This window comes from Melospiza melodia, unplaced genomic scaffold (assembly GCF_035770615.1).
Source record: "Melospiza melodia melodia isolate bMelMel2 unplaced genomic scaffold, bMelMel2.pri scaffold_62, whole genome shotgun sequence".
Classification (NCBI taxonomy): Eukaryota; Metazoa; Chordata; class Aves; order Passeriformes; family Passerellidae; genus Melospiza; species Melospiza melodia.
In genome coordinates, this window is record NW_026948801.1 from 2,089,108 (window position 1) to 2,161,196 (window position 72,089).

Consider the following 72,089-nt stretch of genomic DNA (forward strand, 5'->3'; position numbering starts at 1 on the left):
AAGATTGGAAAAAATCTTAAATTAACAAACCAAAATCACTACAATGTCATGATAAACCATTTGCCAAAGTTTCTCTGATTTTCTAAAGTTGACAGTAAAGGCTGTTTGGTTGTTTGGAGCTCCTGAGAATCTCTTGCTGGTATTTCTCCAGTGAGTTCAACCACAGGACACAAACAATTGTAAATCCTTTGAAGTGTGTCTTTGAGAGAGTTGTTTGGTGGGATGGGAGTCAGAGCTTTTGTGTCCGGCTTGGCACAGCCCAGGCAGGGCTTTCCCAGCCACATTCCACACTCCATTTCCCAGCTGGAGCCACTGCTGCCTCTGAGTTGTGCTGCCCCAGCCCCAGGGACGCTCTCCTTGTCGGCCCATTCCCCCACGGTCTCTGGGCAGGGATGGCCTCAGTGGGGGCTGCTGACATCCTCAGCACCTTGGAGGCTGCTGCTGAATTTTCCTGCTCCAGAGGCTTGTTCAGCCTTCAGCTCTTCAGAGCAGGAATTCAGTGTCCCTGGGCTCATTAACATTCAGAACACCTTAGGAACCTAAGCCTCTGGAGTTTGATTTAAGTGTTGATTTGATTTAAGTGTTCAAATATTTGTGGTTAATTTGATAGATTTCAGTAGTGTGTTCTAAGTGAATGCCTTATATTTAAAAAGACAGTGAGAAAACATTTTTTAGGTCCTGTTTGGGACTTTTTCCTGTTCATAAATCAGTCTGTGCAGTCTCCTATTGACACTGAATCCAAGTAGCTCCTCATGCAGTTTGCATAGATATGAAAATCAAGACCCTTCATGGCTGACAATCAATCAGATTCTGTCCCTACCCCCACCCCACCATTTCCCCCATCCAAGCCCTGGCACTCAGAGCCGCCTTGTGCAAATCTGAGCTCCCTCCAGCCCAGGCTGCACCTGCAGCTTTCAGCTCCTTGGCTCCAACTCCCACCTGCTTTCCTTGGAGAAGGAGCTGCCTGAGACACAGAGGGATGTTCATTTCTTGTCAGCCAACAAAGCCAAGGGAAGGCACAGCTCTATCAAATGCAAAAGTCATTACTCTGTGGGATATTGAATCCACTTTGCACAGCAGACAGTCTCAGAGCAATGGAAAACACCTTCTGTGCCCAGCACAGATCCCAAGGTCCCCCCAAACCCTCCCTGCCCCAATTCTGCCCAGATTTGCTCTTTGCACACACGAGTCACACACTGAAGTCAGGAGCTCCCTCCATGCCCAGAGGGAGGAAAAGAGAGAAAGGGGATGAAGAGCTCTCCTGTGCAGAGCCAAGGTCCAAGTGCACTGGGATGTCCCAGCAGCATCTGACATGTCCACCATCCCCCAGAGATTTTTGTACAGCAACAGTTTTAGACAAAGACAAAAGAAATGGTAATTCTCTGAGATAGACACACAATTAAGATGTTGACTAATATGCTATTTATTTGACCTTCAGAAAGATTGGGCAATTCCCTGAAGCTCAAAGCTGAAACCAGTCAGCTGAAGGGCACTTGAATGACCAGAAAGCACCGGGAGGAGTGTTGAGGGTTTTTTGCAGGACAATGGACTTATGCAATATATGCACAATCCAGCCTTCATAGAAACTGAGTAAGGTCACTATGCCCTTGAGGGACACAAAAGGAGAAGAACACACTCAGAAGCAGACGGTTCAGGATGCAAAGGCAGACAAGAAAACCGCAGTGAGATGCATGAAGAAGAAAGACTATCTAAAATTACCTCAAATATCAAAATGCATGTGCAAAAAGGATTTAACCAATCACGTATTAGCCTGAGGTGTGAACAATAGAGAACAGTATAAATATGGCTTGCTTTTTGTAATAAATTGGTTTCACTTGATCATATTGATCATGGTGTGATGTCCCATTAATGATCCTCTGCACCTGGGGACCAGAAATGCATGCAAGCCTCAACCCCAAGAGACATCATGAATTCAAACAACATGGCCATTAACTGCTTTATACCAACACAGAGTAATGGCAACTAAAATGCAGTCAGAACAGGGTTTTTTCCACTCTCTCTCAAGCCCCCCGTGTTGGGCACCAAATTTTGTCCTGGTTTAGGGCAAATTTGGGAGAAAACCTCCAAAGGGGCCCCTCCAGAAAGCAAACCCACACAGCCCCTCCCCCCAACTGGTTCGGGAAGGATTCCTTGGAGAGAAGTGGAAAGAACCTGTTTATTTAACAGGCACAGCCTCCCCAGCACACAAAATGAACAATACCAGGTGATACCACTCTTTCACCACTCTGAAAAAGATGACAAATTCAGAAAGTCTCTCTTGGGGGTGGTCGCTCTGTTATCAGTCCCTCTGGTGCAGGAGTAGCTGCTGCAGCCACAAGGTGCAAACTCTCGGTGTTTCCCAGGTCCCAGTCCAGAGCAGGTTTGAGTGGTTCCAAAAAAGGGAAAGGAAAAACAGTCCAGGGAAAAATTTGGACTGCTTAGCTAAACTAACTAATGAGCAGAAGCAAAAGCAAGAGCAAGAGCAAAGCAAAAAGCCAAGCAAAAAGCAAAAGCAGCACCATGTACTGCCCTGTCTCTGTGTCCCGCCAGCCGTGGGGGAGCGGCTGATAACAAAACCAAAACAAAACTTTCCTCTTCAGAGCCAGTCTTGAAGGCACAGAACATAATATCCAGCATAAAGAGAACACATGAATGGGGATACAAGCATCATAACGTCACCCTAGGACAGCAAAGTTATTCCAAACTGCCCCCCAGCAGCCCCCTCCTCACCGATGCCATCTGCTGGGGCTGTGCCAGCTTCAAGAGATGCCTCCAGGGCCTGCATTACCTGTGTGAAAAATGCATATTGTATGACTCGTTTTTCACAAATATTAAAATGAATATTATATGTGTTGTGTTAGAAAGTTATGTTGTACGAATTTTCTTAAGTAGTGTCTTAAATCTAGTCTTAGGGTATAACATAATGTTAAAATAGAAACCATGCTATGTGAGATACTTTTTTAAAGAAAGGACTCACAGTGAGATAGCAGCCACAGGACACCTAAATCTTTCAGAGAAAGATAATTTATTGCTCTCTTATCAGAACAAACAAACTTCTTCCCGCCTGCTCTGACATGGAGATGCCGTCAAGATTCAGAGGAAGAAGCTGACACTGACCAGACAGAAATCTGTGTTTGAATGGAATTTGTGCATCATGGATGAGGTGTATGAATATGTAACAGGTTATTGTTTTTAAGGGTTGATCCTCTGTTAAAATGTGTCTTTTTTCAGGCTTATTTTGCCCAGAAAAAGGTACTTGGACATCCATAACACTTTGTTCTTATTGTCTTGTATTGTCCTAAAACTCAATTGTCCAAACTTTTACTACCCTAATTATATGACTCTTTTTATAACAATTTAATTACTATTAAACTTTGAAAATTTTAAAAACAAGTGATTGGCATTTTTCACTCAGTGTCTGACACACAACATCCCATGTAGCAATGTTTCTGGGGGAGCCATTTACAACACGGGGGGGTTACAGGATGTGAAAAACACCAATCACTTGTTTTTTAAAAATTTAAAAGTAATAAAATGGTTATAAAAATAGCAATATAGTTAGAGTAATAATAATTTGGGTAATTTGGATTAATATTTGCGAAAAGCCAATCATAAAATACGCATTTTTCCCACAGGAGGACTGGGCTCCCCCAGTTATTCCCTGCACAGGCGGGACCCCTCCCTTCCCCTCAGAGCTCTCCCGCGCTGAGGGGCCGCTGCCGCTTCCCGCCCTTCGCGCCCGCCCTCAGCGGCCGCCGGGAGCTGGGGCCGCCCCGGCCGCTCTTTTATCGGAGCCATGGAGAAGGAAAACCGCTTTCAATTGTTCATGCCGCGGCGCCTGAGCGCTGGGCAGGTGTCTGCGGGCACATCCCAGGTGAGCGCTCGGCCGCGGGGCCGCTGAGGGCGGCCCATACCACACCCCCCCCCGGCCGCCCCCTCGGGCTGTGCTGCTCTGGAGGCCGCGACTGAGGAGGGGACGGGGGGAAAGCGCAGGGCCCTTCCCTGGGGACACGGGGACAGTGCTGGGCCCGGGGAGTGCCCCGGCAGAGCCCCGAGCTGGAGCACACACATCTGCCCCTTGCCCCAGGCTGGAGCACACACACACCTGCACCTTGTCCTGGCCTGGAGCACACACACACCTGCACCTGCATAGGCCGGGACGGCTTTTGCACTCGACTCATTTCTGTGCGTGTGCCTTGAGTGGCGTATGCACAGACATCTTCGGTTTGAATTTCAAAGACTTTTGTTGTTGTTTTCTATCAAAACTGAAGGGAATCATCTTCTCGAGTATCCGCTCTGTGTTGTCAGTCCGTGTTTGATGTGGGTAATTCAGCCCAGAGAGCGAGCAGGGCTCTGTCGCATGCTGGGCTCTGTGTACAAATCACCAACGGGACGGGACTGCTCAGGAACTGCCTTGAGCTGTTTTATTTTCCAGCATCAGTCTCATGGAATGGTTATGATAATGGGAAGATGCCAGCAGCTCACATCCCAGGCAGCAGACAAAGAACTTAATGTTACAACTTACTTTAAAAGTAAAAAACTTTTAAATACCAATCACACAAAACAAAAGCATATTGACAGCACTTCTACCCAACCATTATACGCACATGTACCTTTGGTTAAAACAATGCTTGCTTATTTTGAATACAATACCTGCTTGTAAGCCTTAAAACACAATGCACACAGCTCCATTCTTAAGCTTTAAACTTCTTAATACCTCCCTAGATAAACCTTTCTGTAACTTAGGGAGTTATTCTGGCCAAGCGTTAATATACAGACCATTGTTCTATTTGTCCTTACTTTTCTACTTCTTACATAATTTTTCCACTGACCTATCTCATGGCTGCTGCTTGGCTCTGATCACAGTTCTGCTGTCTCCGAGGCCTGCCTCTTGCAGCTTTCCCAAACCCCTCTGATTTTATGGATTCCCATAGGCCCCGCTCAGATCCTCACACTGGCATTGGTGTCTTGGTCTCGCCAGATCAGGTGTGCAGTGAAAATGTTCTGTCCCCACACTGAGTTATGGGAATGCAACAAGTTATTTTTTCATGTCAAAGCTCCTTATGAAAAATGTTGAGATTCAAACAGGATATTCTGACATCAGATGAGTTAGCTGTTTACAGGATGAACTTCTGTGACTGAAAAAACTTGTAAAAGAGTATTTTCATGCTGAAACATAATCAGATGTGGTTTAGAAGTGCCCTTGGAAGTAAAGCAAAGAAATATCAACTACTGGTCTTCAAAAAAGTAATTTGTCTCCTTGAGTCCTTTGCCATGCAGCAGTGCCCAGACAGGCAGGAGCTGCTGAGTTCCCTGCATTGAAAGCTCCCCTTTGGCCACAGTCTGTAAATCAAACTGCAGGACACCAACAGTTTGATCAACCACTGGGAAGTAAGAAGTGAGTTCCAAAGCCATTACCAGTACCATGGGCTTTGAAAATTGTAGGCAGCTGTTTTATTAATGACAAATTCTATTTTCACATCATCTGTAGGGATTCTTTTTCCCTGGATTTTATAATTCCTCTTTACAAATCTGCCCATAAGGAACAAAGAAACTAAAAATTCTTAAATTTGTGCAGGGTTTTAACAGATGCTCAGATGATGAATTTAAGCTCCCATTGGATGTGTCGAGCCGTGGTGAAATCACTGATTCAGGTACGATTGGAATATTTGCCATGCACCTTCTTTAGATTTTTATATATTGTCAAGTTTTAATTTTCATGAGTAGTCCCACAGTTTCCTATCTGTAACTGTTAAATACAGTTTCACTGTTACTTTTTTTAGAAATACATTGATCAAAATCTCTTCATGTTTCAGATACAATTTCACAGCAATTGAATTTGCTCTGAAGTAGATGAAGAGGTCAGCTAAGTATCAGCTCTGCACATCTCATTCCTTGGGGTCTTTTGAATTTGTTCCCAAACAGTGCCTAAAGCATTATTCAGTAGATATTTCAGGGCTAAAGGAAGTAATCAGAAGGGAATAATGTTTTCTGTCTCCTGTTTAAAGCTGAATCACTTTAGAGGAGATATTTGTGATTTAGTGAACATGCCTGGAAACAAATTTTTAAAAATTAAGGTGATTGCAATATTGTTGTTGTTTTTTTCTTTGTTTGAAGTGTCTGCAAAGTCTATGAGCTTTAATTAGAGTAAGATTTAAACACTTAACTATCCTTGGGGAACTGCCTCTGAATACTTTGTTGAGGGGCAGAAGGGTTGAAGTCAGAGTATTATTTGGAAAACCGAAATGGATTATCCCAATTGCCTGGTCTGGATTTATTTTATCTGTAAAACAATGAATTCAGTGGTTTCCTCAAGCACTGGATTCCTTTCACAGTGTATTTACCAGCAGATCTCTGCTTTAGCACAACTCAGTACAGCTCATTTTTTTTGCAATAGCTTCTGTACTTTGCAGCTACAAAACACTGTTTGCTGCCACCAAATAAAACACATTTCTTGTGCTCTCCCTGCTGATTTTCATATCCCTGACAACTTTTTAGACTTATTTAATCCTAAGCTGTTAAAGTACCATCAGGACTGTAACAAAACTGTGGTGCAGCCAGAATAAGGATGGTGTTTGGGGCTGTTGTAAGTGAACCAAAGGGCCCTTGGGGCTCATGTGTTGCTCTCCCTGCCTCGACCACTGGCCCAGCCCTGCTTGTAGGGCACTTTCAAGTGTTCATAGGGCACAAGGGTGGTGGTTTTCCTTCCTGCTCCGTGTGTGAGCAGAGAACAGCTGGGACACTTGGATATTTATAAATCCCTGGGTCCAGATGGGGTCCATGCCAGGGTGATGAGGGAGCTGGCAGATGAGCTTGCCAAGCCTCTCTCCATCATTACCAGATAAAACAGACTCTGCCTACTGATGCCCCAAATGATTTTTCATGAGGGATTTGAGAAGTTCAAGTGCATTTCTAATATATTTTTCAATAACAGTGTCTTTTTGCATATGTTCCTTATGGAATCGGTTTGAAAATGAGAAACTCCATTTGAAACTGGAAGGTGAGATATGTGAAAATAAAGATCTCTTGAAAGAGTAAGTAATAGAACCAAGGATATATTTTTGTGGTGGAAATAATCCGTTTCCATGTGGGCAGTTTTATGTAGCTGTTTAATTTTGAAGGTCATTTCCATTGTTACTCCTTAGGTGCACAAAGCACTGTGCACTCCTGTGCAAACATGATATTTTTCCCTCCCTTAGAGCTGCTGCTTCAAGGCATCTGTGTAATCTGCTCAAGGAAACCTTCACTCGCTTCACAGAGAAGACCAGCAAATGTAAATGCTTTTTTAGCTTTTATTTATCAGAGTAAATGTACTTCTAGCTTGCTCTAAATTCACAAACAGAAGAAAGAAGAAGAAATTTCTCGTGCTGTTCAGAAAAGTTCTCCAGCTGAGATTGACTGGATGTGGCTCTCAGAATGAGAAGTGAATTTTAAGTGGCTCACAAAATTGGAAGTGAAGCCCCAGGTCTAACAGACTTGTGGTTTGTAGTGCTAAATGCAGAGGGCTTTTGAAGGCTGTGAGATTGTTTGCTGCAAGGTTGCCAGCCTGGGAGCTCTTTGGGTGCCCAAACAGTGCTCCAGGTTTGAGGCAGTGCCCACAGCCCCGACTGGCACTGGAGCCACTGCAGAGCAGGGCAGGGCTCCCCAAGGCTGCCCAGCCCATTGAAGCTTTGCAGTCCCAGCCACACTCTGGGAATATATTCAGACATGAGAAGTGACACTTCATGCCTGGTTTTAGGCAGTAGAATCTACTCTGAATTCCCAGCACTCTGGAACAAATTTCCAGAGCTGACATTTCCTGTTTTCAGCCATCACACATTTATGGGGAAAAAAGGTCTTAACCCCAAGGTGTAATGAGTAACTGGAATTCTTCTCATGAAACGGAACAAGCCAAGACAGTTGGATAACTTATTGAAGTTTAAATTCTTGAGGTTTTAAAATATGTTCTTGATTGGAAATCCTACTTTATATGCAATTTAGAATCGTTATTATAATAATTAGAATTTTACTAACTTGATCCTGGATACTTAAATGTCTGTTTCTTTTTAGCCTTCATTCTAGAAACACTAGATGTATATAGATGTATTGTTCTTTTTTGATAGCTGTTTCTGTTACTGTTCTCTTTTTAATTGTTTTCTTAGGAAAAAATAGTATCAATTACAAAAGTGAAAGGAAAGAAGGAAAATATGGACCTGGAGTGTTGTTGCAATTTTATAATGACAGCTCTGTGGTTATAGGTATCTGCTGATAGGAAGAAATTCAGTGCTAAACCCTAGATTACAGTTTATCAATACTAACAGTTATGATACATTATTATTAAACAGCATTAATACTATAATAATTAATATGGTCACGTAAACTGATCTAGAATTACACTTTTCACAGAAAAAAATATCTTAGGAAGGAAATTTAAAAGCTGAGCTTGCTCAGTGTTTCAGTGAAATACACATTTTCCCTAGATTCTGTAACTTCTGGCACCATGTTTCATAATGACTTATTTAATAAGAATGGAGCTGAGAATTCCTTTTTGAATTCATTTTGCTGATTAAGTATAATGACTTGGGCAGCTGGCATTCTTGTTCAAAAGAAAAACTTTCTCATATGTTCTTGCTTTGATAGATGAACAGGAAAAGGAAGCAACAATACAATTGTATGAGGAACTTCACAGCAACATAGAAGTAAGTTACCAAGCTCGATGAAAGGAATGTGAGTTATGTGAGCTGAGCTGAGTTCCATGTTTATGTTGGGATACTGTTTTTATCCATCCTGTGTGGGTATCATGTCATGTGTGATGCAGGAAGTTGGGTTTTCAATCCCTTTTCAAGAATTATTTTTGTGATCTATCAAACACATTCAATGGAGAAGGTGCAGCAGTGTGTGGGATGTAGATCCCTGTGATCTGGGTGATGTGTGCTTAGTGCTGGGTCACTGCCACAGCTTCTGGCTTCTTTCTGGGCTCTGTTTCATCTCCCTGCTGGTTCCTCAGAATGGCTGAGGTGGGCAGCAGCCCCTGGGGAAGTTCCAGGGTTTCCAGTATTGAATTTCAAATATTAAATTTTGTTTTTAGAGAATGACAGTGGCATTTGAAGAGCTTTGTGTGCAAGCAGAGAACGACAGATTGGAAATGAGTTTCAAATGTGAGAATTCTGTTTATTGAGTTTATGCAGCTGGCTCAGTTTTGTACTTCATAGCTTGTGTTACACATGCAGTGTCAGGGCAGAGAAATGTGAAGTGCTGGAATGGTGAGCAGCTCACACTGAGACACTGGGACCCTTCTTTTATTCATGCTGCCTTTGGTCACTGCCTGGCCCTTTCTGTTGCTGTTCCACTGGGCCAAAGCTGGAACTTTATTTCTCAAACAGTCACTCAAAATTGAAGTTTTGTCTGTGAAGTACAGTCTAAAGATCAATACTTACTTCCCATAGTTTGTTTATTTAAATGACAATGCACTAGTGTATAGCTACAGAAACTTTAGCTAAATGCTCTCTCTCTGTATGTATAGCCTGGTATGTTCCTGTTTCATTCTCACATGCTCTTTTCTGTTTGTATTTTGATTATAAAATCAAACATTGCCTCAGCAATTACTCTTGGGAAACAAATGGTACAGCTGTACAATTCCAAGCAGTCTTAAAGTGGAAGTTGTATTGAACTTGGAGTATATTTCAGCTAGAATGTTAACTATGGATGTTACTGTATCTCCAAAGTAAAAGAAGAAGCAGAAAAAGTGGACAAGTTTGACAAAGAATGCAAACTGGAAGTCAGTCAAAAGGAAAAGCAAGTTTGCTCATTTTACCATCTAAGATGTGGAGCTTTATTTGTGACTAAAGGGACAATGCAAGAGCCAAGAAGTGTTTCTGGGTATTAGTAAAAAAGACAAAATAACATCTGAAGCTGCATTTAAGTCAAATTCTGCTAAGTTTACTGGTGTTTCAGTACCTTTAGTCTCCTGGAATTTATGGTTTGATTTTGAATTGGCGAACTTTTTTGTTTAGAGTTATGTGACTTGATCAATATTTGGCTAAGATTATATCTAGACAAATATTATCTATCTGTCTGTCTTTCTGTCTGTCTGTCTATATTTCTGTCTATCTATCTATCTATCTATCTATCTATCTATCTATCTATCTATCTATCTATCTATCTATCTATCTATCTATCTATCTATCTCTGTCTGCCTGTTTGTCTGTCTATCTGTCTAATCTAACTTGAATGACAGCAAAATGTCTGCTTATCATACCTGGGTACAAATGAAAATTAATATCTGTCCCTTTCCCAGACTTCATGATGATATTTCTTGCATTTTTCTAGATTTCAGCTCTTACCATACAGAGAGATGAAAAAGATGATGTCATAAAAGACATCAAGGCTCAGCTGCAGACATCACAAAATAAGATTGCTGACTTAATGGAAGCAAAATGTAAGAGTTCTGCCTGCTGTGTTTAAATGTAATTGTTTATCGAATTTAAATGTGATTGTTTATGATTGTTTATTTATTAGATGTAATTGTTTGTAGAAGCGTAGGAAACAGGGCCATAGCCTTGTTCTGTTGCTGGTTGGCAGCAGAATTTTGGGGCCGTGAAGGCCTTATTTTTGTTTGGAACAGGAGCTGCTCATGTGGGAGCAGGACTGGCAGGGCAGTTTTTAGGGTGAGTCAAGCATTGAGGGCTTTTGAAAATTGCAAGGGGAAAATATGTTGCTTCAGTTTTGCAAATGTACAGTCAGGCAGATGTCACTGAGGAAACTTACTTTTCAGAACTTCATTTTCAATATTTTTAAGCCATCTATATTCAAATTTTATATATTATTTTATAGTAGATGATATTAGTACCATTGGTCTTTGTTACATTCTTTAAATGTATGTAGTTTTCCACTTTTAACAGCATTTTTTAGTAAATATCCTATTTTTTAAAATATAAACATCTTTTTTTGTTTAGTACATAATGAAGAAATGTTAAAGGAATCCCAGGTCAGTAAAGAACATTTGAGGGCAGAGCTGGAAGAGGGTAAAATTTCATTGCAAAAGGCAGAGGTACCCCTTGCTTATAGTTTTACGGTAGAAATAGATTGGATGAGTATTTGCATAAGTAATTATGGATACTTTACACATGAAACAGCTGTGGCTGTTTGTTGCAAAACATGTTTAGAAATGATATCATGTCTTGAAGGTTACTCAGAAGAACTTGGAAACTGAATTCCAGACTACAGTGAAAACATTAATTCAGGTCACTGGAGAAAAGGAAGAGCAGGAGGAAGAATGTAAAAAAATGAAGGCTTTGCTTGCAGCCCTGACAGAGGAGTTTGAGACTTCTGTTGCCAATTTGAAAAGCTTGCTGCAAGAAGAGCAAAATAGGTAAATGAATGAGTTTAAATTCCAAGAGTGATCTTACAGGTTGCAGTCTATGACAAAATCAAGAACAATTGGAAATGAAGCAGAAATTTGGAGGTTTTTTCCCCACAGTGGTGTAAATGCAGAGAGTTTAATGTAATTTTTTTTGTTTGTGATAGTTGATACTGTATAAAAAGTAAATTTTTGCCCCCTCCAATTTTCACAATTCTCTCTTTAAGAAATACAGATTTCTGTAGGTATATATTTGTTTACTTTTATGTCTACTGTTCTGAGGTTGTAAAAGTGAAATTTGATGTGTGTTGCAGGCAGATCTATCACCTGCCTGTTGGAAGGTAAATGTTCTTAAAGTGCTTGTGGTAAGACTTTGTCTTCTTGTCCTGTAAGTTTCAAATGCAGTGCTTTGTACTCTACATTTGGGGCTTTTAATTTACCATTTCCTTAGATTAAAGAAATCTGAAGATGATTCAGAGCTGCTTACCTTGGAGCTCCAGAATAAATCTGCTGAACTGGGTAAGGGTTGTAGAAAGGCAGAAAATGAGCTGGGCAGTAATAAAAATGTTTTCTGCTGTTGTCTGGAAATGGACTGTCTCTGGTAGTTGGGAAATGATTTTACAGTGCCTGCACCTGTCAGGAATGCCTGGATTTATTTTTACTCATCTGATCCCTTTTCTTTGGGGGTCATTGGTGCTGGCAGCAGCCAAAGGGCAGTGCTGTGCACAGCTCCAATAGTCAGACCATTCATGCATGAATTCTTCTGGAGGTAATTTTGGTTTGCAGCTCAGGGCAGCAGCACTGCAGATGCCAGGAATGACTTCTGCAGCAGAGATGAAACCTCCCATGGAGGTTTCTGTGACCCTCCCCATGCTGGAAGTGGAATGATGCTGGCAGGGGTTGTCTTTAAATATCATCAATTTGACATCCTGTGGTTTCTAGGGATGCGCTCCTTAGTCCCCAGAGTAAGAGCTCTGCCTTGCTGTTGAGACCTTGCAAAAATACCAGAATTGTGAAAGTGCACATAGAAACCATCTCGAAGTTAGTAACAACTAGTTTCCTTTCTCAGCATATCCATCTGATACCTTCAGCAGTTCAGATTTTTTTTCTGGAACAATGCAGGTGCATCAATACTTGGAGAATACTCTGGTCTTACAGTCCATGGTTTATTTGAAGCTATAATTGTGGAAAACATAATAGGCTCTAAATTTTATTTAAGATAAATATTCAGTTTCTATTCAGATATAGATTTGCTAATGTCTGAATAATTTTCTCAAGTCTACATTTAGATTAAGTCATTAATTAGCTTTTCAGTTTCTTAACTTAATCCAGCAAGTTTTGAGAACTGGGTATTGCAAAAGGTTAAATGTTTTATACTGCCTGCTAAATATGAAAAATCATTTATGTTCCGTTCATTTTACATTCCATGTGCTGTAGAAGAGATGACTAAAGTGAAATGTGATAAAGAAGTGCAACTTGAAGAGCTGTCAGAAACTCTGGTAAATGTTCATTTTATTAATCTCATGGCATTTGCTCTTCATATGAAATTCCTCTTGCTTTGTAAGTATCTTAAATGCCATAAATAAACACCATCTAGTCTACCTTAACATTTCTACTAAACTTTCTCACACACAATTTCAGTGTTTTCTTTGAAGAACTTCTTTATTGCCTTTGTTTTTCTTGTCTCCAGTGCTTTTGGTTTTTCTCGTCTCCCATGTTTTTGGTTTTCCTTCTCAAGGTTTTTGGTTATTTCCTTCTTTGTTCATGCCCATTCAAATGCCACTCCCTCTGGATATAAAGTTTTCCCATTTTTTCTTCCTTCCAGGAAGGTAATTAGCTCTGGCCTCTGTGAACCCTTCTGTGCTGTGACACAGGCCCATTTTCTGTCACAGAAGTCTGAGCTATATGAAGTACACTCTTAACAGAGGTTTATTTTCATTATAATTTTATATTTACGAGCCTAACAAGAATCCATATCAACTAAAGTTAAGATAGTCTGAAATCTTGTGTGCATTTTACTGTGTCTGCTTGTTGTTATAATCTGTGCATTGAATGTTCTGAACTGAGTTTCACTCATTTTCTAAAATGGGTAAATTGGAGGACTTTTATTGAAGAAGAATCTTGAGGCTACTGTAGAAAATATGCAGAGAGAGAAAAATGTGGAGAGATAAATGAAAATGCTCTCCAGATGAGAGAGGTCTGAAGCAGGGCAACAGTAACATGTTTTTAGAAATAGTGAAGTTACACATCATGACTTGGATTCAAGTTTATATATAAGAAACAGCACCCAGAGCAGGGTCCCACCCGAATTTTGCAGCCCAGGTAATGAAACTCACAGCAGGGGACAGACATGAACAGCACTGGTGTCGCAGTTCACCATCTCACACCACTTCCAGATCCCAGCAGAGACTGGAAAGATCCAATCTGGATAATCCATGGCATGGATGTTGTTGGGTTCTTCTGAAAGCCTTGTGCTCTTAGCTCACGTCTAAAAACCTCCAGCAGTTGGAGTTTGCACATGGATACTGAAAACTCTTCCTTTGCATTTTGCAGAAAGAATTGCAGGATTTGAAAGCACAGCTGACATTTACAGCTGAGAAGGAACAAGATTATTTAAAGCAGCTTGTGACTCTGAAAACAGATCTTGAACAAGAGGCGTATGACCATTTTGAAAATATAATATTGAATTAGTTTTGGTGTAGTATAGAAGTTGCTTTAATCCACAGTGAAATGAACTATGATTGTTTTCTAATGGAAGTTTTGAACCACATATGTGCCATTAATTATATACTTACATTTCTATATTCCACTTTCTCTATTTGTATATATTCTATGGCATATGTAGTTGTTCCATATCTCTCTGACTTATTTAACAAGAAGAGAAAGTTTCTGAATTCATTGTTAATCTTGCTTTAAACTACATCACCTTCACTAACCATTAAATTTATATAAAAGTTGACTCTGATTTTCTTTCCTTCTTCTGTCACCTTTTTACATCTCTCTGACTCTGCTGCAAAGCTTATATTTGTAGATAAAGGCCTGGACTTTTTTTCAGCATGGAATAACACTTGATAATGGGTAATTTTAATTTAAAAGGAGATTTCAAAATGCATCTTCTTATTCTTCTTGGGCATTTGATTTAAATTAGGTTAAAGAATGAACAGCTAACAGTGTATCTCAGTAAGCTTTCACTAGAGAAAGAACAAACAGCACAAGAGAAAAATGCTGTGGCTGCAGAACTCCAGAAGCTGCAAGAACAACAAGAGGCAAGTTGTAAACTTCCAGCTTTCTTGAAAGCACAACATTCAATTTGACAAATGACTCAGTTTCACAAATTAGATGATGAGCTGCAACATGACTTGGGTCTGTAGAGTACCTGAGCTATTTTTTGTATTTGAATTGGAAAGGAAGTGTATTTACACTTCTGAACAAGGCAGGTCAGTGTGCTTTGGATGTGTTTGAGTTTTTTAAGAAGTCACTTTGAATTTTATTTCTTTGCTGACACATGGGTCTTTATTTAGGATAGTAAGAAAGAAGAAGAAAATATAAAGCAGTTAGTTGAAAATCTAGAAGAGGCAAATAGCCAGCTAAGGCAAGTAAAAACAAATAATAATAACTGATATTGTTCAAGGAAGTAGACTCAGTTTGTTCTGTTCAAATGCTGCTTTCTTGGATTTTTTTATTAATGTTTTTTTAGATTACATAGCTAAACAGAAACTATTCAGAATTGCTGTTGGCCAAGTACAAATTGTCTCAGATTAGAAATACCAATTGCTGCAGGAACAATGTTTGCCATCATTTTGTATTACATGGTAGGAGCTGTCTTGTTTTGCATTAGACATCTCAGGTGTGAAGGAAATTCAAATGGAAGCTGAAGGTTATGGATGAAATGTGACAAGGCAAAACTGGATCAGAGTTACTCTCTGTATCCCCAGTTCAATAGACAGGCAGCTCCCATGTTTCACAGCTGCATTGCAATATTCCAGGTCAGGATGTATTTTCCTTGGGTTCCTGGAACATCTTTTCCTACTTAAAAGAAGTATGGACAGTTCACATATTGACTTACTGGGGATGTTGCTGCATTTTAAGAACATTTTCATTGAGCAGGTTATGAAGTTCCCATCAACATTAGCAGCTCTTTTCAGAAAATAAAATATGGGTTTATTAGAAGTACTGAAAATAAGTTAAAGGCAATAAGAAAATATTTACTAATGCTTGTTAATTTGGCACTTAGAAATGAACTGGAGTCTTTGAAGGAGAAAATGGCAAAGACAGGTGAAGAGATGAAAAGTACACTGGATGAAAGAGAAGAAAATGTATGTTATGTGTCAGGAAACTATCTTACAGAACCTCTGGGACAACATTCAATGTAAAATCTTTGTTGGGGTTTTTCTGCAAAGCTCTGCCTGGGGGATGTGATCTCTGCCAGAGGTTTCTTCTTTCCCAGCTGCTGCCAGCTGTGCCCTTGTGTGTCCACATGTGAGCGCTGGTATTTCAAAAGACAAGCACAGTCACTGGGATGTTCACTCTGTGCTGGAAGTTTAATATTAAAGATTTATTTGTTTGTTTTCAGGCAAACAGAGAACCTGCTTTTCTGTTTTTTCATATACCCACTCAGTGATGGATGGGCTCTGGATTAGCTTTTTATATGTAGGGTGAGTTTGAGCTTAAATAGATAAAAACATTTTTACTTTTCTTTCTATTGGTTCAAAGCAACCTGGGGTTTTTAGCAAATTTCAAAATTTCATTGTAAAAGTCAAAGATTTACAATTTAATTTCAGGTTAATTGAACTGAAAATGAAATTTCAAGAAAGGAAAAGCCATTGAAGATTCTAGAAAATAATTGGGAAAATTCATTTTTTCATGGATGTAGGGAACTTCATACAAGTGCATTTTTTAAATTGTGAAGATCTTGGGGTTTTTTTCTTCTTCTTTCTTAACTCCATAACCACTAAAGAACTGGTTCACTGCTATTAATTAACATCTTGTAGTACTTTATGGCTAAAACTCTGAATATTCTAACATGTCAGCTGGTGTTTCAGTCCCATTGGAACAAACCAGATTGGTGCAAGGGCAGGTTTGAGAACATCTACAGGAATTGCTCACATAGGGAGTAATTTGTAGAACTTACTAATTCATGTCTGAAATATCTCTTTCAGATGAATAATTTAAAGAAACAGATGGAAAATAAAACCAAATGCATTGAAGAGTTGCAGCAGGAGGTGTGTAGAGATTTTAAATGTCACAAATACATAAATACATTATACTTTGGGTTGCCCTTTCAGCAGGTTTGTGTCTGCTGTGATGTCTTTAGATACACCTATTTAATTTAAAAATTCTTCTTTCTTATCCTAACCCTGAGCAAATTAGAGAGTCATCTTAGGGATCACTTGATTTGTTAAATGAGCCTTAATTTGAAAAGAGCAATTACAAAAATAATATCTTTAATAAACTTCTACTCTTTTTCATTTAGTGCATAGTGTTATTTATGTACGTGTATGAGTATCTCAGTTACCACGAGTAGAAAAGAATTCTGCACTGGCACAAACTGTAGTAACTTCACTGTAAAAATAAATAACTTGTATTTTTGGTCATGACATCTTCACACCTTCTGTCAGCAGCATCTTAGTTTTAATTCCCATTCTGCACCTCATTTGTTATTCCCTGCTGCTGCTCAGGAGGAGCCTTTCTTAAGGCCATGAAGAAACAGTAATTATCACAGAAATTAGCTGAACATTCATTTGTTTGAAGAATTGTTCTGGAACCTGAGCTGCACAACAGAGAGTTATTTGCCTGATGAAAGCTGGAATTTCTTGATGCAGTTAAACCATGACATAATTCTATAACTTATTAAGGTACAATGCTTGTTTTGTTTAATTTCAACAGAATAAGGTGCTGAAAAAGAAAATTACTGCAGAAAGCAATACTTATGAAGGGAAGGTAGGTTTAAATACCATCATGTAGAAGATGAGGTGAGTGTTTTTAACTCCCAGTGTAAGTAATGATAATACTTGTTAAATACATTCTGAACTGGTTTTTGGATCTGGGATACAGACTTTGCAGGAATGAGCTCATAGTTTTTAGAAGATGCTTCCATTTTTAATCATTGGGCACTGACTATTGGACATTTAAGAGATGGATTCACATTGCAATTAATGATGTTTCCAATCTGTTCCTTTTTTTTTCTTTTGTTGATAGTGGACTGAACAGGGTTCAGCAACCTCATTGTAACAGAAAACCATTTAAAAGAAATATATATATATAAATATATTACTCTTTTTAGTCTGTTCTTTAAATGTGTTCTGCAGTGGCAATCCCTCTGATGGGAATATTGTGTCCAGCTTTGGGTACTGCACTTGAAGAAAAGTGGAGTTTTTTGAGGATATTCATATGATAAACTTAAAAGGAAAAACTGTAAACAAAATGCACTGCTGGGAGGAAAATGTACCATAAAACTTGTGAAAATCTGATACAGATTTACAAGAGAGAAAAAACAAACATCTGTGTTTGTTTTTTCCTGAGGCATTCAAAGCATTTAGGGTGACTGCTTAGGGCAGTCTTCCACATTGTGCTGTTGCCATTATTCCTTTGAGTATTTTCTAACTCACTTCAGGCCAAAGTTCAACTCTTTATTAAAAAAAAACAACTGAACTTTTAAATAGGAAACACTTGAATCATATACCTGAAAAGTAACAGTGTTTGTGCTCAAAAATAAGAGGTAAGAAAAAATCATTAACATAGTAATTCCTAAACAAATACCAGCAGCAATTCTGCATTCTCCAAAGGTGAATAAATTGCAGTTAGAGATGGAAAATATGAACAAGCAACATAAGGAAGAAGTTGACATCTATAAAAAAGACATAGAAACAAGAAAAGTAAATGAAAATAAACTTCGTGAAGAGGTGAGAGGTGTTATTTTTTACTGCAATTTTATTTTTTTTAAATTTAAAATGTTTTTATGAAGCTTTATTGGCCAGAGTCCTTGCTCATATTTCAGTCTTATTAACATAAATGGAACTTGTGTTTGCCTGAGAGCAAAGCTTTAGTACATTAGGTGGTTAGGTTGAAGTATTTGAATATGTCTTTGAAAATGAGAACTCCATTAAAAATTCTTTCTTTCAAGATATAGTTCAAAGAAATTCCACCCTTGGTATAAGGTCAGCCCAGTTAAATTAGATTATAACTTCTCCCATGTTAGTATTTTTTTGCCCACACATTTTTTGATGGCAATGCTAAGAAACGTTAGGGCAGAGTGCTTGAAATGGCCTTTTGGTTTGCAGTGAGCTTGCCTGCCGCGGCTGTACCTTTGATCTTGCCCATTTTAACAATCTGCAGAAAAGATGAGGGATTGGAAAGGGATCTTAAAAGCAAACGAAGCCCAAGTGGGACTGCAAACTTTGCACTCACAGGGGGAAGAAGAAATTAAGATTTAAAAGAAATATATTATTATGTTGATGAATGAAATGCAATTTATTACTGACAGGTAGAAAAGATGAGGTTGCTTTGTGATGAAACTGCAATGATACAGAGAGAAACTGATGCCAGATGTCAGCACAAGATAACTGAGATGATGGCACTGATGGAAAAGCACAAGGTCAGAGATTTTCCTGCTTGCTGTGGTTTGCAATGTGTGATACCATGTCAATACCATGTTTATAACTTGTGACACCAAGTTAATGACCTTTCAAAAGCAAAAACAGGTCTGAGGAAGCTGAACACATGCTGCACTTTGCATCATCTAAAATCAAATTCATTTGAAGATTATGAACACATTCCTATGGGCAGATAAATTCCATTCATCTAAACTTCTGGGATTTTTATATTTTCTTTCAATTCAGGCTTCCTTTGATACCATGTGAATGCCATATATTTCAGTATCAGTTTGGCTTTTTCTCAGAGGTTACCTAGTGACTGTCAGCAGTTTAGCCTGACACATTTTAGTTTATCTTTCTGTTCCTCATTTTGCAATATCTTTAGCAGATGCATTAATAAAGATGGCACAGCTGGCTTAGTGCTGAGCACATATTGCTGCACAGAAATAAAGCACTCTCTGCCAGTCCACAAAATAATACTCGAATTGAGCATTTCCTGTTTTACAGTTTCTGCAGAAGCATCAATGAATCTTTTCTTTCTGAATCTTAAGGGCCTGGTTTGAAAAAAATGTTTTAAGGCTGGATAACTCTATAATTGCAACATTTAGTCACATGTTTCGAGTTTGTTGTTGGTTTGGTTTTTTTAACACAGAATGAATATGATAAAATGGTTGAAGAAAAAGATGCAGAGTTAAAAGTATATAAAATGAAACAGCAAAAGCAGTTCTCATCAGAAAGAGCCCTGGTAAGGAGCACTTTCCAATGGTCAATAATTCAGTGAAGGGGTTGATGTCCTTGTGTAGTGGTTTTATACCGGCTAAGTGCAGGCACACACAAAAAAACTTTCACTCATTTTTCTCTGCTGTAGTTGAGCAGAGGAGGGGAAAGAAAAATTCAAGGACTGAGTTCAGATAAGGATTAGGGGAAAAACACTTTGAGGGTAAAGCAGATTGAAACTTAAATAGTATAAAATAATAATTATTAATAGAATTAAAAGTGAGTAATGAGAATTAAAATAAACCTTTAAAACATCTTTTTTTCCCAATCCCTCTCTCTTGCCCACAGACAGCACAGAGAGACAAAAGATGTGATCTTCAGTCAGTTTGTGACTTCTAAAATCTTTTTTCAGTTTGCTTAGAGAGTTCCTTTTCCTGCTGTGCTCTGGGGTCTTTCCCACCACAGACATTCTCTGGGAACTTTTCCAGTGTGCTTTTAATTTTTACCAGTAGCAGTGCCACCCAACCCGCTGCAACAGATCTTATTCTGGGCACTAAAAACTCAAAATGTTTCTAAAAATAAATTGCAGTAGCAGTGTGTTTGTGTCTGCTCTTCCAGATAGTGTGTCATGTTCTGACTTCCCATTTTGATTAGGAAACTTCTGTTTTAAATATTTAGACTGTGCCCTCTCACTCCTGCTCTCCCAAGGGTTATAAGGTATTACCTTGAACAGTTCTGATCAAGTACCTGTTTCTTACAGTGCTTCAGTCTTTGTTAAACAAGCTAAAGCAAAGCTTCAAGTATAGGGCTGAAAAGCACATAGAATTATCTTGTGTATCTAATGAGTGTCCCTGTTAATTACTGCCTCACTTGGGACTGTTTTCCTTTTTCTGGGCTGTGCATAGTTAACCCTGTCCTTTATTTAATTGTTTTTTAGGAAAATGAGCTGTCATGTTTGAAAAGGGAACTGTCCTCCCTTAAGGAACAACTGAAAGCAGAAATGGAAGAAAAGGTGGAGTTTTTTATTCCCTGAGCACTGGGGGTGAGAGGTGTGGCCTGGGCTTGTGCTGTGGGAGAAGTTGGATAAGAAATGAAATGGAACAGAAAAACAGTGACTTTGGAATGCTGGGCTTGTGCTAAATCTGGTCATGTATTTGTGTGAACTTTGTAACAGTCTGTGATTATAGATTATATATAAATAAACAAACAACAAAACAAAACTCTATTTTTGGTAATTTTAACTAGCTAAAGCAAAAAAGTTCCCTAAACTGTAAAGTTTTTTTCAGTGACTTTTGAATGCTGGGGTTGTACCAAACCTGGTCATATTTTTGTGTGAACTTTGTAACAGTCTGTGATTATAGACTGTGCTCTGTCATTACACCAGGAAGATTTTTAACAACTGAAATCAACTAAATATTTCCTTGCTGTCACATAACTCTTTGTAGGAGAATCTTGTAAAAGAGCACTCTGGCATTATGATTGCTGAAAGTGAAAAGAAACACAAGGTAACTTGAACTTTTTAATTGCTTTTAGAATTTGGGAATGTTTATATGTGTAGAATCAATTGAAGTGCCATGAGAATTTATTTGCATTCAACAAAAGACATTGGAATGCTTTTGACTTCAAACTTTTTAAATTATAGAAAATACAAACTTATGTTCCTGGGACTCCTAAACCTTGTTTAGATCTATACAGTGAATCTATTCATGTAAAAAATAGAAAGTCTCCAAATTATATTCCTAAAATTAAAAAAATAAAAGTAAAAATAAAAAATGTGTTCTTCAGAACAGGAAGCCCCTTGGACAGTCCAACATTGAAGTTTTGTAACTCCTAACAGTGAATTTTTCTTGTTGCATTTTTCTGCCTGTATTTCTTACTTCTCTGTAGATGATTTTTTTTTTCCCCTGGGATAAGAAGGGATTTTAAAGAGTCACACCATTCCACGGAGATATTAGACAGCAGTTTCTGGAAGGGCTCCCAGTGTGTAATTTTTCTTGCTCAGTTGCTGATTTTTTTATGTCTCTAGAATTGTTTTACTTAGTCTTACAAGTGTCCATTTGTAAAGGCACTTTTCCTATATGGAAGAGAAAAAAGCTGATACAGCTGTAAAAATGGTCAAAGTATCAAAGTAGTCCTGACTGCAGAACTCACCCTTCTTCCTGTCAGGAGTTCACTTGTGGTTTTCACATTGCAACAATGGAATCCAGCACCGTTTTGATGTTACCTGTCTAAAAAAGGACTGCACTGGACCATTCAATGTTTCTCTGTTTAACTTCTAATGAAAAAACTATTTTAAGTAACACCAATCTTGATATAGCTATCAATCTTTCTCTGAAAGCCTTTTCCTGCAGTTTTGTTTGTTCCCATTTTCTTTGATGTTTGATAGAGTCCAATGGAGTGGCTACAGTTCAGAATAACCTAAATTTCTGCAGATAAGCATGGAGAACTTAAATACAATGTGCCATGAAACTCAGCTCTTCCATAGCTTCCCATTCATTCTCCTCATTTGGCAACAAAAAAATTATAAGAAATTATATTTCCACCCCACCCCACTTTGTTTGGGTCTTTGCTCCATGTTTGGATGGAAAGATCAGAGTTCCACCATTTCTGTCAGGTGAATTCTTGGACACTCACACTGTAAACTGGGTCCTGAGTTTGGCTTTAGATTCCATACTTACCCCATAAAATATAATCTAAAAAGATAAACATTTTCTTTCCCAGACATATGTTATAAAGACTCCTCCAATGGATAAAATGCAGAGTGGAAGAAGCACAAACCTGCCTGCAGAGCAGAGCAGCAGGAAAAAGCAGAAAATGCTTGTGCAGCTGGACACTCAGACAGCTCTGAGCACACTGACCTCCTGGTAAGAGCCAGAGAACAAATCATGTGCTGAGCAGATCTTTGTGCTTACTGCTGGGGCTGAGAATGGAAATAAAGAGTTTGGGCTTCCACATTCAAGCCGATATTTATTTCTATATTTTTAATTTATTGGTTCTTTCTGGAATTGTAGTTGTATGTACATAATTAACATTCTATTTATTCAACTGTTTTGCGTCATAATGACATCTTTTCTTTTTCATAATTTAATATCCTTAGGCGGAAAGAAAAAGTACTTTTATTATAGTGTGACTAAGTGTTGTGGTGTGCTGTAATGTCCCATTTTGGCCTTCCAGGTCATCCCCCCAGGTGTGCCTATACCTCTCTCCCTTCCCCCTTGCCCCCATGCTGAGTGAGTCCTGTCAATCAGGCTTAACATTCCAGCAAGGCGTCGTGTGGTTGGTCAAGTTCAAAGGATGCCCCTATGCCCAGAGGTCATTGGCCTTTCTGGGTGTCATCTTCCCCTGAGACCCTGCCCCTCTCACCTGGTTGGTGGCTCACCTGTACCTCCCCTCCCCCTGTCCCTGAGCTTAAAAAGGTGATCAGACCATGCGGCCGAGATTCTGTTGGAGCAGTTGCTCATGTTCAGACCTCTGTAACCATGGAATAAACCTCTGGACATTAAATCCTCCAGCAGAATCCTCTCCTTTTTCTCTTCACCATCGCCTGAAGCTATTCCTCCTGAAGTAAATGGGGTTCCTAACAAGCCTGGACTTGTTCAGTGCCCAGCTGCAACCACCAGTAAGCCAAGGTATCTCTGGGGTGATACACCGCAGTTGCTGTATTTGGCCCAGCAGCGAGGGTCAGACTGGCCCAGGCACTATCTAACTGGTAATATTGGGAGCCATTTTCCAATATTTGGCGTCCCTGAGGTGGACTAAGCGACTCTGCAGCCCGAGACAAACCCGCAGCACCTCGGAGAAGCTTCTGGCAGCCGTGCATCCAGCTGAAAGGGGCTTTGGTTGCATTGCCCTCAGCTACAGACTTTGGGAATATTCCCAGAAGAAGTTTCGTGGACTGTTCGGCACTTGTGGAAAGCCCAGCTCCTTTCTGGTGAGCAGATTTTCCAGAGGGAGGACAGGGTAGCCTCTCTCGCCCACAGAGAGGTCCTGTTCTGGTGAAGAGACCTGCCTGTACCCAGCCAGCTACAGCTTCCATTTCGGGTGAGTATCTCTGCTCTCGGTAGAGCAGGAGCTCAAAAACAGACTCTGCCGTGAGTTCTGTTCCTTTTTGCCTTTGCATTTTTGGCTGCGCAGCCCCACAGACGGGAATTTATTGTGTTCTAGCTTTTAGCTTTCTGCTGCGTGTGTTACTCTCTTTTGAAATTCGCGCCGGAGTGGGAGCTCTCTGCCCTTCCCCCCGGCTTTGCAGCACAGCGTGCTCGGCTCTCTCCATGTGGTCGGGGGATCCCTCTCTCTCTCTCTCTCTCTCTCTCTTTCTCAGCTCTGTGCGGGGGAGGGGGGGCTCTCAGCTCTCTTGCCGCGGGGGGACTCTCTTTCTCAGCTCTCTGTGGGGGAAGGGGGGGTTCTCTGCACACGCGGCACGGGGGGGCCCCGGTTTCGGCTTGCCACGTGGCGTGGCTGCTCTCTCTGCTCCGCGGGGGGGCTGCATTCCACGGCGTGGGGGGGAGGCTTTGTTTCCACCTCGGCTCGGCAGGGCGTGCCCTGCTGCTGCTGCCCGGGAATTTTAAAAGCAGTATATACAGCTGCATTGTGAAGCTTTTGTTGGCTCGTTATCGCTTTCCTATCTGTGTTTTTTTTTTTGGAAATCGGTAGCTGATTTTAGCTTTGTTTTAGGTCAGGCGGGATCTAGTACTTTGCTTTTTACATCTAACATGGGTTCAAAACTCAGCATTGTACAAAAAGGAGTATTTTATAATATTGTTAGCATTTTAGACAGTAGTAATGTGAAGTTCTCAAAGGGAAAATTTAAACAGTTTATAAGATGGCTTTTCCTCCACTTCCCACAAATCTCCCCTGAAGAAATCCACAATATTCAATTCTGGGATAAAGTTGGGAATGAATTGATAACCTTAGGACAATCTGGCAATGCACCCTCAGCTAAATTTGTGTTTTGGAGTTTACAAATTCGAAGAGCATTGCTCAAACAAAAGGAAATGGAGAAAAAGCCAAATGTAAAGCCATGTACCTCTGCTCTCCCTGTTTCTCCCTCTCCTAGCTCTAAAACCCCTAAACCTCTTTCCCCAAAAGTTGGTATTTTAAAGAGAGCACACTCATTGGGAAGTCGACACCCAAACTCTGTTGAAATGCCTGAGTTGCCCTGTCCACAAGGCTCTGGCCAGGCTGCGTGGAACCTTTCCCAATCCCCTATGTCCCCTCCTCTGAAACCCACAGCATGTGTCAGCTTTCCAGAGAGCAGTGATGCCCAAAATGGTCCCCAGTCCCTAGGGGGTCCACAAGATGGTGGATGCCATGTGGCATCTTCTCAAACCTGGTCTTCTTCTTCCCAAAATCCTCTTAAGCATCCTGAAACTCCAGCCCCATCCCCCTCTCCTCCTGTTCCTCGTGATACCTTTCCCCCTCCCCCTCCCTTTCCTGCAATACCCTCAGCTCCACCCCTCTACTCCTCCCAGGGGGCATCTGCTGACGTGATGTCACTAGGTGTCCCCGCCCCCTGCCTGCCCCTTGACCCCGCCCCTTGTTCCCACGGTTTCCCCGCCCCTTGCCGGCCCCCTGTCCCCACCCCCTGTACCCGTTGCGTCCCCGCCCCCTCCCCGGGTTCCCACGGTGGGGACACACCCACTGCCATCCCCCAAACCTGTGTCTGTGATCCCAATGCTTCTGTTTCAAGGGATACAGAGCAGGGAACAGCAGATTCAATGCATAGTCCCATGTTGTCACTGGCTCCTGTCACCTTTCAGCCTGCAGCTCAGGGGGGAGCAGCTCCAACTGCTAATTGGAGTTCTTTTGGACAACAATTGATTAAAGAGTTCTGTAAGTCTCATAAAGAATATGGTCCACACAGTCCATATTTCCGTGGCCTTTTAAATTCTGAATTGAGTAGGACTGTAGTGATTCCACATGATTTAAAACAGCTTTTTTCCTGTCTCATGACCTCCACGGAATTCATATTATGGGAAATAGCATGGACACAAATGCTAAAAGATGCTCTCCCAGGCTTGCATTCTGATCCAAACACAGCCAAAGACAACAGTGGTAACCCTATCACCATTGAGCACCTCTGTGGTGAGGGCCAATGGTCTTCACCCCCAATCCAAGCTACTGCAATTCCTGCAGAAACACTCGAGAAAGTAAAAGAAGCATCTGAAAAAGCATTCTTTTCCCTACAACCTGAGGGGCCTTTTGAGCCCTATAGTAAAATTAAACAGCTACCATCAGAGCCTTTTTTGAAATTTGTAGAAAGGTTAACTACAGCTATTGAAATACAAGTTAAAAAAGAGAATGCTAGGGAAGCAATTTTAGAGGAAATGGCATTTACAAATGCAAATGAACAGTGTCAAGTGGCAATCCTGAGCCTTCCTATAGAGCCTTCTCCAACCTTAAAGGATATGCTCCTAATTTGTAACAGGAAAGTGCCTCTGATGAGTGTGGCTGAAGACACCAGACCAAGGCTGCTGCCAAGACCACCTCAGCGTGTCGCTGTTGCCAGCCCTGTGCCTTTCCCCTCAGCACAGCAGTGCCCTGGGCAGCAGCGGAGACCAGCAATGGTTGAGCCCACAAAGCCATGCCTACTTTGTAACAACCTAGGGCACTGGAGTAACCAGTGCCCCCTGAAAAGGGAATCTGATGAATTTAGAAATGGCAGGGGAGGAGAACTACAAGCCCTCCCGGGGGGTCAACAACAACAAAAAAACTGAAAAGGGAGCACCGGCCTGCCAGGCGTGCAGACACAAAAAGAGCAGGCCAAGGGAAGAAGGGTAGCAAAACAAATCAAGCGCGCAATAATATTAATGTTTGTGTAAGTGAAGCAGGTGCTTCAAAGACTGTGTATGATTTAAGTGATCCTGTGTTAACCACGTCTTCTGTCAATGAGCCTTACAGGTTGCAGCTGACTGAGTCACTCCATCTGGAGGACACTGGTTGGCATTTTGTGTCTGCAAATCCTGAACAGAAAGGTACTTGGAACCAGATTCGTTGTAAGTACATCGTCATTGGGGACACCAAACACACACCACAAGAGATCAGAATTGCTCCGGGAATGACAACATCAGATCCTGAGCAATTTGTTCTCGGCCTGCACTGTTTCCACCCACCCCTGTTTCTTCCCAAGGGACAAATTGTTGCACAAGCTATCCCTGTGCCATCTTTACCTGAAAGTACTGAAAAACAAGGGCCCATAGTCGCCTGAGTACAAGTTATTGGGAAAGACAAACCCAAATTATGGTGTAATGTCAGTGGGGGTGGGGAGTCAAAACGCATTGAGATGCTTGTAGACACAGGTGCAGACTGCACAGTGATTCCAGTACAAGACTGGCCAGCACATTGGCCTTTGCAAAATGTTGCTGGTCACCTTCAAGGTGTAGGAGGTCTTCAATTGGCAAGACAATCCAAAAGCATTATTCAATTTGAGGGACCAAACGGACAATTTGCAAATATCCGTCCATTTGTGTTGGATTTTTCGGAACCTTTGTTAGGGAGAGATTTGATGGCCCAGTGGGGTGTCACAATTGATATTCCAGACTCTCCACAGCATATTTGTACAGCAGTCATTGAACAACAGTGCCCCACCCAAAAACTGAAGTGGAAAACAGACAAACCAGTTGATGTAAAACAGTGGCCGCTCAGTAAACAAAAAATGAAGGTGCTTGAGGAACTAGTGGAAGAGCAACTAAAAAAGGGCCACATTGTGGAGACCATGTCCCCATGGAACTCTCCAGTGTTTGTCATCCAAAAAGCTGACAAAAAGTGATGGCGACTCCTCTGCGACCTCCAACAAATTAATAATGTAATTGAAGATATGGGTTCTCCCCAACCTGGTATGCCATCCCCAACAATGCTTCCCCAAGATTGGAAATTAGCTGTTATTGCTACTAAGGATTGTTTTTTTCAAATCCCCTTGCACCCTGACGATGCACCGTATTTTGCATTCTCCGTCCCTTCCATTAATAAGGAATCACCTATGAAAATGTACCATTGGACCGTTCTTCCTCAGACATTAAAGGTATCTCCAGCTATCTGCCAGTGGTATGTCTCTTCCCTGCTTTCCCCAGTACGTGCAGCCGCAGAGAAGGCCATTATCTATCATTATATGGATGATATCTTTGTGTGTGCTCCCAATGATGATTTACTCACACATGTGCTTGACCTAATGATCGATGCATTGATTGTTGCAGGGTTCGAGCTCCAGGAAAAGAAAATTCAAAAGATGCCACCTTGGAAGTATTTGGGCTTAGAAATTGGAAATAGGACCATTGTTCCTCAAAAACTAGAAATCAATCCAAGGATCAAGACCCTTGCGGATGTCCACAAGTTGTGTGGGTCTTTGAATTGGGTAAGACCATGGCTCGGTCTGACTAACGAAGACCTTGCCCCTCTCTTCAATTTATTGAAAGGGGGAGAGGACCCAGCTGCTCCTAGGTCTATTACGCCAGAGGCACGGAAAGCTCTAGAAAAGGTTCAGATTGCAATGTCCACAAGACAGGCCAACCGATGCCGGCCTGACCTGCCATTCAAATTTATCATCCTAGGTAAGTTGCCACACCTCCATGGAATTATTTTCCAGTGGGAGGAAAAAACAAACACCTAAGGCAAAGAACACACCAAAAAAGGACCGGGACCAGAGGGACCCTCTCTTGATCATAGAATGGGTTTTCCTCAGTCACAAAAGGTCCAAGAGACTGACAAAGCCTCAGGAGCTGGTAGCAGAACTGATCCGAAAAGCAAGGACCCGGATCAGGGAGTTAGCAGGATGTGATTTTAAGTGCATTCACATTCCAGTTGAGTTAAAATCAGGTCAAAATACTAGGAAAATACTGGAACAATTGTTTTAAGAAAATGAAGTGTTGCAGTTTGCTCTGGATTCCTACTCAGGACAAATTTCGGTAACGCCGCCCGCTCACAAATTGTTCGAACAAGATGTTCAATTCACCTTAAAACTGAGAAGTGCTCTAAGTAGGATACCTTTAAAAAGGGCTCTGACTGTCTTCACAGATGCATCCGGGAGGTCCCACAAGTCCGTTATGACTTGGAAGGATCCTCAAACCCAGCAGTGGGAGACAGACATTGCTGAGGTGGAAGGTTCACCTCAGGTTGCTGAATTGGCTGCGGTTGTTAGGGCCTTTGAAAGGTTCTCAGAACCATTTAATCTGATTACAGACTCTGCATATGTGGCAGGAGTAGTATCCAGGGCAGATCAAGCAATACTGCAAGTTGTGTCTAACATCGCACTTTTCGAATTGCTCTCAAAACTGGTAAAGTTAGTCACTCACCGAGAGCAACCATTTTATGTGATGCATGTCAGGTCACACACTGACTTGCCAGGGTTTATCGCTGAAGGCAACAGAAGGGCAGATGCTCTTGCTGCATCTGCAGTGATGGCCACTCTCCCAAATGTTTTTGAACAGGCAAAAATCAGCCACCAGCTTTTCCACCAAAATGCACCTGGCCTGGTTCGTCAGTTTAACATCACTCGAGAACAGGCCAAAGCGATTGTGGCCACATGCCGAAATTGCCAAAAACATGCACTCCCTACAGTGAGTACGGGAGCAAACCCAAGGGGACTGAAGAGTTGTGAACTGTGGCAAACAGATGTAACACACATACATTCTTTTGGACGGCAGAAATATGTTCATATTAGTGTAGATACCTTTTCTGGAGCAGTCTATGCTTCTGCCCACACAGGAGAATCATCTATCGATGCTATTAAGCACCTCTTACAGGCTTTTTCTTTCATGGGGTTCCCCAAGGAGCTGAAAACTGATAATGGGCCTGCTTACAAATCCAAGGAATTCGGGAGCTTCCTGCAGCAATGGAGAGCAGAGCACAAAACTGGCATCCCCTACTCCCCTACAGGTCAAGCCATTGTAGAAAGAACTCACCGTGATATTAAAAGGGTCCTGGACCAGCAACAACAGGTTCTGAAGGTGGAACCTCCCCACATCCGGTTATCCAGGGCGCTATTCACAATCAATTTTCTGAATTGTTCTTTTGACAGCCTGAACCCAGCCATCCTACGCCACTTTGGGGGGAGCAATCATAGGTTAATTAAGGAAAAACCTCCAGTTTTAGTAAAGGACCCTGAGACTTGGAAAATAGTGGGACCTTACAAATTGGTTACTTGGGGACGTGGATATGCCTGTGTGTCCACCCCCTCTGGTTTAAGGTGGGTTCCTTCCAAATGGGTAAAGCCCTATGTTCCCAAGGTCTCAGAGAAATCTACAGAAGCACCCCAGATTGCTCATGCTGCCTGGAGAAGAAAACGCCGCACGTGTTCTCTGGAGGAATTTCCACTTAAACCTCCTATCTGGAATAGTTTATAATATATGTTTGTTTCAAGGTTTTGTACCAGTTTAGATCCCACTGCTCATGTGTAGCCTCGAGACGCCATGAGACTGAGCCTGCTTCTCGTCCTACTCGTGATCATCCCACCTGTGACCTCCTGCATAATGCCGCAGCCCAAACCACATATGGACTACCTTGACAAAAGCTCTCAGACATCAACAGAGAAACTGACAACTGGCTGAATGGACTCTTCAATGGCTGGGGACTCTCGGGCTGGTTGGGATCTATTCTGAAAACTGTGTTTTTAGTGCTGTTTATTTTAGTTATAGTTATTGTAGTTTTTAGCATTGTTTTTGGACTAATCAAATGCATGGTGCTCAAGTTAATTTCAAGCTCATCTCCGCCTCCTGAAGTCTACCATTTGGAAGCCCTCAGTGCTCCAATGGATGACCTGGAAGCCTCAGTGGAAAACACTGACCCTCCTGTAGAGGAAGAACTGATTTACCAACCATGGTTTGGCAATCATTCTGCACCACAAACACAGTCCTTTTCTTTTTAAACAAAACTAGGGGGAGATGTTGTGATGTGCTGTTATGTCCCATTTTGGCCTTCCAGGTCACTTCCCCAGGTGTGCCTATACCTCTCTCCCTTCCCCCTTGCCCCCATGCTGAGTGAGTCCTGTCAATCAGGCTTAACATTCCAGCAAGGCGTCGTGTGGTTGGTCAAGTTCAAAGGATGCCCCTATGCCCAGAGGTCATTGGCCTATCTGGGTGTCAACTTCCCCTGAGACCCTGCCCCTCTCACCTGGTTGGTGGCTCACCTGTACCTCCCCTCCCCCTGTCCCTGAGCTTAAAAAGGTGATCAGATCATGCGGCCGGTTTTTCTGTTGGAGCAGTTCCTCACGTTCAGACCTCTGTAACCATGGAATAAACCTCTGGATATAAACCCTCCAGCAGAATCCTCTCCTTTTTCTCTTCACCATCGCCTGAAGCTATCCCTCCTGAGGTAACGGGGTCCCTTACAAGCCTGGACTTGTTCAGTGCCCAGCTGCAACCACCAGCAAGCCAAGGTATCTCTGGGGTGATACACCGCAGTTGCTGCCTTTGGCCTAGCAGCGAGGGTCAGACTGGCCCAGGCACAATCTAACTGGTAATATTGGGAGCCGTATTCCAATAATGGAACAACACGATGTGTACCTCAGGGAGATCTGATTGTAGGGTGAGAATGATTTGCAAATATCACTTTTCTTTGGATGTTACTGCCATTGTCTGTACATTAAACCACATACACAGGGGATAGAAGAAAATGTGCAAGTTTTGAAGGTCTGAGCAAGTGGAAGATGGAGATGTGCAAGTGTCAAAGGTCTGAGAAAGTGAAAGATGGAGGTTTGAGTGAGTAAATTGAAAGGGGGGAATCCCACAGCTCTCTATTATGGGGCGTGGATTCAGTTGTCCAATGTGGGGATGTGATGAGGACATGATGGATATTGCTTGTAATTTTGGGGGGAACAGATGGAAATGTTGTGTGACTAAATGCATGATGTGTGGTAGTATGTTGATGATATGGGGATAGGGGTGGAATGTCCTGGGGTGAAATTATTACCCTTGTATACCCATTAATGTGTTCTGTTTATGCTGGATATCACATTCTGTGCCTTTAAGACTGGCTCTGAAGAGTGAAAGTTTTGTTTGGGTTTTCTTATCAGCCGCTTCCCCCTGGCTGGTGGGACACAGAGACAGGGCAGTACATAGTGCAGCTTTTGCTTTTTTGCTTTTGCTTTTCTGCTTTTGCTTTTTGCTTTGCTCTCTGCTCTTGCTTCTGCTTTGCTTCTGCTCGCTCTTGCTTCTTCTCATTAGCTAGTTTAGCTAAACAGTCCAAATTTCTTCCTGGACTCTTTCTCCTTTCCTTTTTTGAACTAACTCGAACCTGCTCTGGACAGGGAGTTGGAAGCACCTAGAGTTTACACCCTGTGGCCTGCAGCAGCTACCCCAGTTCCAGAGGGACTAAGAACAGAGCAACCACCCCTGAGAGAGACTTTCTGTATTTGTCATCTTTTTTCAGAGTGGTGAAAGAGTGTTGGCATGCAGTATTGTTCATTTTGTGTGCAGGGGGGTTCTGTGCCTGTAAAATAAACAGGTTCTTTCCACTTCTCCCCAAGGAATTATTCCCAAACTGGTTGAGGGGAGGGGACGTGTGGGTTTGCTTTCTGGAGGGGCCCCTCCTTTGAAGATTCACTCCCAAATTTGCCCTATACCAGGACATGGAGAGATCAGCCTCTAACTCCTCAGTGGGAAGGTCCCTTCCAGCTACTGCTTACCACTGAATCAGCCATGTGAACAGCAGAGCAGGGATGGACTCATGCCAACAGAGTCAAAGGCCCAGTAGAAGAACTCAAAGAATGGACTAGAACATCCTAGCTGGGTGAGAAAAGATTGATTCTCAAGCAGAGACTGAAAGACAGCCAGAAAAACACCAAGACGCCCAAAAAGTACAGTCAAACTTCCACCAACCAGCTTGAGAACTGTCTTCCTGTTTTCATGGGTGAGAATTACCAGCATCTCTTGAGGGGAAATACACAAGGGTCTTTACAAGGCGATGGGACAGCTTCTTTAAGAAAATAAGACGATGAAGGAAGGCAAGACCAGGTTGGACCCTTGTTTGCTACCAAGAAGGCTCCATGGTCCTGCTGTGGGTAGCAATCCCATAGGCATGGTAAGGTAGGGACAAAGGGCCATACTTGAGAGTATGGCCTCTATCATTTTTCAGTTGTCTTTTAATTCAACAGGGACTGGAGGGCGGGACCGAGTTGCCCTCTGTACTCACCCCTAAGATACACTGACTATAAGTAGCAGCCACATGGGTATGGTAGATGGGAGTCAAAGCCATACTGGACCTCTGTGATGGCCTTTTGTCCATTTCAAATAAGTGTGTCTAAGGAAAACCTGAGATTTTTTTTCTCCTGTTCCCACTGTCCTTGCCCACATCAACAGATGCTGGTATGACTCATTCAAAAGAGAGAGAAAATTTTTGACTCAATTGTTTGAACAAAATGACTTATAGAAAAAGAAAAGGGGAGTTTGTTATAGATGAGTAATCCTATGGTTGACTCTCACAATTAAGGGGTGAATCTTAAATATATGTTAAGAGAAATTTTGTAGATGTAGACTTATCCTTTCCCTCCCCCGTGCATTGTTATCACAGGATGGCCTCAGTAGTTGGGGCATTCGGGAGGGTTGGCTTGTTGCTGCGGCAGCACCTGACCTCCAATCAAGGTGTAAGAAAGTGATCTCCACCACTGGAAAGTGAAGAAGGAGTCGATTGACAAAATTTTGGGAGGAGCTAGAGGTGTAAAAGACAGAACATCCATTTTGTGGAAAACTACATGACGACCGAATCCTTTGCTCCTGGTGCTGTATTCTTTTCTTTATTCAGTCTTCTGTTGTATTTCAAAAAGGTCTCAGTAAACCATTTAATTTTTGAAAGTAAAAATAGTTTCTCACATGGGATTGTGGAACGTGACGCAAGGTTGTCCACACTGGAACAGCTCTCAAGATACAACTTCTCTGACCTGGCCAGACCTCCTTGGGAGAGACCGTGGATCAATATCAATCACTGAATGCTCCAAGCAGCTCTCCTCTAAAGAGAACATCAATAAAAGACACTCTTTAAGAAAGGAATTGTCATGGTTTGGGCCTGGCACAGAGCCAGTGCCCCCATGAGAATACCCTCTCCCTGGTGTCTGCTGTGAGATGTGACCAGGAATAAGCAAAGCAGGCTCCAGCTTAAACATGAAGAAAACTTTATTACCTAAACTACAAGAAAAGAAGAAAAAACCTATAAGGGAAAAAAATTGAAAACCTTACAAAAAGCCCACCACCAAAATTTCCCAATCCGATACATTCTCCCAAATCACCAACTGCCCAGTCTGGCACCACCCTTTAGAATATTCAAACTTCAGTCCATGAAGAGGAGAGGAGTACTTCTTGCACCATAGGCTACCCCTGGAAACACATTGAAACCTCGTGTGCTTCCATGTCACTCGACACCACCCAGAAAGTCCTTTTGCCATTGTGACATCTTCCTTCCATGCCCAGTGCTCTCACCACTGTGCATGGACAAGAGCTGCTTTTAGGGTTGTCTTTTAAGGATGCCTTTTCTCACTCCAAAAAGGCACAGTCTCTGCTTTGGGACATCTGTCCCCCCCATTTTTTTCTACCCGCTGGGGCCGAGGGGTCCTCACAATGAACCCTCATGGTTCTGAGGCACTGTCTCCCCCTAAATGCAGTCTCTGTGTCACAGGAATAAAACTGGGTGAGTCTATGGCTACACAAGAAAAGTCCAGCCAAAAAGCCACTCCAATCATCTCTCTCTCCACTCAGCCAGCCTTCTCCACGTCCTTCGGGCCAGGTCCTTGGTTATCTCATCTCTTATTTCTCTTCTTATTTAGCTCTGAGGAGGATCAGCATTTTTGTGAGGTCCCAATCATGAAAGAAAGGGGTTAAAAATTCAGTCTCTGCCTGTCCCAGAGCTCCGGCACTCCCACACTTGCTGCTGCTCCGGCCAGCACCTCCTCCCTCACTGCATTCCCCCCCTTTCTCCTCCTGGGCCTGCTGCTATCACATTCATCATGGCCGGCTCTCCCTCTCTCTCTCCTGGGGGGGGTGGATGGCTGCCCGATGTCTCTTGGGGCTCCTCCACCCTTCCATCCTCCAAGGCCTCCTCACCCCCCATCTCTGTCCAGGCCCAGGCCTACCACATGGCTGCCCCTCCCCTGCCCAGCAGCAGCGGCTGGACGGGGGGAAGGGAGATCTGACCTCCATTCCTCGAAGTCCCAAGAGAGCCTCCCAGAGCCGAAGCTCTGGTTTTAACCCCTGTGAGTTCTCAGAGGTGTGTCCGAACTCAACTGGCCACACCAGGTGCCAGTATTAAAATCCGAGCACCCATTGGTTTGACCACAGCATCCCAGAATTCCCACTTCTTCCTGGTCAAACCACCACAACACCCAAACAAGAAATGGCCCAGGGAATATCTTAAAAGTTCAATTCTTCTGTGGTTACTTAGAAATATTTCAGAATTTTATTCAAAGTGAATATAATATTTTGAAAACAATGCAGACATTCCACTGTCATATTTTCTGAAAAATATCTTTGCCAGGATTTCTTCTCCTGGGAGGCTAAGAAGCCTCAGAAAATAATGAAAACAATAATTATCAGATTGGTTCTGCTGTGTTTGCTTCTTTGGAATGTGGTCTGGAGGTTGTTTACCAACAGATGCATGTTTGATTGGTTTCCAGTGAATTCTTTTTACTTAATGACCAATCATCATCAGGTGTGGTGGCCTCTGAGTCAGTCATGAGGTTTTCATTATCATTCTTGTTAAGCCTTCTGTCTGTATCCTGTCTTATCCTTTAGTATGCTTTTAGTGTAGCATTCGATAATGTAATGTTATATAATATTACATGACATGAAATGCCATGATTAATATAATATAATATAATATAATATAATATAATATAATATAATATAATATAATATAATATAATATAATATAATATAATATAATATAATATAATATAATATAATATAATTCAATATCAGCCTTCTGAGAACATGAAGTCAGATTCTCATCTCCCACCTTGTCCTGGGGACCCTCACAAACTCAACACAGAGAGAACTGCTTTGTCCTGCTTTGTTTTCCCATTTATAGATTGATATCAGCAAAGTCCAATTGATATTGACCCCCAGTACCTTCGAATTCAGTCTGAACAGGTATGAAAATCAAGGCTCTCCAACTGCCTGAAAAACAATATCCTTTTGTCCCCCCTCGCCACCATTTCCCTCCAATGGCACTCCTATGGACCAGGAATGGTGTGGCCAGCAGGAGCAGGGCAGGGATTCTTCTTCCTCTGTGCTGGGCAATGGTTAAGCAGCACCTCGAGTGCTGTGTCCAGTTCTGGGCCCCCCGATTTAGGAAGGACATGGAGGGGCTGGAGCATGTCCAGAGAAAGGCAACAAGGCTGGGGAGGGATCTGGACCACAAGTCCTGTGAGGAGCAGCTGTGGAAGCACAGGTTCTTTATCCTGGAGAAGAGGAGGCTCAGGAGAGACAAGGCTGTATCAGGGCACTGGTTGGACTCAATCTCCAAAGCCTTTTCCAACCTTGCTGATTCTGGGATTCTTTGAAACCACCCTTGGAGCAGTTGCAGGATGAGCCCTGGGCCTCCTCTTCAGCAGCTCCAGCAGCCCAGGTCCCACAGCTTCTCCTGCCAGCCCCAAAGCCCATCCTGTCAGTCCTGCAGAGCCTCTGCAGCTCCTCCTCACTGCCCAGAACAGGGAATCCCAGAGTCAGACACAGCAGCCCAGACGTACCCCCTGGCCTGAAGTGCCTCTGGCAAGGGAGCAGCACGAGGGACTGCAGGGGCCTGCAGACAATTCCTGCAGCACTTGTAGGATGATCCTGCTGCCCAAGGGACGTTCCCATGGGGCCAAGTCAGGAACTGCAATGGGGAGAGGGGCCAGAGAGGAAAGGGCAAACAGGGATGGGTTGTTTGCAGGGGAGGGAAGAGGGGTGGGCAAAAGGAAGACATTTATATAAGGAAGAGTAAAGAAAGCAAAGTTGAAGCAAAGGAAATGCTCAGGGCAGTTTCGGGGTGGCTGCCAGAAAGCCCTGGCTCTGAGCAACAGCGCCTGCAGTGGGACAGGAAACTCCCAGCTCATGGGAACAAACTTTCTGGCTGAGTGCAGAGGCCAGGACAAAGCTGAGAGGTTTCCCTGGTGTCCCCAAGCCCTTGCTGGCCCAAGGGACTGAATGCGTTTGTGCTCCCTCTGCTTTGTGTCCCCACACCAACAGCATGGGGGTGCTCCCCCTGCTCTGTACAATGCAAACCGGGGCTCCTGAGGCAGTGCTGCCGTGTCTGTGCCTGCAAGGATGGGGCACCTGTGTGAGCTGGGGGAGAGGCCAGAGCTGCAGAGGGGGGATGTTGTTGGCAGCTCCATCAGGACGCTCTGGGATGCTGCCCTGGGCTGTGCAGCGCACTGGGGATGGAACAGCCCCTGCTCTGCTGCTCCTTCCTCTCTGCCCCAGGGCCCTTGCAGAGCCCCAGCCATGCTGTTTGCCCCCAGCCTGCCCAAGGCCAGCCTGGGGCTGCTCATGGGGTTTTCTGTGGTGAGCATTGGCCTGGCCGTGTTCTTGAGAGAGCCTGGGCAAGTGGCCTGAAGCCCCCAGGCCCATGGCCTGTCCCTGCTGCAGGCCTGCAACTGCCACCCCCAGGCCTGTGCCCAGCCCCGAGAGCACTCAGGCCCTACAGAACACCAGGGCCACCAGGGCAGTGGGGCAGGGCCACGACAGCAGCACTGACAACACCAAGTGCTGCTGGGCACAGCTGCTGGGCCAGCACTGATCTGATCCCAGCTCTGCACACAGACATTGGTGCTGCAACTCCAGAGAATGCAACAAATGACATCACTGCAGAAAACTTTGCTGGGAAATTCTTTAGCTCTTTTAAAGCCATTGAGAGTACAGCCCTTCACAGACACAGTCTGGCTGCACAGAAGGTGAAGAGAAACACAATGGAAATGACACAAAGAATGGTATTCCTTTGTTGAAAATAATAAAAAAGTAAAAGAAAGAGAAAGGACCTTCAAAATAAAACCAAAAAGAACTATCAAAGATGACTTTAATTACAAGTGATTTGCAGAAATTGGCCAGCATTTTAATGTTTCTGAAACCATCCAGTCATCAGTCTCCACACTGCAGCCTTGAGCTCCTGGTTCCTCAGGCTGTAGATGAGGGGGTTCAGGGCTGGAGGCACCACCGAGCAAAGAACTGACAAGGTCAGATCCAGGGATGGGGTGGACATGGGGGGAGGTTTCAGGTAGGAAAATATGCCAGTGCTGACGGACAGGTAGACCACAGCCAGGTGAGGGAGGCAGGTGGAAAAGGCTTTGTGCCGTCCCTGCTCAGTGGGGATCCTCAGCACAGCCCTGAAGATCTGCACATAAGAGAAAACAATGAACACAAAATAGCAAAGTGCTAAACAGGAACTAACTGCAATGAGCCCAAGTTCCCTGATGATTGAGTGTGAGCAAGAGAGCTTGAGGATCTGTGGGATTTCACAGAAGAACTGTCCCAGGGCATTGCCATGGCACAGGGGCAGGGAAAATGTATTGGCTGTGTGCGTGAGAGCAGTGAGAAAGGCACTGGCCCAGGCAGCTGCTGCCATGTGGGCGCAAGCTCTGCTGCCCAGGAGGGTTCCATAGTGCAGGGGTTTGCAGATGGACACGTATCGGTCGTAGCACATGAATGTCAGGAGATAAAATTCCGCTGAGATGAAAAACAGAAAGAAAAAGACCTGTACAGCACATCCTGAGTAGGAGATGCTTCTGGTGTGCCAGAGAGAATTGTGCATGGCTTTGGGGACAGTGGTGCAGATGCAGCCCAGGTCACTGAGGGCCAGGTTGAGCAGGAAGAAGAACATGGGCGTGTGCAGGTGGTGGCTGCAGGCTACGGTGCTGATGATGAGGCCGTTGCCCAGGAGGGCAGCCAGGGAGATGCCCAGCAAGAGGCAGAAGTGCAGGAGCTGCAGCTGCCGCGTGTCTGCCAATGCCAGCAAAAGGAATTGCCTGATGTAGCTGCTGTTAGACATTTGCAGTTCCTTGGCATGGGGATCTGTAGAGAAAAGAAATCATGGAATAATTTGGTTTGAAGAGAATTTTAAATATCCCAGTACAGCTTGGGGGCACCTTCCCCCCACTGCCTGCCCAGGGCTCTGCTGCCTGGAGCTGTCCCTGCCAGCAGCTGCTTCCCTGTACTCAGGGCTGGGCCCTGCCAGTGCTGCCAGAGCCCAGCCCAGCCCTGTGGGCTCAGCTCTGCCCTGCAGACCACTCCCAGCTCAGGCACTGCCCGGGGTCAGCTCTGGTTCTGCAGGCTCTGATGGCAATGTCAGAGCAACCCTGAGGAGGCTGGAAAAGTGACACTGATGCTGCCTCTAAGGGGCCCTGTTCTGATTTTGTTACTTCCAGATTTCTTAAGATCTGAGAGAAAATGTTTTTATTTTTCTCAACCTGAACTGAGAGATGAATATCTATGTGCAATTTCCCATCCAGGCAACCCAGAGCTGTATATTAAAAAAGCAGGATTTTCCCTTTCATGCAGCCCCTGCCTTGCTGTGCTCCCGGTATAATCAACTCAGAAATGTTCTGCAGTTACATGCCATCCGAGGAGCAGTCCTGAAAAATGCATAATTCTCCCACACAAGGAGAAAACTTCAAAGCCTTACCAGTTGTTTCCTCTCACCCAGATCTTGTCCCCCAGTGCTGGCAGCAGCTTCCAGGGCTGGCTGAGAGCTGTCCCTGGCAGGCAGCAGAGTCCCAGCCGCAGCCCAGCGCCCTGGGCTGCAGGACCCTGCTCTGCAGGACAGCCCTGGGCACCCCTGGCTGCTCTGCACAAAAGACAATCAGACAATGTACTCACAGAGTCTGTAGGCATTGGGATGGTCCAGCTTCAGGAGATCACTCCAGGAGCTGCAGCTGCATTGTCCCACAGCCAAAAGTTCCTGTGCCAAGGGCTGGCAGTGATTGTGCCCCAGGCACTTCTCAGCACCTTCCCAGCCCTGACTGATTGATGCTCTCTGTGCCTCTGTGCTACACCCGGGGTGGCTGCAGGCAGTGCCCCAGCCCTGCTGGGCTGGCAGAAGATCTGCTCATCAGAGAAATGTGCTTTTGAAGCTTTGCTTGGTTACCAGGAGCTGCCTTTGTGCCAGGAGCCCAGCCCAGCTCATCAGCACAGACACAGCACAAGGACTTTAATGAGCCTCTGGGGCTTTGTGCTCAGGCCCTTAACAGCAGTCCCTGAGACAGAGCTGAAGAAACTTCTCCAGAACTCCAAGTCAGAATCCAACTCCAAAGTTCCTTGGACTTTTAATGGGTCCCACTGAGGGACACGACTGAGAAAGTGTCCCCAGGCCCCAGGCAGAGAACTGGAGGCAGTGATGACAGGTGGGGACAAAGAGAAGCCAAGTCTTGGTGCCCTGGGGCACAGCAGGGTCTGTGCCACCAAGGGCTGTGAGGAGACACCTTGTCCTGAGGTCCTGGGCCTCCTAGCAAAGTCCCAACCAGGGTGGGAACTGTCACCCTCTTGTCCTGCTCTCAGCATCCCCCCCCTAGCCCACATCCCAGTGGCCTCAAGGATCTGCTGGAAGGAGTCCCTGGGGAGCCCTTATCAGGAATGGCGCTGGGGGCTCCTTCATGCTCCCGGGGACTGCAGGTTTTTTAAAGAACTTTGGGCTCTGAATTGCCTTGAAATCACTGAGAGGTTTTTGCAATCATGCCCTCCAATTTTCTGCTGTAATTAGTCCCTGGAGAGGCTTTGTCAGTAACAACACTCAGTGCGGCTCATTAGTACTTCAAGGTACTTCAGTTATTTTAAGGTACTTGGTGTTTCCCTTTTGATACAGACTCTTTGAGAGGTTTTTGCAATCACGGCCCCAATTATCTGGTTTAACAAGTTCCTGGAGGGCTTTGTACTTACACTCAGTAGTGCCCATTAATGCCTTCAGATACTCAAGGATTTTAAGGCATTTTATGGATTTAAGAATACTTTTAGGTACTTTTAAGGATTTTCCTTCCCACACTGTGTCTCTGAGAGTTTTTTGTTCCATCCTGACCTCCAATTCTCTCCTCCAAGGAGTCCATGAGGAGCCTGTGTTGGGTATCTTGCTCCTTTCTGTTTTACAACAAAGATGGAACATAAAGAATTTTGTAAGATTTTCTAGAAGGATCCAAACAAACACGGGACAATTAACAATACAACAACAACTAAGAGAATTAATAGCCCTGTTTTAGCTAGATATCATCCAATCCTTTAGTCCCTTGGATTGGAAGAGTTTATTGAACCAGTCTTTGTTTTCCACTTGAAGCTTCTTGAACCCTTCAGTACCTGAATGCTGTTTTGGATTGACTCGCTGTGGCTGGAGAGGTTCATGCAACACATCCCTCAGAGTATACACAGCCATGCCCATGCGCCCAGAGTAAAAACTCTATTGCTGTTCTGCATGGTGGCATATATGATGGTCTCTGTGTCTGAGAGCAGACCACTCAATGTGAGGGAGGTAGCATTGGTTTGCTTATTTAACAGTCACCCACGATGGTCTAATTGTCCTAAAGCTTTAGCTGCAGCCACCCAAGGTAGTCCAAATTGGGGGTGCTACCATCCGATACCTGGATTAAAGCTTTCAAAGCCATCTCTTTGATACCATCCATACTTCTCTGGAGTTACCTGCTGCTTGATCAGCTGGTAGGCTGTGTTGTTCTTCTCCAGCTAGATGGTTCATTGTCAATTCTGCCCTTGTCTCATTATTAGAATAGCCTGCTACTAATTGATTTAGTAAACACTTCCATTCCCCTTCCCACAGGGTGTATTCTGTAGGTGATAACAACATGGTCATAATATATTTCAAATCACAGCGGTTAACACATGTGCTGTAAACATGGCACTCATTAGTCCAGTAAAACAAGGTAAGTCCTTCCTATGGTCTTTAGCTGCCCTACACAGATCCTTGATTTCCTCATGAACCAATGGCTGATACCTGGGATTCTGCCCCTTGCTTTCAGAACATACGGGGCAAAGAGGAGTTTAAAGACTATTTGCCAGTCTCCTTCCTTAACTGCTTCTTTCCAGATCCTTTCCTGGGGATCTTCTGGGATTGAGAGGAGAGGTGGCTCTGGGAAATCCAAACTGTCTTCTGTGGAGGAAGGATAACTCAGAGCAGAATCATTTGGATTAGAAATAGTGTGACAGTTGGGCTTATTATCTTTGACCATGGGGGTTATATTGTTGACGGAGGGTGAGGCAAAGGGTACTGCCATTTTGTCAGGTGTTGGGGAGGAAGGACCTTGATTTAGGATGGCGGACTACCAGGCTGGATTTCTGGAGGCATGGTCCAGGGTGAAGGTGGAATGATTGACAGTGGGACATGACCTGCAGTTGTGGGGGTGGAGTCTGGAGGTTCATTCAGGGTCAGAAGAGAAGGTTGTGGTAGCAGGAAGTGAAGTAGCCAAGATGGAGGGAGGATTGTCGGGCTCCCGTGCCACATACAGGCTCTTTCCATCTTGAGTCTCCAGGGCATGATGCTCCAAGACCGTGTGGCCATTGCCATCTTGGATCATCATGGAAGGTCTGAGAAAGGCAGGTTTGAGGGGAGGTCCTGAGTTAGGAGTGACCAACCAATTGAGTTTTCAAGACACTGCTTGCTGGTGAAGGGTTGTGTGGAAGATAGGGAGCATACAGGGTTCAATGGAGTCCCTTTTTATTGAAAGTTTGTACAATTTAACTCCCACTGAGTCCCAAAATTCAGTGTTATGGACTTCGTCAGCAGAGTCATCAGGAAAGTTTTTAATAATTCACCTCATGATTGATTTTAATTTGTTCTTTGAAAATATTATATCATGATCAGTGAGAATTAAAGCAGCCATATATGCTCCTTCCTAGTTTGGACATCTGGCTGCCCATTTTTCTCTTTCTCTGCATTATGGGGAAGAGCCACTGAAACACCCCAAATCAATTATGGGATGTTTATTCGAATTGTAAAAACACAGTGGCAAAATGGGCAATAAATGTCTTGCATTTCCCCAAACCCACATGCAATCTTATGCAGCTGAAATCATTGTTGTCCCTGCAGATTCTGGGCAAGGTCCCTTGAAGCAATAATCACTCCACCAGACCTGGCATGATCCAAAATCCCGGGGAGCACTGGCCTATCAATCAGCTAACCCCAGCTGACGTGACTGACACAGGGAGCCCTGAATGTCAGGGTCACTCTTTGGGTGCCAAATGTCGCAGTGAAGGTGGTTGCAACAAACCTCTCTGTTTCCCTAACTTCAGGGCGAGGGTGGCGAAAATGAAAAGGGGCAGGATCAATGGAGTTGTTTAAAAGGAACTTTAATAACAGGGTGAAAAACAATAAACATGGAGAAGTCGAGAAACTGTATGAGGGGCAGGATCCAAAACCTGAGAGAAAGGAGAAGCAACAACATGTACACTTTGGGGTAGAACACTCTAGAACACTAACCATATAGGGAAACTAGTAACCAAGAGGGGAATAGAACTAGTACAAGTTAGTATAGCAACATTAAAGGCTTATGGTGGAACTCTCAAGCTCACCCTAAGTAAAACAATTAATTCCCAGGGCTTGAAACTCACACCCAGTTATTTTGGGGTAAAATCTGGCTGACTCTGAGTTACAGCTGGACTAACTTCCCCACCACTGCCTTGGGTTCATGCGGCCCAACAGAGCCACAATGATGTCCTTGGTTCCACGAGGCTCCACAGTGTCACAATGGTCCCTTGGATCCATGGTGCTCTGCAGTGTCACAATGGCCCCTCTATTTCACAAGGCTCCCAGTCTCACATTGGTCTCTATGGGAAGGAAACCATGGAGCCCCCATATTTCAGGAGCTGATGAACGGCAGCCATCAGAGACCAAAGCAAGCCTGACCTGTCTGTCCTGGCAGGTTTGCTTGGAGCAACCCTTAGATATTCAAAATTATGAATGTGGAATCCTAATTTCAGAATTTTTTTGCCTGGAGAAGGATGATTTCTTCCGTACAAAGAAAAGCACAGAGCCCTTTCTAGTGTTTAGAAAACAGGTGAATTCTGGCCCTCAGGAGTTAAAGATCAGCCAGACCTGTCTGTCCTGGCAGCTTTTGTGTGGGAGCAATCCTTTGATATACAGAAATTTGGAGGTGGAATCCTAATTTTGGCCATGGACACCTGGAAAAGATGGAGATTTCTTTTCCATACAAAGGAAAGCCCAGAGTCCCAGTGTTTCAGGGGCAGATGGGAGTGGCCTTCCACATTCCAAAGTCAGCCAGACGTGCCAGGTGACCCCTGGGAGGCCAAGGCAGACACACCTATTTCATGTTCCCTTGCTTCCACAGGGCCCTGCAGTGTCACAATGGCTCCTTGCTTCCATGATGCCCTAAGGTGTCATAATGGCCCCTTGGTTACACAAGTCCTTAAGGATCTTAATGGTCTCCATGGTTCCACAAGGCCCCACAGTGTCATAATGGTCTCTTGGTTCCATGAAGCCCCTCTGTGTCACCATGGCCCCTTGGTTCAATTGGGGCCCAGTACTGCAACAATGATCCTCTTGGTTCCACAAGTTCCCATACTGTCACAATGGCCCCTTCCTTCCATGGGGCCCCACAGTGTCACAATGGTCTCCATGATTCCATGGGGCCTTGCAATGCCACAATACTCTCCATGGATCCACGGTTCCTCGCAGGATCACAATGGCTCTTTGGCTCCACAAGGCCCTGAAATGCAGCAATGGTCTCTTGGTTCCACAAAGCCTTGCTGCTTCACACTGGCCCCTTGGGACCATGTGTCCCAACAGAGCCACAATGATGTCCTTGGTTCCATGAAGCCCCACATGTGTCACAGTGGCCCCTTGGATCCATGGTACCCTGCAGGGTCACAATATTCCCCTTGGTTCCACCATTTCCTACAATGTAACAGGCTCCACAAGGGCCTGCAGTGTCACCATGGCCTATTGGTTCCACAATTCTCTGCAGTGTCACAATGGTGTCCATAGGAAGGAAACAGGAAACAAGTGAGACCCAGTGGTGCAGGGGCAGTCACCAGAGAGGTAGTCACGAGAGGCCAAGTCTAGCCAGACTTGTGTCACGCTGGTTTTTTAAGATTTTCTAAGCCTTCTTATGTTGACATTCTTGTAGTGAACTTACTCACACACTTTCTGTAAATAACTCATTGTTTTGCATTCCTTTATGGAGGAGGAGAGAGTTGAAGGGCTGTTGGTTTGACCAGTGTCATTGGAGAGGTGGCACTGTCACCTTCCAATCTGCTGTCATTTTTGGAAAACTATAAATGTTGGAGTCAGAAAATAAACTTCCCTTTTAACCTTCACCTTGAGAACAGCTGTGTGCGCTTCTGTTCTTTCCTGTCCTCTGGGGACATCTGGTGACTGCCTGAATGTACTGCAGCCTGGGCTGAGAGCGTCAGGATTGCCGGTGAGTTTGTATTGCTCCCCCTCTTTGGTGCTTTGCCTGCTGTTCTTGTGGTGATGGCAACCTCTGCGAGTTTCAAGGAGGATTCCCTCGTTTTGGACCTCTGGAGGGGGTTCCTGGAGTGGAAACAGGTTTCTGTTTCCTGGGATGATTTTGAGAGATTGTTTCTGTGGGCCTGAGAGTGAGGGCTCTTTCCGGACCCTACAAAGGCATTCTCCAGGGAGACGCGGTCTCTCATGGGGGTCCGCCTCATGGAGGCCCTCTTTTATGATTGCAGTGTAGATGTGGAATTGCTGCTGGTGCAGTGGAAAAAGTGTGAGGAGCTTTGGCAGGGGTCTGGTTCTTGTACCCCTTGGAGTTCCCAGGGGAACCCTTCTGTCTCGGACATGGACAAGGGGGATTTTGAGTTTCTGTGCATTGTGGAGCTCTATCCCCTGCCCTGGGATGGTGTGCTGGGGGACGGGTCCCACTCGGGGGATGGCGATGGTTCCCCTGGGGTGGATTTGGCTGTGCCAGGCTCCCTTGTGCCACTCTGCAGTGATGCAGCTCCATGGACTGCACCTCTCTCAGCATCCCGCCCCTCCTCTGTGTCGGGGACGGGGGCCCCATGCCGGTCTCGTCCTGTCACAGACATCTTTTCATTAACATTCTCATTAGGATTTTTCCTGCTGAAGCTGAGAAGTTTCAGCAACAAAGTATAAACAATGGTTATCTGCTGCTGTGGAATGCAACAGGCGTATCCATGATTGGTCTCCTGTGGATGTTTGGATTTACTGCCCACTCACGGCAGAGCTGGCTCTCGCTCTCTGCCAAGACACAGATCTTTGTCATTCATTCTTTTCGATTCTACTCTTAACTTAGCCTTCTGAGAAAGCTTTTCCTTTCTATTTCTTTTTAGTATAGTTATAATGTAGTATATATATAATAAAATAATAAATCAAGCCTTTTGATCATGGAGTCAACATTCTCATCTCTCTTTCATCCTGAAGACCCTTGTGACCACGGTAATATCGTCCCAGTCCGCACCGGGTTTGCAGGCCGTGCTGGCACCTGCGCCCACCAAGGCGCCCCCTGCCAGGGCTGCAGCACAAAAGGGCGCTGAGGTATTTACCTTTAGCGCGAATGCCAACATGGCCAGTGGGAGGCTGGTGGGTTCCCGGGGCCATGGCACCTCCTTGTCGAATTTGTGGACGCTTCCCTTGAGCCAGGTGACTGTGAGTCTGAGGGACCCTGTGCATTTCTGGCGAGAAGACAAAACTAATGCTGATGAGATGTCTGAGCCTGCCTTCTCGTGGCATCCACAGGGTTGCACAGTGGGGTCCTCTGGCTCTGCCGGTGCTGCAGGGGGTGCAGGGGTGAGTGGTGTTGAGTTGGCTCCTAGTCGATCATCTAATCTTGTCCCTGTGTGGCCCAAGTGTTAGCGTTCAAAAACACATAATCACGGGGACTATATGCGGTGCGTTTTATTAAGAGCTCTGGGAATCGGGGTATATTCAACCCAAATCTGATTCCGACCATACATCCAAAAAGATCATGTTTTATACTCTATCATTACATAACTTTCATGTTAATTATTAAACTTACATTGTTCTATTGTATACATAAATTTAGCCCCTCTCTGAATTTCCAACACAGTTTCTCATTATTCTTCTTATGGTTATATAATAATTACATTTAATTACTAAACAATCATCACATCTAACAATTATATAATTTATCATACTGCTTTTTCAGGTACAGTTGATCTGGGAAAGCACAAAGGCTAACATTTTAGATTCTATCTTTAACTTTTTCCAGGGCTCCACTATCATTCTCCCCCCTTTGAAAGCATTTTCACTTCACTATAGGTGTAAATGTTTTATATTTAAAGGACTGGATACAGTCCTTTATTCCTCAGTTCGTACTTGGTTCTTCAAATCCAGAGTTGATGTAAAAGTTGTCGTGGATGCTGTTACGAACTGGAGAACCAGAAGATGGTGGGCGTGGATCTCGTGTTAGTGCCTTTATTATCCTCTATTTCCAGGATGTTTTCTTCTGTATCTCTCCCTTTAAGATGCTGTAAACTAACCAAATTGCTAAGAATACAATTAGTAAGATTATCACACTCTCAATGATAGATTTAATCCATGAACTCACATTCCACCCTAATCCTTTAAAGATTTTTCCTAACCAGCTTGTAGCCAAATCCTTTTGCTCTTCTTGTGCTTCATGCTCTATTTGTTTCAACTGATTGATGTCATATTCTGCATCTGCAGTTACATTTGGGATATGAATGCAGCAATGATCAACTTGTCCTCATAAAAATCCACATACTCCATGCTCTTTCAGGAGTAACGTATCTAGGGCCAATCGATTTTGTAAAGTCATTTTTGTGGTGGCTTGTAATTGTATATTTAATTCTTTAAATCCTTCCTGGGTGACTTTTGCCAGTCTACCTACCTGACCTGTAAGTTTGTAGAGCATCCCTCTACTCTGATAGTTTGCTATAGGACCAAGCAATGACTCTAGGGCCCATGCAAATTTCACTCCACTAGAGGGTTCTTGTCATCTGGATTTTCATTGTCTAGAACTTCTCGTCTTGCTCTTATCTGCAGAAGTTCATGTTTTCCATTAAATGGGGACTTATTCCAAATTGGACATAAGGTTGGGAGGCTTAAAGTAATCTCCTTTACTTTCCTGTCTACAGGCAGATGTGTTGTCCAGGTACCATCACTTGCTGCCCATACAAATTGTCCTGGACCTCAATTCGGGTACCTGTTTACATGTAATTGTTTTGTTCTTTTATATTTCAGGTAGTTTTGATATTATGATTCCCCAGTTTACTGGGTCTCCTGCTGCCTTTGGTATTGGCAGACAGGCAGTTATTCGGCTGGTGTTTTGCATTTTGGCAAAATCTTTGACTAATCCAATCATTACATTCTCAGCCCAAACTGCATTAGAAACCTTTATCACCTGTGTTTCTGTTTGTACCTCTCTCTTCATTCTAGAATGAAGAGTGGTTAGTTGATCATTTTGCATTCCACATCCCAAAGATATTAATAACCATAATGTTAGCACAATTACTCATAGCATTCTGAAAGCAATTAAACACATCTTATCTACAACCTTTGCTGATTCCAGAGTTTACACAGTCCATGATCCAGGATGGACTTTATTCACTCGGATTTACTGAATCCAGGGGTCCACGCCGGGTACTTTGACTGCTGTAAAGGTGGTCAGTAATACCTGATGGGGTCCACTCCACTTTTCTTTCAGCAGTTCCTTGTTCCAGTTCTTGATGTACACCTCGTCTCCTGGATGTATGTTATGAACTGGGTTCTCAAGAGTCAGTGGTCTATTCCACACGAGGATACTCCGGAGCCAAGCTAAAGTTTTCCCAAGAGAAATTATTATAAATTATTATATTTCCCAAGAGAACATAATTATAAATTTCCTGCTTTCCTGTGATGTGTACTTTAGGGTTAGGCTCAGGAGATTCATATGGTTTCCCATACAATATCTCATAAGGACTGACTGACATCCCACTCCTAAGCTTTATCCAAATTCTCAACAGTGCTATTGGCAAAGCCTGGGGCCACTGCAATTTGGCTTCTTGGCATATTTTAGTGATTTGCCTTTTTAGTGTCTGATTCATCCTCTCTACCTGTCCACTTGACTGGGGTCTCCACGGTGTGTGGAGGTCCCAATTTATCCCCAGCAATCTACTTACCTCTCTTACTACTGTAGCTATGAAATGAAATGGGGTCCCCTATATGATGATACCCCTAGGGGTACCCCAAATCTGGGAATAATCTCCTGTAGTAACCACTTAACTGTTTCCTTTGCTTGGTTCGTGTGACAGGGAAGGGCTTCTGGCCACCCAGAGAATGCGTCAACCCCCACTAACAGGTATTTGTATCCTCGAGTCCTTGGTAGTTCTACAAAATCTACCTGCCAATAGTCTCCTGGCTCTATTCCTATCTGAATTCTTCCTAGCTGTGCCTGTCGCCTGGCCACTGGGTTGTTTTTCAAGCAGATATCACATTTTGACATTACTGATTTTTCCATTGTTAACATCCGTACTGAAATTAAACGCTGCTTTAGCAATTTTACCAATGCCTCTGCTCCCCAGTGACATTTGTTATGTTTAATTTGTAGAACTTCTCTCATTATCAAGGGGGGTACCACTATTTGTCCTTGTGCAGCTACATACCATCCCTCTGAATTCTTTTGGGCATTTAGCAAACGTGCCAGTCTCTCATCTTCTACTGAATTGTTGTGTTGTGTTGTTCAATTTCCTCGGTTATTCCCCCATTTTATGTATTCTCCCCCCTGTTTCAGTACAATGGTTCCTCCCTCCCCTGATTTTCCCGCCACTGCCTCCCTAGACAGTTGGTCTCCTTGGTTACCCCCTTCTCCCTCAACTGCCAATCTTCCCCTGTTATGTAATCATCCCTCCCTTATATTCCTTATTTGTAAGTTTTTCCTCCTCCCCGGGCCCAGTCAATCACCCCCCACTCCTCCCCGCCTTCTAGAAGCTTCGCCTCTCTGGGGGATGTGGTTGGCTGTGGTCCTGGGGCCCCTCCTTTATGTTGTATCTACTGGTTAGTCCCCTATGTCAGTTATGTTTGCACCCCTCCCTGATTGGCTAGTTGGGTTTCCCTCCTCTCTCCACCCCCTCCTTTTAAAACTCTGCCTCTCCCCTCACTCCCTGCCATTTGTTGGTTGGCACCCTCCCTTCCTGTTCTCGTCATCGAACCTTCAATAAAGTGGAGTTCGCCCCCAGCATTTGGACACCTCTTCCTTCGTCCCACTGTGCCTCAGTCTGCACCGCGCATCCAGCCCAGCCCGAGGCCAAGACGCCAAGGGGGGCTGGCAGTGCATGCGCCGGGGGTGTTGGCCACCTTCCTTCCGCATCAGCTAGCCGGACATCTGGGCCAAATACGCCCCTGCGCACTGAATATTTTGGTTTTGGAGATAAATTGAATTGGGATACATTAAGCTTAAAAGGTATCAAATACCATTGTTTTTTGTACCTCTCGAGCAACCTGTCGGGCTGCCCAATCTGTCTTTCAATTTCCCTAACAGATTTTGGAGTTTCCTGATTGGTGTGCTTTGCAGTGTATGATTGTCACTTGTTCAGGTTTTTATACTGCCTTTATCAATTGCAGGACTGCATCCTGATGTTTAATGTGCGTACCCCGAGAAGATAACAGTCCTCTTTCTTTCCACAGTGTTCCGTGTACATGTACCACTCCAAAGGCATATTTTGAGTTAGTCCAGATATTTCCCTTTTTCTCTTCACTTAATTCTAGTGCCCTGCCTTCTGGGCAGATGTATTTGGTGGTAATGCCTTTGCCTCCACTACTGTATTGACTGTTGTTACCGCACATCCAGCATACCTGGTTCCGTTTTCCACGAAGCTGCTCCCTTCTGTAAACAGCTCCCACTCCGGCTGCTCTAGTGGGACGTCTTTCAGGTCTTCTCTTGCTGAATAGGTGTACTCTATTACTTCTACACAGTCATGTTCTAGTGGGCCTTCTTCAGTTGTAGTGCCTAGGAACAAAGCTGGATTCAAAAGGTTAGTTGTTTTTAATGTGACTTCATCCTGCTCAGTCAGGACTACCTGGAATTTCATCATCCTGCTGGGAGATAGCCAATGGCCCCCCTTTTGTTCTAAGACAGTGGTTACCATGTGTGGTACATAGACATCTATGTGCCTTCTCATAGTAAGTTTCCTGGCTTCTTGTATCAGGATCACAGTAGCTGCGAATGCCCGCAGACATGGGGGCCACCCGGCACTTATGTTGTCAAGTTGTTTGGAAAAGTAGCCCACTGGCCTTTTCCAGCTTCCCAGACATTGGGTCAGGACTCCTAGTGCTAGGCGCAGCCTTTCATGTACAAACAGCTGAAAATCTTTAGACAGATCAGGTAACCCTAGTGCTGGAGCAGTTGTCAGTGCTTCCCTTAATTTTAGGAAGGCTTCTTTCTGTGGTTTGCCCCAGGTGAATGGCTGTGTCTTCTGAGCTTCATACAGGGGTTTCACAATCAGTCCATAGTCCATGATCCACAAGCGACACCATCCTGCCATCCCGAGGAAGACTCGCAGCTCATGTAAATTCTGGGGCTCTGGAATAGCACAAATAGCTTGGATATGGTTAGTACCTAGTTTTCGTTGCCCTTGTGAAATTTCACATCTCAGGTAAATCACAGTCTGTTGTGCGATTTGTGCCTTTCCTCTGGATACTTTATAGCCTCCCATCCCCAGTGAATTTAAAATCTCAATGGTTACCTTTATACAGGTTGCTCTTTCTTCTGTAGCTATTAGTATATCATCAACATACTGCAACAATAAGTATTGGTCTCTTGGTACTTGCCCATTTTCGGTCCAAATCTCCAGTTCCTTTGCCAGTTGGTTTCCGAATAGGGTCGGCGAGTTCTTGTAGCCTCTTGGAAGTCTTGTCCAGGTGAGCTGCGTCTTTCTTCCGTTCCCTGGGTTTTCTCACTCAAAGGCAAACACTTTCATACTTTGTCAAGGGGATGCAGAAAAAGGCATCTTTTAAATCAATTATGGTAAACCATTTATATATCTCCTTTACGGATGTTAGCAATGTATAAGGATTTGTTACCACTGGATAAATGTCCTTTGTTATTTTATTTATTGCTCTCAAATCCTGCACTAATCTATATTCACCATTTGGCTTCTTTACTGGAAATATTGGTGTATTAAATTCTGATTCACATTCTTCTAAAATTCAGTATTTCAAGAATTTCTCAATAATCTTTACTATTCCTTGCCGTACTTCTGGTTTTATGGGATATTGTTTGACTTGTACAGCCCTTGCCCCTTCTTTTAACTCTACATGCACTGGTTGTGCCAATTTAGATTTCCCTGGTATATCTGTCTCCCATACAGAGGGAATCACTGCATCTTCTACCTCCCTAGGGATAGAGGGGACAGGTTTTTCTTTGATCATTAATATCTGTCCCGTCTTTGATTCAGGTATTTTCATTATAATCTCTCCATTTTCAAAGGTTATTACCGCATCAAGTTTCGCTAGCAAATCTCTCCCTAAAAGCGGAATTGGACACTCAGGTACATATAAAAATTTGTGTATTATAACCTTGTTTCCAAAACACAAATCTAGGGGTTGCAGAAAGGCCGTTTTTCCTCTTTTCCTGTAACGCCGACTATTGTCGTTTGCTTGTCCCCAATTTGTCCTTGTGAATCATTCAATACAGGAAAAAGTAGCTCCCGTATCTATTAGAAATCTGACTTCTTTATGCCCTAACTGTATATTTACAAGAGGTTCCTTAACTTGTTCTCCCAGTTCTACGTCTAGTCAGCTGGTGTACTCCCCCAGGACCATCTCCTTGGTAGCCTGCTGGAACTGATTGCCCTGGTCAAACTGGTTATTCAAACTTGGGCAATTTCGCTTCCAATGCCCCTCCTGCTTACAATATGCACATTGATTCAGGCTTAACCCCTGGGTAACTGGTCTCCTACCCTGACCATTCCTGTTACGCCCCCTGAAATTTGGGTTCCCTCTCCCCTGTATTACTGCCAAGATTCCGCTACTGCCTTTTACTAGCTTCTTTTTCCTGATTGTTATATACCTTCCAGGGGACCTCGAGTAACTTATCCAAATTCCTTAATTCTTCCCCTTCTAATTTTTGCAATTTTCTGTGAATGTCTTCCTGTGATTGGCCCAAGAATATGAGAGCGAGCTGAACCTTTGCTTTCTCTGTATCCATTTGGAGGTCTGTATATTTCCTTGCTACCTCCTTCAGCCTCTCCAAAAACGCAGTGGGAGATTCCTTCTTTTCCTGTCGCACCTTATATAGTTTGGACCAATTTATAGTTTTGGGCACCGCGTTCTGAACTCCTATTTGGATCCACTCTTGATATTTCCGTAATTTCCTCATATTGCACAATAAATTAGGGTCCCAATTTGGATCCTCAATTGGGAAATTCAGATCTAAATTCCCTGTTACCAGCCCATTTCTAATATCTTCTCTTGCCCTCTCTTTGGCTGCCTTGAGTACCATTTCTTTTTCAGTAGAATTCATCAAAGTATCTAATATTAATTGTATGTCATCCCAGTCAGGATTTTGAGTTTTCATAACCATTTTTACTATGCATGCCACTTTATCAGGACTTTCTCTATAAGTTCCGGCTGACTGTTTCCAAATAACTAAGTCTGCTGGGGAAAAAGGCACTTTTACAAATACTGGCCCTTCCACTCTGACACCTTGTCGCAAGGGGGCAATCACAGTCTGTTTTTGTTTGTTTATGCCATCTCTATGCACAACTGGAGCAAGCTTTGCCCGACCCCGGGTTCTATGGGCTATTGGGGTCACTGATTCATTACCATTGCTATCTTTTTCACTCGCATACCTCTTTCTCCTTTCTATCACAGGTTTTGCTCATCTTCTGAGGAAGAGGGATCAGGTGATGATGGGAGAGGAGGATAAAGAGGGAAAGGTGTACTAGATGAGACAGGTTCAGGACTAGGTGGGTGAGGAGCAGGCAGTGGGATAGGGACAGATGAAACAGATGAAACAGGTGAGATAGGGTTAGGTTCTCTTGTTCCTATTCGAGCTACTTGTAAATCAATATGTGCATAATTTTCCCTACTCAAGCTTTCTCTTAATGCCAAGTGTTCTAAACAATGTTCCTCACAAACCCCACACTTTGCAGATGTTTTAACCACTAATAATGCACATTCATCCTGCCATTCTGGCTTTCCCCGTATGTAGAAAAACAGGTCAACATATGGGACTTCATCCCATTTTCCTTCTTGTTTACAAAATGACATTAATCGCAAAATAGTGTTATAATGCAGAGTACCGTATTTTGGCCATTTTTCACCATTCTCCAAGGCATATTCTGGCCACCATGAATTACAATAATCAATCAACTTAGTTTTAAATAATTCTTCCCCAAAGTTACCTTGTTTCCAATGTGCTAATAAGCACCCCAAAGGAGAATTTTGCGGGATAGGGGTGTTACTGCCCAAAATCCCTTTAAGTTTCTCTATTTCAAATACACAAATGCCGAGCCCGCAACGCTTTTGTGATTGTCTTATGGAATGGCACCTAGGCTTGTACCAACAGGAATTCCTTTAGCCCAACCAAGCGTAACTTCCACTGTGTCTTATTTGGCAGGCAGCCAAAACCAAAGTAAAAAGCACCTTACCTTTCTCCTGGGGACGTTTGTGAGCGGCGGAAGCGGTCGCGGCCAATGGGCTCCCCGAGAATCCCTCGGTGCCGGCTGGAGCGTGATCGAGTCCCGAACTCGCTCAGCAGCACTCACAAGGGACCCATCTGGGTTCGCCAAAATGTTAGCGTTCAAAAACACATAATCACGGGGACTATATGCGGTGCTTTTTATTAAGAGCTCTGGGAATCGGGGTATATTCAACCCAAATCTGATTTCAACCATACATCCAAAATGATCATGTTTTATACTCTATTGTTACATAACTTTCATGTTAATTATTAAACTTATATTGTTCTATTGTATACATAAATTTAGCCCCTCTATGAATTTCCAACATATTTTCTCACTATTCTTCTTATGGTTATATAATAATTACATTTAATTACTAAACAATCATCACATCTAACAATTACATAATTTATCATACTGCTTACGCAGGTGCAGTTGATCTGGGAAAGCACAAAGCCTAACATTTTAGATTCTATTTTTAACTTTTTCCAGGGCTCCACTATCAAGTGGGGTGGAGACTGAGGAGAGCAGAGAAGAGGCCTTGGGAGGGACTGAAGGGTGGTTTCAGAGTTGGTGGATCCTTTTGACATTTTAGAAAAAAGATAGAAAAAGAAAGAATTATTAAAAATGGCAGCTGGGGAGGCCCAGACTGGACAGCAGGAGAATGAAATTTCCCTTCCAGGGCAGGGCTCTGGTCCAACACCAGACTGAGTCTGAGTCAGTCCAAGGCTTTGTGCGGGCAGGCAGAGGCAGGCAGGAGGCAGAGCTGTCAGCAAAGAAAGGAATGGGCCAGCCAGGTAGGGCAGCCGGGAGATGAGTTTTACAACATGGCTTATGTGGTCCAAGACCCGTTCCACATTGCCAAAAGATAGCTGCATGCTTGGGGATATTTTGTTGGCCAACTCCCCTGTCAATCACTGTAACATAAGGTGACCAGGAGAGATTCACATAAGACCTCTGCCAGTAGTTTGGTTCCACTGAAGGACAGAAGTTTATTCAGTATTGTCTTCATTTTGAAAGTAAGAGCAGTGATACTGGAGTCTTCTGTGGCAGGGGACATGGTATACCATATGAAACATGTGGACCATGGTAAAAGATGTTAAATTAAAAAATAACATATATTAAATTTAAAAATACAATCATAAATAAATAAATAAAAACATTCCCAGAAGTTTCCAGGAGAGCCTCAGCCTCATGATCTGGGAAGAAAACTTATCACCATGAGTCAGCAGAGTGGCTCTCCAGATGGCTTTGCATAATGGCTGGTATTACTGCCTAGTGTTACAGGGGTGCAAGGAAGCAGCATTTTTGAATTTCACTAGACTTAATATGGAATGTTAGAGAAAGAACCAAAGAAGGAAAAGGGAGGGATCGAGGTGGTTTGGAGAGAAATAGACATAGGAAAATAGAGGAATAATACAATAAGTGGGGTCAGACATGCTGACAGATGCTGACAAATGCTGATCAGTGTGCTTGTAAGGCCCTGCCTTGCACCTGGTCCCTGCACTGTTCCACAGTATCCTGTTTCCTCATTAGACTCAATGTGTATTTTCTGACTGCTCTGCAGAGCCAGTGGGATCTGGTGGAGTGAGATGAGAAACCTTTTTGCACTCTTGTCTGTGTGTATGAACATGTCTGTATGAGGTAGCTGAAAAGTTGAGTGTCCAAAGACCAGCTATAGGGTGCTCATATAGCATTGATAAAATTACCCTTTATCATGGTATACCATGATAACTTATCCTTTGGGGCTCAGTAATTTAAAGATTTCTGGAATGTCTAATGAATAGGCCTTAGCTGCCATTAATCACCCCTTTTTTCCTCTAAAAATACAAGTGATATCTGGTTACTTATAATTTTAAACATTAATTTCTTAAAAAAGAAGCACCATAAGGCTGCAGGACAAAGTCACTTCCCTGTTGTCCTCTTCAGTTATGTTTCAAGCTTCCAGAACAATAGTTGTATTGAAAAATGCATGGATTCTAAGTTGGCCCCTTCCTGGAGGTCTGTGGTCATGAATTCCAATGCCTAAAATGATTCGTAATTACTTTTACTTTTATATTAGATATAACACAAAAAGAAGGACACCCTTCTATTAAGAAATGTCAGTTTCATTATATCGAAAAACACCATAGGATAGTACAGAGACCCATGATCCTATATTTTAAGAAAAAAGGGTTGAGAATTTATGTTTTGGTGTTCTGTAGCCATCCATGTGGACAACATTCCAATATGCCAAGGTATGTGTCCTGAAGGTACGGGGGAACCTGTTCCCAGAGCCTGGAGGGACCGAGACCCAGTGCAGGGACACTGTAGGACAGCCTGGGCTGCACAGGGGACAGACATGGGCAGCAGCTGCAAGACAGCCCTGCCAGACCCAACTTGGGCAGCACTTTGGCCATGGCTGCTGGGCCTGGGCCTGAGGCAGGAGCAGGAGACGAGTGACCCTTGCAGGCCTGGGCCCTCATTGCCTCCTTGTCCCTGCTCAGCAGCCTGGCAGGGGCCGCCCCATGCTCCTGCCCTTGCCATTGCACATCCCCACATGCCAGTGCCCATCCCGGGAAGAGCCCTGAGCAAGGAGGGAGGGACAGGATCTGCCTGGCCAGGGGCTGGGGCTCAGGCCTAGGCCCTTTGAAGTCCCCAAACACATCCAGCTTTGCTCAGCACCAGAGACACCTTTGCCTTGTTTGTCCCCAGCTGTCATCACTGCCTCCAGTGTTCTGCTCTAACTGGAACCTGGGGACACTTTCTCAGTCCTGTCCCTCAGTGGAACCTATTAAAACTTTTATAAAGTTCAGTGCTTCAATTTAAGTTTGAGTTCTTGAGAAGTTTTCTGAACACTCTCTCAGGGACTGAGTCTGATGTAAAAAACACCTTATCCCCAAAAGGCTCTTTGAAGTCCTTGTGCTGTGTCTGTGCTGCTGAGCTTTAAAGGAACAGCTCTTCCCAGGGCCAGCTCCTCTCCCAGCCCAGCAGGGCTGAGGCTCTGCCTGCAGGCACTGAGGGGACAGGAGCCAGGCAGAGACAGGCTGAAGGCAATCAGGATTGGGAAGACATTGAGCTGAGACTTCACTTGGGGAAAGATCTTCACAGCCCTGTGCATGGTGAGTGTGTGGATGCAGGGCAATGTCCCTTGTGCTTCTGGAGGGATGTCCTGAAGCCAGAATGTCCCACAGCCTGGGGGATGTGTCAGGAGGACTATCCCAGTTTCTCTGTGGCACAGGAGGAGGAGGAGGATGTGCTGCAGAGCGGGGCTGCCCTGGGCACCGTCAGAGGGCTAGGGAAGGATGGCTCCTGCTGCCAGGGACGGCTGCAGGGGGTGAAGCTGGGGCTGCAGCCAGGGCTGCTCAGGGCTGTCCTGCAGAGCAGCTCCTGCAGCCCTCAGGGCTCTTGGCCAGCCCAGGGCATGTGCCACCTGCCAGGGGCAACTCTCAGCCTGCTGGCAGCTCCCCATGGATGCTGCAGGGGAGAAGTTGGAGGTGGAAGGAGCCACCCCCATCAGGGCAGATTCCTCCTGCTCTGGAGATGGTGCTGCATGGCCAGGGCTGCTCTCAGCTTTTTCCTCAAGGGAAGGGAAAGGGGCTGTCAGCTTTGGCTGTGTCACTGAGACTCCTGCACTGTCAGCCTGGGCATCAGCAGATGTGCCTCAGATCTCCCTCAGAAAGTGCCTCCTCAGCCTCCTCTCCCTACAGACAGCAGCAGCAGCACCTTGGCTTGCAGCATCTCTGTTTGTCTGGCCTGCCCTTAAGGCCCTGGTGCCAGGGAGATGCCCCTGGGCAGTGTCCTGTGCTGGGAGGGGTCTGCAGGTCAGAGCTGTGCCCCCAGGGCTGGGCTGGGCTCTGGCAGCACTTGCAGGGACAAGGCTTGGATAGAGAGAAACAGCTCCCAGTAGGCACAAGTTCAGGCAGCAGAGAGCCAGACCAACCCTTGGTATCCATTCCTGTCCAGCTGCACTGGGATAGACAGTAGGGTTTGGAGAAATTGATTTTTAAACTGGAGTGTTCAAGAAGTCCACTTTATTTTTCAAGACATTTTTAAGTGCAGGAACCGTCAAACAGATGAGTTGTAATGAACAAAGGACTCCTGCGTGGGGACAAGTACTGACTGCACTGGGGCGCAGGGAACCCTGTTTTCCCTCTGGTCTTCACCGTGTTCAGCCTGTGACTAGTGATAAAGATGAGACAGGTACTCAGCAGCACAAACTCAAAACTCAAAATAAATGCAGCCAAATTTCCTCACAGGAAGAGAATTGATTTTGAAGAGATTCAAAAAAAAAAAAAAAAAAACAAACAAAAAACATATAATTGACTGAAAAAACTTGATCGAACTTTTTCAATGTCTTCTTCCAACAGTCCACCATGCCGAGAGTGAAGAAATGTCCAACAGCAGCAGCTACATGAGGCACTTCCTCCGGCTGGCATTGGCAGGCACAGGGCAGCTGCAGCTCCTGCACTTCTGCCTCTTGCTGGGCATCTCCCTGGCTGCCCTCCTGGCCAACGGCCTCATCATCAGCGCCGTAGCCTGCGGCCACCACCTGCACACACCCATGTTCTTCTTCCTGCTCAACCTGGCCCTCAGCAACCTGGGCTCCATCTGCACCACTGTCCCCAAAGCCATGCACAATTCCCTCTGGGACAACAGGAACATCTCCTACTCAGGATGTGCTGCACAGGTTTTATTTTTTTTTTCTTATGTCAGCAGACTTTTCTCTCCTGACCATCATGTGCTATGACCGCTACGTGTCCATCTGCAAACCCCTGCACTACGGGACCCTCCTGGGCAGCAGAGCTTGTGCCCACATGGCAGCAGCTGCCTGGGCCAGTGCCTTTCTCAATGCTTTGCTGCACACAGCCAATACATTTTCCCTGCCTCTATGCCATGGCAAAGCCCTGGGCCAGTTCTTCGGTGAGGTGCCCCAGATCCTCAAGCTCTCCTGTTTACATTCCACCTTCAGAAAAATTTGGATTTCCTTGCTTGCTGTCTGTTTAGCTTTTGGCTGTTTTGTGTTTATTGTTTTCTCCTATGTGCAGATCTTCAGGGCGTTGCTGAGGATCCCCTCTGAGCAGGGACAGCACAAAGCCTTTTCCACCTGCCTCCCTCACCTGTGTGGTCTCCCTGTTTGTCAGCACTGGCACATTTACCTACCTGAAGCCCCCATCCCTCTCCTCCCCATCCCTGGATCTGGGCCTGTCAGTTCTGTACTGGGTGGTGCCTCCACCCCTGAACCCCCTCATCTACAGCCTGAGCAACCAGGAGCTCAAGGCTGCAGTCTGGAGACTGATACATGGACGATTTCAGAAATATTAAATTGCTGGAAAATTTATGCGAATCACTTGTAATAAAAGTCATCTTTGATATATTTAGTTGTTTTTATTTTGGAGGTTCTTGCACTTTGTTTTACATTTTTAATATTGCCCACAAAGAAATACAATGGTTTGTACCGTTTCTCATTTTGATTTGCAGTGGCCCCTGACAGTGTCGATGAGGAGTTGTGCTCTTGATGGCTTAAGGAAAGTAGAGGACCTCCCAGTAAAGTTTTCACCGGAGATCCCTTTTTTGTTCCTTCTCTGGAGCTGCAGCAGCAATGTCTGTATGCAGAGCTGGGGGCAGATCAGGGCTGGCGCAGCAGCTGTGGCCAGCAGTAGCAGCGCTTGTTGTTGCCAGTGCTGCTGCCGTGGCCCTGCCCCGCTGCCCTGGTGGCCCTGGTGTTGCTGCAGGGCCTGAGTGCTCTCAGGACCGGGCACAACCCTGGGGGTGACAGTGCCGGGGCTGCAGCAGGGACAGGCCATGGGCACTGCTGGGGCAGCGCTGACGCCTCAGGCCAGGCCCTGGGGGCTCCAGGCTCCTTGCCCAGGTTCTCTCAAGAACACGCCCAGGCCAATGCTCAGCACAGAAAATCCCCGTGAGCAGCCCCAGGCTGGCCTTGGGCAGGCTGGGGGCAAACAGCATGGCTGGGGCTCTGCAAGGGCCCTGGGGGAGATGGGAAGGAGCAGCAGAGCAGGGGCTGATCCATCCCCAGTGCGCTGCACAGCCCAGGCAGCGTCCCAGAGCGTCCTGATGGAGCTGCCAACAACATCCCCCCTCTGCAGCCCTGGCCTCTCCCCCAGCTCACACAGGTGCCCCATCCTTGCAGGCACAGACACGGCAGCACTGGCTCAGCAGCCCCTGTTTGCATTGCACAGAGCAGGGGGAGCACCCCCATGCTGTTGGTATGGGGACATGAACCTGAGGGAGCACAAATGCCATCAGCCCCTGGGGCCAGCAAGGGCTGGGGGATGGCTGGGAAACCAATCAGGTTTGTAGTGGCCTCTGCAGTCAGCCAGAAATTTTGTTCCCATGAGCAGGGAGTTTCCTGTCCCAATGCAGACGCTGTTGCTCAGAGCCAGGGCTGTCTGGCAGCCACCCCCAAACTTCCTCGAGAATCTCCTTTGCTTTCTCTCCTCTTTTGTGATTCAGATTTCTTCCTATTGCCCATCCCTGTCTCCTCCCCTGCAAACAGCCTGTTTGCCCTTTCCTCTCTAGCCCCACACCCCATTGCAGTTCCTGACTTGGCACCATGTGAACGTTCCTTGGTCAGCAGGATCATCCTACAAGTGCTGCAGGAATTGTCTGTGGGCTCCTGCAGTGCCTCGTGCTGCTCCCTTGCCAGAGGCACCTCAGGCCAGGGGGACACATCTGGGCTGCTGTGTCTGGCTCTGGGGCTCCCTGTTCTGGGCAGTGAGGAGGAGCTGCAGAGGCTCTGCAGGACTGACAGGATGGGCTTTGGGGCTGGCAGGAGAAGCTGAGGGACCTGGGCTGCTGGAGCTTCTGAAGAGGAGGCCCAGGGCTCATCCTGCAACTGCTCCAAGGGTGGTTCCAGAGAATCCCAGAATCACCAAGGGTGGAAAAGACCTTGGAGATCATCAAGTCCAACCTATGCCCTGACATTGCCTTGTCTCCTTGAGCCTCCTCTTCTCCAGGATAAACAACCCCAGCTCCCTCAGCGGCTTCTCACAGGACTTGTATTCCAGACCCCTCCCCTAGCCTTGTTGCCCTCCTCTGGACACACTCCAGCCCCTACATGGCCTTCCTAAATTGGAGGCCCAAAACTGGACACAACACTCGAGGTGTGGCCTCACCAGTGCCCAGCACAGGGGAAGAATCACTGCCCTGCTCCTGCTGGCCACATCATTCCTGATCCAGGCCAGGAGCCATTGGCCTTCTTGGCCACCTGGACACACTGCTGGCTCATGTCCAGCCTTCTGTCCATCAGTGCCCCCAGGTCCCTTTCTGTCTGGCTGCTCTCCAGCCACTCTGTCCCCAGCCTGTAGCACTGCAGGGGTTGTTGTGGCCAAAGTGCAGGACCCGGCACTTGGACTTGTTCAACCTCACCTTGTTGGATTTGGGCCCTGGATCCAGCCTGTCCAGGGCCCTGTGCAGAGCCCTCCTACCCTCCAGCACATCCACACTCACACCCAGCTTGGTGTCATCTGCAAATTTCTTGATGCTGGACTCAGTCCCCTCATGCAGATCATCAATGCAGACATTGAAATCCACGCTGGCTGGCTCTGACCCCTCGGCCATCCTGTGCGTGCCCTGTGATGGCACTCAAGGTGATCTGGTCCATAACCTTGCCAGGCACTCAGGTACAGCTGACAGGCCTGGAGTTCCCCAGCTCCTCCTTCCAGCCCTTTTTGGGGATGGGCTCACACTGGCACCTCCAGTCCTCTGGGAGCTCCCTGCTGAGCCAGCACTGATGGTGAATGATGGAGAGCAGCTTGGGGAGCTCATCCACAGCTCCCTCGTCACCCTGGGATGGATCCCATCTGACCCATACACCTGTGAGCATCTGAGTGGCTCAGCAGGTCTCCAGCTGCTTCCTCCTGGATTACAGGGGCTGTTCTCCCTGTGCCCATCTGCCAGCTCAGGAGAACACTTGTCTTGAGGACAACATGTCTTAATCTTGAAAACTTAGGCACAGAAGGCATTAAGTACCTCAGCCTTTTCCTCATATTTGGTAACCATATCCCCCCAATAATGAATGGAGATTCTCCTTGTACCTCCTTTTGACATTAATTTACTCATAGAAACATTTTTATTATCCTTTGCAGAAATGGCCTGGTTCAGCCTTAAGCTTTCACCTGTCTAATTTTCTTTCTGCATGACCTAACAACATCCTTAAACATTTCCTGAGTTACCTGCCTCTCCATACCAAGGTGATGCACCTTCTTTTTTCCCCCAAGTTCCTACAAAAGGCCCATCACATTCAGAATGTCACCTGTTGGCTAAAGTATGCCTCAGAGGAGGAAAATACAAGAGTCTATATATTAAAAGAGGGAAAGCAAGCTTGGAAAGTAAAAGAAGAAGAAGAGGCCTGGAAGGCTAACAAAAACTGGGACCCCCTTGACCACTTACTTCCTCCTACCCTTGCAGTACCTCAAATCCTTTCTCCAATTCCTCTTGCTGTGGAACCAATTCCTCCTCCTCTCCCAGCTGTCATTCCTTTACCACCTCCTAACCCACTTATACCTCCAACACCTTCCACTCAACCCTCTCCTTACTCTCTTTACCCTTCACTACCGTCCCCTTACCTCTACCATCTCATGCACCCCTTATTCACCAGCAAGTTCCTGCTCTGCCTCCCCCAGCACAAATGAGAAGCCAAACAACATCTCAGAATCTCATGTCCAAGAATGAAGTTACCCAGTCAGCCTCCACAGCTGATGTTGGAACACCTGGTCCAAAGTGGCTGAAGCGGGAAAATTGTTCCCCATCAGAGAAATTCCCATGGGTGGGGTGGCCAGTGAGATTGGATTTGTAAACGCTCCCTTGACTGTGTCCGAAGTTGGAAACTTTAAGAAAGAATTGTGAAATTTAGTGGAAGACCCAGTAGGAATAGCAAATCAAATTGATCCATTTTTAAGCTTTAATATTTATACATGGAGAGAATTGAACTCCATCTTTAACATCCTATTTTCCCCAGAAGAAACTCGATTAATAAGAACTGCAGGAATGAAAATTTGGGAGTGAGAAAACCAACCTAGGCCCCCAGGTGACCAAAAAATGCCTTTAGTGGAGCCTGACTGGGACCCTAATCAAGAAGAGGGGAGAAGGAATATGAGAGATCACAGGTCCCTGACAACCAGAGGGATAAACAATCAGTCCCTAGAGGGAGTAATACCAGGTTAGCGTTTGACGGCACCCAGGAAAAAGACAAGACCCCAGCAACATGGCTTAATAGGCTAAAGCAAAACTTCCAGATTTACTCTGATGTTGACCCAGACAGCCCAGAAGGCCAATCTTGGGTTCCCTGCAGTCGGGGATGACCCCGAGAATCCTTTTTTCCCAGACTGGTGTTTCAAAGGAGACTGAATTCTTCGGCTCTGGTTTCCAAGGTTGTTTATTGTTTCTTATCTATAACATTTTTTCTCTGGCCTGCTGAGATCTTTTCAGCAGGTCAGACAGAGGCACACTCCCTGGGCTGGTGTCTATGTTTTATGCTATGAACTACATGTACTTTATTCATCATTATTTTCCAATACCTATCACCTATGTTAGACAGTCTACTTCTACTCTAAACCAATACTAAAATGCCACCATCACCAAGAACATGGAGACTAAGAAGAAGAAGGAAGAATAGGACAACACCCAAGTCCCTCCATCTTGCCTCCTAGACCTCTATATAAAAATCCCCAAAATACTATTTTACACACTGTGACAGATTCATTATCATTCTACTTAAACTTTTGTGACTTGTAATTCTTCATACAAGGGTGGTAATTTGCTCCAGGGGTTAAGATCAAAATCCCGGGTGTCTTTGGCTTCCTGCCAGGACTCCCCAGCCAGGGGCATGTGTCATCCAGGGCATCCAGAAGGGTGTTCCGGGTTCCAACAGGCCAAGTCCTTCTCAACATAAAATTTGTAACTAAATCCTGGCCAGATATCAGTTGAAAGTTAGAAAGAATAGAGGACTGGCAGGAAAAAAGTATTAATGAACTGCTGGGAGAAGCCATAAGAGTATATATAAGAAGAGAAGGAGAAAAGACAAAAAATAAAATTACGGTAGCCATAGCCAGAGAAAGTATGGGAACAAACAAGGATGGGCCAGTAGAACCACTTAGAAGAGACAAAGGTTTTATTGGACCAAAAGGGGCAAGGGCTCTACCTAGTGACAAATATTGTTATTACTCTGGAGAGAAAGGACACCTAAAGAGAAATTGTAAGAAACTCCAATTAGATGAAGCCATAGCCTGGGAGCAAGAAACTCTAGAGAATATCTTAAGAAGAGACGAGAAGGAATGCAGAATAGGGGTGTCAAGGGCTCTATGCCCTGGGGAATTTAATGAATCATCTAGAAGAGCCCTTGGAAAATTCTGAGATTGGTCCCCAGAATGATGAATTTGAATTTTTAGTTGATACCGGAGCAGGCAAGTCATGTGTGACTAAAATACCAACAGCAATCACAGTCAGTAAAAAGGTCTGCAAAGTACGAGGGGCCAAAGGAGAATCATTGGAGGCCCAGATTATAGAAGATGTAGAAATTAGAGGAAATTCAAGAGAGTGTTGAGCTAATTTCATTTACATACCCAAGTTAGGTTGTGATTTATTAGGATATGATTTACAAATCAAATTGGGAATTGGAGTAATGCCAAAAGGAGGAAAAATGATAGTACAAATAATGGTCTTAACAAAGGGAAACATAGATGAAATCAACCCAAATATGTGGGTGGAGGAGGGAAAAATTGGTTGTTTGAATAGTCCACCAGTAGAAGTAGAGCTGCAGAAAGACATCTCCCCCATTCAGCCAAGGCAGTATCCAATTTCCCCAGAGGGAAAGAAAGGACCAGCCCCAGTAACTGACCAGCTATTAAAGGAAGGATTTTAGAACCATGCATGTCTCCACATAATACTCCCATACTAGCGGTGAGAAAAGCTGATGGAAGGTATTGATTAGTACAAGATTCAAGAGAAGTTAATAAAAGAGTGGTTGTGAGGCACCCGGTAGTACAAAACCTGTACACCCTTTTAAGGCAAGTACCTAAGGAGCATGCATGGTTCTCTGTCATTGATTTAAAGGATGACTTCTGGGTGTGTCCCCTGGCTGAAGAGTGCCAGAACTGGTTTGCCTTTGAATGGGAGGACATAGAAAAGAAAATAAAATAGCAACTAAGGTGGACACGTCTTCCCCAGGGGCTTACAGAATCCCCGAATCTCTTTGGCAAGCTCTAGAAGAACTCCTAGAACAGTTTAAACCTGAGAATGGAGTACATATTTTACAATATGTTGATGATTTATTTGTATTGGGGGACAACAAGACAAAGTTAGAAGTTCCAGCGTACTAGCATCTAAATTTCTTAGGGGAAAAAGGCCTAAAAGTATCACAAAAGAAACTGCAATTTGTGGAACAAAAGTAACATATCTAGGAAATATAATCACCCAAGGGTATAACAGGTGAAGCCCCAAGAGAATTTTGGGAATTCTGTCCATCTCTGCCCCAAAGACCAAAAGAGACATTAGAAAATTACTAGGTTTGTTTGGGTATTGCAGATTATGGCTTGATCAGTATACTAAAAGTGTTAAATTTCCATATGGCAAATTGAACGAATCAGAGCCTGTAACCTGGACCTCAAATGACAAGGAACAGCTTCAGAATCTGAAAATTAAATTGTCCCCTGCCCCTGTACCGAGCCTACCAGACCTTAAAAAGATCTTTGATGTATTGGTAAACGTGGAAGAGGGGACAGCTTGCGGAGTCCTTACACAGGACTGGGGAGGATGCAGGAAGCCGGTCGCATCTCTCTCCAAGTTACCAGATCCAGTAGCCAGAGGGTGGCCAGCCTGTGTGCAAGTGATAGAGGCAACAGCCACCCCAATAGAAGACACACAGAAACTAACCTGAAAGGGGAAGATCCGGGTTCATACCCCACATGATGTAAAAGCTGTTTTAAGTCACAAGGCCCCTCAGGGGCTAACCAACTCCCAAATACTAAACCATGAAATAATACTAATAACTACCAAGGGCCTCGAATTAGCCACTTCAAAATGTTTAAATCCAGCCCAGTTCCTCACGGGAGAGCTGTTAACAGATCTGGAGCGTGATTGTTTACAAATGATTGAAAAGCAAATTAAGTGAGAGAAGATTTAGAAGACGGGTCCCTCCCATATAGGAGAATTTTATTTACAGATGGATCATCATGAACTGTGGCCAGTAAACAGGTCTCAGGGTATGCAACCATAGATGGGCAGAACAAGCAAGCTGAGGAAAAAGGAAAGCTACCCTCAAATTGGTCTGCCCACTGCTGTGAAATCTATTCCCTGAAGAGAGGGCTAGATTTACTAGAAAAAGATGAAGGAACAATCTATACTGACTCCCAGTATGCTTTCGGAATTGTCCATACATTTGGAAAAATATGGGAAGAACAGGGGTACCTAAATTCTAAAGGCAAAAATTTAATACATTAAAAGCTAAGAAAATTAGTACTAGAGTTCCTAAGGAAACCAATAGAGATAGCCAAAGGTCACATAGAAGGACATCAAAAAGGGGACACCCTTGAAATAAAGGGAAATCATTTAGCTGATCAAGTAGTGAAAGAAGTAGCTTTGGAACAGGAAAGTCCAGTTAAAATTCTTAAGATAGAGGGAACACCTAGTAGAGAAAGAAAAGAGGAAAGACCCATCTTTGACGAGAACGCATTAAGAGAGTTAGAAAAGATGAGAGGACAGCAAAAAGAAAATGGAGAATGGTGGACCCCTGATGGATGGCAAATTTTAAATAAAGCTCTAGCCCGAAAGGTGATGACAGAGTTATATGAGTTGACCCATTGGGGAATACAAGGATTATGTGACCACTTTCCAAGGGATAATATGTGCATGGGAGTACCTAACATAGCAAAGGCAGTTACCAAGGGATGTTTAACTTGCCAAAAAATCAATCAGAAATTAATGAGAAGAGTACTGTCTGATCTGGGGAAGAGAGTTGTCCTTGCGGCCGTTCCAAAGCGTGCAGGTAGACATCACAGAAATGTCCCCTGTTCAGGGATACAGACACTTATCAGTGACCGTGGATCACCTCACCCATTGGGTAGAGGCATTCCTGACCAAAACAGAGACAGCCCAAGCAGCCACAAAAGCAATCCTTGAAAACATCATTCCCTGACATGGGTTGATAAATAATGTTGATTCTGACCGAGGTCCACATTTTGCTGCCAAAGTTTTACAACAAGTTGTTGAAGCCCTGGGAATAAAATGGAGGTTGCACAACCCATTGGCATCCCCAGAGCTCCAGAAGAGTAGAAAGGATGAATAAAACCATCAAAAACACGTTAACTAAATTAGTTACAGAAACCCAGATGAATTGGCTTAAATGTCTACCCTTAGCACTGTTACAAATAAGAACAAGGCCTCGAACAGGTATAAGAGTCTCACCATATGAAATAATGTTAGGACTCCCCTTCCTGACAACCCCGTATAGCACGGGAATTTATCCAGAAGGAGAGACAGCCACCCAAAAATAGGTAAAGGCCATCGGAAGGAGATTCAAAGATCTTAGGAAAAAGGGCTATGTCCTTCAAACCTCTCCCTTAGACACTAAGGGACATAACATCAATCCAGGGGACTGGGTGTTAGTTAAATCATGGAACTCTGCACCTTTAACCTCTAAGTTTGAAGGTCATTTTCAGGTCCTACTCACCACCAATACAGCCATATGACCCAAGAAAAGGGGTGGACACATATAACCCAGACTAAAGGACCTGTACCACCTCCCACTGAAGAGTCAAAACCAACCACATCCCCTACTAAGTCTTCTAATGAATGGGTTGTGACTAATCACTCAAACAATCTAAAACTAACCCTCCAGAGGAGACCTAAAGACTATTGGAGATTGTCTATAGTAAAAAACTTGTTAAGAACTGTTTAAATAATCAAAACTTGTTAAGAACTGTTAAAAATTGCAGTTAATGTTATTTATATTTTACTTCCGAGTTTGAAAAGTAGATACTTTCCTGTTGCATGTATTATTAGTTAGTGTTTATTAAAGAATGAAGAATTTTTTGTTTGCGTTGGAGCCTTTGTTTGTTTCGGCGTATGTTATGATTTTGTAGGATTAGGCATAAGGTGTATTATGATTTTGTAGGATTAGCATAAAATCATACTATTATTTTGTAGGGCTAGGCATAAGAGTAAATACCATGTTATTTGTTTGGTGTGAGTATTTTATCTATAATTTTGGATACCGAAAATTCTTAAAGTCATCTGACCATTGAGTTCAAGGTTTTTAGATGAATGTTTTTGTGTTAAAAAGTTAAAATACCCCAGTTTACTCCAATCTTAGTGTACAAAGCAATCTCCTATAGAACATCCCTCAGGGCAAAAATAAATTAGTAAAGAAAAGTAAAATGTGTTGACACTGAGAGAATAAAAACTCTGTACTAAAACCAACAAGCTCTTCTGTAGGAGAAAAGCATAACCAGGAGGCAAGGCTGGGTGAGTCTACATTCCGCCTAAAACCAGCCACTCCAATCACTGGGTGCAGCTCAGTAGTTGTAGAGTTTAGGGGAATGCCTCATACCAGACTCCTGGGAATGCTCTTACTGATCTTACTTGTTTAACATCACACTGGGAAGTCAGAAGAGCCCATGTGCTAAATGTTACTACCCCCTTTACAAAGGGGAAGAAACCAGATCTTTAATATGAGTACATACAAATTTAAACCTAAACTGTGTCAATCTCTCTCTGTTAGCAACCTGTCAAGGGCACGGGAAGACTTATTGGATTTCACAAAATATAGAATGACTGCAATGACTGCTTGGGAAGCATCCTATAGGAGATGCTTGGCTTTGCTTTGAACATAAGTCCAATCAAAAAGGCACAGCAAACTTAATAAAAGAGAAAGAAGTAACAACATCAGTAAATGAGAAAGAAGACCTAGAAACATCTCGTGGGAAAAACTTCTTCATAGATTTAGTGGAAAGGATCAGGAAAGAGTTACATTTAACTAATTGCTGGATCTGTGGAAATACACAAATGGCCAAAGTCTGGCCTTAGGAAGGGATCAGCTTAAGACCAATAGAAATCTTAAAATGGACACAAACAAGACAAAAGGTACCAGCTATTGGACAAAGAGGAAAAGAATGGTGGGAATTGAAGTCTAAAATAATTGGAGAAGAGTAGTGTATATCTACAAAAGGGAAAATGTATAAAATGTATAAATTTATAAAACCCCAGTAGGAGAAATATCCTGTAAGAGATATTTAGAAATAAAACATCCAGTAGCTGGGTAGGTCCCTAGAGAACCCAATAAATACTGGAAGTATTATTTATTATTTATATATTGGATAAATAAATATTATTTATTAAATAATAAACAATACAATTTTAATTTATCAATTTTAATTTTTATTGAATAATGAATAATATTATTAATTTATTAAAATATTATTTATTAAATAATAAGAAGTAATATTAATTTATTAAAATACTATTTTAATATTATTATAATAATCATAAAATAATATTATGTATTAATGTTATATATAATATTATTATATTATATTATATTATATTATATTATATTATATTATATTATATTATATTATATTATATTATATTATATTATATTATATTATATTATATTATATATTATATTATATTATTATAAATAATGATATTGATTAATATATATTATATATATCATATAGACTATTATAATATATATAATATATATAATATATATATAATATTTATATTCTAATTGTATAATATGTGTTATGTATTATATAATATATATATATTATATATAAAATAATATTAATTATATATAATATATATAATTATATATATTATATAATATATATAATATACATTAATTAATATTATTATTAATTGCATATTAGTTATATATAAGTTATATATAATAATACTATTAATTAATCAATATAGAATCTATTATATATAATATAATATAATATAATATAATATAATGTAATATAATATAATATAATATAATATAATATAATATAATATAATATAATATAATGTAATATAATATAATATAATATAATATAATATAATATAATATAATATAATATAATATAATATAATATAATATAATATAATATATGTTATATATTAATATATAATAATGATAATAATGATAATAATGATAATAATAATAATAATAATAATAGTAATAATGATGATAATAATAATAATAATAATAATGATAATAGTAATAATAATAATAAATTTAACACTGAAAATCCATTGGGAAGAAAGAAACAGGCTGTATCTACCGAGAAGGATCTAAACTCCATGAGTGTACTGGAAAAGGAATAAATAAAGGAAGAAATAAAGTAATAAATAAAGAAAGAAATAAAGGAATAAGAGGAATAGACCCATTCTGGGGAGTGAGAGAAATATCCAAGTACTGGGAATTTCCAATGACTATCAGTGATGCTTCCTGGAAAGCTCCAGAAAACCTGGTTTGGATATGTGGGAATGTGGCTTACACTGAATTACCCGGGGAGTGGAGCAGCACTTGCACTATCGGAATTATTAAAGCGTCATTTTTCTTACTCCCAAAAGAGTCTGGATTGAACCTAGGGGTCCCAGAATGTGATTATTTCAAGAAATCTAGCTGATGAAAAAGAAACTTAATTGAAATTGGAGGAACACAGACACGGAAAAACACAGTATGGACCCCCCAGGAAATAATTTGCACTCATGGATCGGCGACCCGGGTTAAAGATGGGTCCTGGGGACACCGGACCCAATTTATAGGGGGTTAAATTGGATTCTGAGATTACAAGCAGTACTTGAGATGATATCGAACCAAGCCTCTCTAGCTTTAGACCACATAAATGACCAACTATCCCAGACTAGAACTGTAGTGTATCAAATCAGACTAGCAGTAGTTTATTTATTAGCTGATGATGGAAGCATATGTGGAAAATTTAACTCCTCTGAGTGCTGCTTAGAAATGGATGACTGCAGTGAAGTCATTAGAAATATCTCAGAGGAAATCTGGAAGTTAGTCTATGTTGGAACACCAGAGTGGACCCCTACATTCGATACCAGCTGGTGGGACAATTTCTGGCCATTAAAAGGAAACTGGTGGGGAAAAAAAACCTTTTTCATCTTATGTGAAATTGCTGGTTTGATCCTCCTACCTTGCATGCTCCCCTGATAATCCGAGTTGTAGCATCTGCTGTACAAGCAAGTGTAATGATACCAAAAGAGCTTAATAAAAAAGAAGTAAAAGTAATCATGATAATGAATGATCAAGAACATGAAGATGCCAAGCAAATTTACAACCAATATTAAAAATTGTACTTTCAAGAAGAAGTAATTGCTAAATGATGCAGGCTTGAGCCCAATTGAACAATTAGAGGGTGAAATTGTAGAGAATCAATTGTTAAAGGAGTTGATATAAAGTTCATTGTTAAAGGAGTTAATGTAAAGTTCCAACATTAGTCATAGATTGTTTGTTGAATGTTTAACAGTTATGTCAAGTTCCAATGCTAGTTAAAGGATTTATAATTATGTAAATCCCCTCACTGTAAGGTGTTCCCCCCACTGCTCCTGTCAGCGTTCAGAAGCACATAATCACGAGAGTGATTCTATGCAGGTGCTTTTATTGAGGAGCTCTGAGTGTCAGGGGTACAAACCCAAATCTGTCTCCGACATGCATTCGGGACAAACATGTTTTTATAGTCAATCCTTATATAACTTTAATGTTAATTATTAAACTTATATTGTTCTATTGTATACATAGATTTCAGCCAAGCATGGGCTCATCGTGACCCCCCCCCTCAAACATCTAACATAGTTTCTCAGAATTCTTCTAATGATTATACAATAATTGTATTTAATTACTGAACAATCATCACATCTAACAATTATATCTTTTATCATATACTGCTTACACAGGTGCAA

The 72,089-nt window shown here is 43.6% G+C and overlaps 1 protein-coding gene and 1 long non-coding RNA gene across 2 annotated transcripts; one reads left to right on the plus strand and one right to left on the minus strand.

Annotated features, from left to right (window-relative positions):
- Nucleotides 1–15,597: 15,597 nt before the first annotated feature.
- On the plus strand, nucleotides 15,598–16,532 carry LOC134413968 (uncharacterized). The gene is made up of 3 exons (XR_010026625.1): nucleotides 15,598–15,654; nucleotides 15,912–15,993; nucleotides 16,498–16,532. It is a non-coding gene; the product is annotated as an uncharacterized LOC134413968 (long non-coding RNA).
- Nucleotides 16,533–37,674: 21,142 nt separating this feature from the next.
- Nucleotides 37,675–38,589, minus strand: LOC134413969 (olfactory receptor 14A16-like; the record flags this gene model as incomplete). The annotated part of the gene is made up of 1 exon (XM_063147982.1): nucleotides 37,675–38,589. A coding segment is annotated over exon 1 (915 nt), but the record flags the coding sequence as incomplete, so codon positions are not given.
- Nucleotides 38,590–72,089: the final 33,500 nt, after the last annotated feature.